Here is a 72,089-nt window from a genome sequence, read left to right as displayed (position 1 = left end):
CATTCATTTTTACTACAGCTATTTTAAACATTGTTATTTTTCTTTTGGAGTGTTGTCATGGAATAACATCTCCACTCATGTCATATTCTTTTATAATATTTACTTATTGTCGATTGTAGACAGATTGCAAATGTGGCAGGTGTTATATATATATGTTCTTATTTATACGCGAAACAAACTATTAAAAGTCTACCCAATACCCTTAAACGGATGTATTTCAAGATGGGAAGTTGGTCAAAGGAACAACCTGTTAAAACTGTGTGCTTTTGGAAAGTATTAGTATTTATGGAACTAACCGTGTAAAACATATAAAGACAGAGAAGCTAATGTAACTGCTACTCGAAATTTAATGTGTGACATTCATCAAGTAGATATAGAAATGAGGGAAGATATAAGACCAGAATAAAAACTATCCGAACTACATATAGGCTAGTACATGTCTGAATTGCGAAAAGTAGAGAAAGCTAAGAAGCCGGTTGCATTAATAGGCTAATTTTATTTATGATTTATGTATACCTACTTTTGCATGGTTTAAAGTTGCTCACTGTTTTCTACGAAACAATTTTTCCCTCTGCTCAGATTTTTACGGAATTTATAACCAACAGAAGAGGTGAACAGCCAAGACAATTGACGTATATTGATGAAAAAAGGGCTCGGAAGTTGATGACCTATAAATCACAGAAAAATTACCTATAAAATGATCTTAAATTTCTGAAAATATGACACTAAAATCTAACAAAAATACCAAGATTTTTAATAATAATAATAATAATAATAATAATAATAATAATAATAATAATAATAACTCCTTTTTGCTTCAACTGACATTATGGGCGCATGCTTGAAACGATGAAGACCCTCTGGTGAAAAATCTTTATCAAAAGCATTAAGTCAAAATTTTCACTTTGCTACTTATATGATGTTGCTTGCAAGCAGCATTTTTTACGGTCATGAATTTCATTCTCTGTATGACTAACATAATATCACCGTCTTCTCTGGCCGAATTAATAAAACTACAATATATTGGTCTGAAGTCACAATACTATTTCCTAAACGTAATTATCCCTTCTCAAAGTTCAATTTAATCAGGCACTATACCTACCAACTTCAGACCAATATAATGTAGTTTTGTCAATTTGGCCACAGAAGACGATGATATTATGTTAGTCATACAGAGAATGAAATTCATGACCGTAAAAATGCTGCTTGAAAGCAAAATCATATAAGTAGCAAATTTGATTTGTTATATTGAATTATTTCAACGTTACAATTGCTTGTTTGTTAAAATGTGTGTATGATAACGTTATGCAATTTGTGTTCTTTTGTTTTGCGTGTTTTTGGAAAATATAATTTCAATTAATGCTCCGCCATAAATGCTGTAACTAAAACCTTGTGCATCCCTCATCAAATTTGCTAATTTGGCTATATGATTTGTTATATTGAATTATTTCAACGTTACAATTGCTTGTTTGTTAAAATGTGTATATGATAACGCTATGCAATTTGTGTTCTTTTGTTTTGCGTGTTTTTGGAAAATATAATTTCAATTAATGCTTCACCATAAATGCTGTAACTAAAACCTTGTGCATCCCTCATCTAATTTGCTAATTAGGCTATATGATTTGTTATATTGAATTATTTCAACGTTACAATTGTTTGTTTGTTAAAATATGTGTATGATAACGTTATGCAATTTGTGTTCTTTTGTTGTGTGTGTTTTTGGAAAATATAATTTCAATTAATGCTCCGCCATAAATGTTGTAACTAAAACCTTGTGCATCCCTCGTGTTTATCGCACGGCTCGTCTTCCCCACACAGGTTACCTGCACTTTGCTTACGCTTACACTGTGCCTAAACGAGACGCTCTACTATACTTTCTACTCAGCTGATGAATTATTTATTATTTTTATTAAATTAATCTACTTTCTATGAATTGTGTATTCTTGTATAACTTCTGAGTTGCTCCAAATTTCAAAGCTACAATGCTCATGTAAGATCTATAGAATAAAATAAAATGAAAATGAAAAAGAAAGGTATCGTAGGATAGGCCTAATTCAGTCTTATATTAATGTTAATATTGTAATCATAAAACCATTATATTTAGGAAACATAATGCGCATAAGAGCAATTATTATTTCATATACGTACAGTACGATTATTTAGTCCTGACAGTCGCCGGAGATATGCGCGTGGGACAGGCCAGTCCATTTAGTTACGCCAAGGGGTGTTTGGTTTATTCACTCGCTTGCCTTTACCGACTGCTTGCCCTTATCTCTACTCCGGAACTCTCCCCACTCCTCCGATTACTTCCCTTCTTTCGCGTCGCTGAGCTGTCGGGAATAAATAATCGGTCTGTAGGTGTTTAAAGCGATCGCTTCATTATAAACACTCTCTCTCTCTGTCCCCTCCCCCCTCTCACTCCTTTTCCTCCTTTTCCTCTTCTGCCCTTCACGCTCACCCAATACAAAAATTTACAGTTGATTATCAACTCAGACTTTCATACAGTCCAATGAAATTTAATTCATATTGTATCTACGTATTGACCATACGTACAATTACTGTGGCAGTATACACACTGATACGTATATAATGAGCTTCAAGCGCGTTTCCAGATAATTATAGCTCTGTCGCTCTTCTAGAATAATTCGATAAAATACTAGAATCTCAATCAGCAGGAGGGTGGAGAGGGATACTTGACAGGGTGTGCACCCCCTGCTGATGATGTTACCAACTTAAATTGGATTTAATGGATCTAAATTACTCTACCTGGTAGAACTGAAATTAAAAAAGGGAGGGAAAAAAAGCTGAGAGAGATTTTCAACTCGTTTTGTTAAACGTATGAACGATACAAGGTGAGGAGGGCAGGATCAGTTATATTTTCGACACATCTGACATTACAATATGTTAGTCGTACGTCTGTTATGTAGGTAAGCTTCTAATTGAACCTTGATACATTAAACTATGGTCCGCGGACCACCTCTGGTCCCCGAGGTCTGCCCTTGTAGTCTTTCAAAAAGGACAGAAGGAAAAATAAAATTCAAACGAATTGCGTATCACACTATAGCTGAAAATCCCAGAGATTGGAAATGACACGTGGCAATCACCTTTCATTTTTTCTCCCAGTACTGACATTTTATAAAATTTGTTACCCATCTGTCTACCGACTTCCCACTTTACTCTCAACAACAAAAGAGGGAGTTAAAGCACTATGAACGTGTTTCTCGCCATCTTTTCCCTGCACATCAGCTGATATGTGGCTAAGTACATTGGCATATCTTCCAGATGTATTCTCAAAACTAAATGAACTAAATCTCTCTCTACCTGATAATTCTTTGACTGTTCACAATGCACATGAGGAAAGAATGTTCGAGAAACTTGGTTTGAGGGTCAGTTCCGTAAAAAGACAATTTTTTCAGTATTTCCAACCCTACAGTATTTTTTGGTTGAAAATAATTTCGTTATTGGAAAAGAATTATGAAATGACATAAGCTCGCATTTCGAAACTCTGAGATCACAATCTGAAACTTATTTTCCAATAAATATGACGAATTTTCATGGGTTCGCAATCCCTTTCATTGCCATATTGAAAGTAACAAACTTTCATTGAATGAAAGAGAACATTAATTGAACTCTCGAATGACACCGGACTTAAAATGAAATTTCAAGCGGAAGGTATGGTTAATTTCTGTACCTCATCACAACTGAAAAGAGAATGTAGCGAACTGTACAATGGTGCTTTACAGAATATAATTCAGTTTACTATTACGTATCTATGTGAGAAAGGGTTTTCATCACTAACTCTAATAAAAGCAAAGTACCGAAATCGACTCGATGTATGTGACGATCTCCGACTTAAGCTTACCAGCATACGTCCAAATATAAAACAACTGTGCAAGAATCGGCAGGCTCATCCATCTCATTAATGTGAGTACCAATATTTATTCATTTTGTTTAGTTAACGAGTTAAAGATTATCCAAACTCTAATAGCCTTGATTTATTAAAAAAACGAAAATGAATTTTTTCTATTAACAATAACTTAATTAGTTAATACTAATATAAAATTAAATGAATTAAATTAATTTTAATTAATTAATTTCTGTTTTAAAATATAAATATACTGATATTAAAATATGCTATAAAAATGATATATTTGCTTTCGAAGAGAACAAGAGTAAGGTGGTCCTCGGAACTGTTCCGACTTAAAAAAGTTTGAGAAACGCTGCTTACCGAACGGCTTTCAAAGCTGGTAATTCGGGTTCGTTTTCCCAACCGGTATTCCACCATAGCTCCATTAATCATCATCCCCTCCCGTGGTGCACACAGGGGAACGCCTACGTCAGTGAAAGAGAACAACAGTCTCGTCCAATGACGTTATTAAGTTTCCTACCGGTAACCGGCTATCTGGTTAATTATGAGAACACTTGTCGCTATTGACTTTCATGTAGATTACCTAATACTCCATAGATGACAGCACGCGTGAGCATTGGCATATGCAGCACCTAGCGGAGACTTCTTCAACAACATATTACACTAAATGTGTTAGATTTCATTTTGTTGTATCTCGAACAAAGAAGCATTCACTACAAAAATATGCACGGAAATCTCAACTTGATTACTTTGGTAACAGAAATTAACAAATGTTCAAATAAATGACCAAATATTGGTAGTAAAAACTTCAAATAAATATATCCACAAAACTGTAACTGAATGTAAGACAATTGATAATAGATAAATATGGGTAATAACTTATTCCGATTATATATTGACAGAATAAGGTCAAAAATTTGTAAAAAAAAAATTAGATGTTCCTCGGAATTCCTCTAACACATTGCCTAGGTATGAAATGGGTACGAATAGTAGCATGGTGTCTCTTTCAGTAAGGAAAACAGATATCTGATATAAATTACAGAAGAAAGATACAATAATATTGAGAAAAATGCTTAAAATGTTTGCCGTCTACGAAAATGAAATCGAATTTTCTAAAAGAATAAATTAGAATATAATAGTATCAGATTAGGATTAAATTGGGCATGGCAAAATAACTAGGAAATGAACATAGCTTTAACTTTATTATACAAAATCATAATATGAGGAGCAATGAGACACTCTAGACAAGAACTTGATAGTAATTTAATAAAGTTATGGCAGTTAATTAGGTCTAATTACAGGGAAATGAAAATTTCATGCAGACAAAAGTTAACTCCGAAAGAAGAACGTTTGGATTTAGCATGGTGGCGATTAGGAACATGGAAGTTAATTAACAGAAGGGGGAACACTGGGAAAGATGTTTACCTCATCTGCAGCTAGAGGAAAAACTATTATTAAATATTATTATTATTATTACTATTATTAATACTATTATTATTGTTACTCACTACCACTACTACTACTACAACTATTATTATTACTATCATTACTGTTGTCTTGTGCTAAACTGTAATTGGCCTCGTGCTGTTGTTTTCCACGTTAATATTCTAAATAAATAAAAATAAATAAATAAAAATTAATCACTACTACTACTACAACTATTATTATTATTATTATTATTATTATTATTATTATTATTGTTATTAATACTACTACTATTACTACTATTACAACAACTATTCTTATTATTATTACTATTATTATTATTATTATTATTACTACTACTACTACTACTACTATTATCGTTATTAATACTACTACTACTATAACTATTATTATTATTACTATTATTATTGCTATTAATACTATTATTACTACTACTATTACAACAACTATTATTATTATTATTATTACTATTACTATTATTATTATTATTATTATTATTATTATTATTATTATTATTATTATTACTATTATTATTGTTATTAATACTACTACTAACACTACTACTATTACAACTATTATTACTATTAGTATTACTATTATTATTGTTTTAATACTACTACTACTACTACTACTACTACTACTACTACTACTACTACTACTACTACTACTACTACTACAACTATTATTATTATTATTATTATTATTATTATTATTAATTTGTTTACAAGGAATCGGGAATAATATAAATAAATGAGTGAATTAATTGGAGAAAATGTTCCAAATTGATTTTGTCACCAATAATCGCACAGCATCGAGGATCGAATTACGCATCCTTTAACAATCAGACTCCAATTAGAAATAATAACAAAAAAGTAAATTTCTTTCAGGAGACCTCTCCTGCGGTTCCTTTGTCTATTACAAATGTTATATAAATATTCGTAAAATGTTCAAAATCAGTTTTTTATGAGAAGATATCAGTTTAAAAAATCAGAATGAGAAATACAATTTAAAGTACTCTTAGGAAACCCATCTCAAATTCACTTCGTCCACCACAAATCTCATACGAGTTATCGACGATCAATCTCTGTACTGTGAAGAGCGTCAGATGCCTTGTGCCCTTGTTCGATTCACAGTGTTGGTGCATTTGAAGAGGGTGGGAAAGGGATGGAAGAGGCTGATGTTGATTGCGTCGTGGAACCGTGCCCAAGTGTCTGCTTTGTAATTTTGTTTTATATCAACAAAATGTCAGATGCAGCCCGGCTCATCCCTCATTGATCACTCGACAATCTGACAATTCAATTACTAGGCAATGCTTTGTCACAAAGGCAGACCGGTAACGTTATAATAGATAGACTGACGTCAATACGGCACAGAGACGGTCGGACGGACTGACTGACATTGCAGGTCCTACATTGTCCAATGATCGACACATCATCACCATAAATCATCATAATCATCATCATTCATGTATGTCGCTGTTCGCGGAAGAGGATTCGATTCCGGACAGGCATATTGAAGCTCCTTCTGCTTCTCACAGAAACCACAGTCTAGTATATACAGTCACGAAGCTTGAGTTGTGAGGGTGCTAGGAACAATAGACTGTGCAGGTACTATTTCGCATTGTCTGTAATGAGGCGATATTAGCGATCCTAGTGGTTAGCAACTATCTATGGATGCATATTTACTACGTATTGAGTTTCATGGCTGTCTATACTAGACTGTGCAGAAACTCTGTGTCTATCTTTGTCTTAGGTGTTGTCTTATGGTAGCTTTACGTCATGTTGAGGACACGAAAAGTAAATCTTCCTCTTTGTTAATGACTGGTGTTGGTTCATTGATTCGCAATATATAGTCACACAAATGAGAACGTAACGGACCAAACGCTGCAATCCTTGAAATATGATTATGATGATTAATAACAATGGAGAGAGATCACCACTGAAACTTTGAAAAAATCAAATTGAAAAATGTTTATGATATGTCAAATTATTTTTTTTTTTAGTTCTAAATTCAATTTATATTCCTCTTACAAATATGATCAATATTTGTCTAAAACAAGGTCTATTTCCAGATCAACTAAAAATTTCGAAAGTAATCCCTATTTATAAAAAAGGCAGTAGGTCAAATCCAGTGCTATCTAAGATATATGAATATGTAATTTTCAATCAAATTTATGACTACTTTGAAAATTCAAATCTCTTTAGTACTAACCAACTTGGCTTTAGAAAAAGGAAATCAACAAATGATGCAATTGAACTTTTAATAACCAAAATTTTAAGAAATTTTGAAAATAGGTAACAAGTTAATGCTGTGTTTTGTGATCTATCCAAAGCGTTCGATTGCGTTGATCACAACTTAATTTTATCAAAATTAGAATTTTATGGTATTCGAGGGAATACACTAAATACTTTTAGAACATATCTTCATGGCAGACGGCAATTAGTCTCAATAGCTGAAAATTGGTCAAGTCTCTCCAGTATACATTATGGTGTTCCACAAGGCTCAATAATTGGTCCACTGCTATTCTTAGTAGGAATAAATGACCTTCCTAAATTCATTAAAGCTATAACAATTATGTACGCTAATAACACAATATTCTTATGTTCTAGCTCTACTCTGAATGAATTACATGCTCTAACCAATGACATTCTATCACAGATGGCTTTATGGTTTGAATCTAATGGTTTTTTGCTTAATCAAGAAAAGACTATCAACATAACTTTTACCTTAATCATGTAATAAAAAAGGACAACATACAAAACTATACCAAATTTCTAGGACTTTTTATAGACTCCAGTTTAACATGGGAAAAACATACTGAATATATATGCACAAAATTATCAAGAGTTATATATTTATTAAAGAAATTTGTGACTTGCGTTTCTCAAAATTATTTAAGATGTGCCTACTTTTCTTTCTTTTAGTCGATAATTAGGTTTGCCTTAATTTTTTGGGAAAATGGTAGCAAAATTCAGAGTGTCTTGATTTTGCAAAAGAAAGCCATTAGAATTCTATGTGAATCAAACTATCTTGAACATTGTCGACAATTACAGATATTAAAAAAAAAAAAAAAAGGTAAAGGTATCCCCGTAACATGTCATGAAGGCACTTGGGGGTCATGGAGGTAGAGCCCCATGCTTTCCATGACCTCGGCACTAGAATGAGGTGGTATGGTCGGCACCACGCTCTGGCCGCCTTTTACCCCGGGAAAGACCCGGTACTCAATTTTATAGAAGGCTGAGTGACCCTCGGCGTCGTTCTGAAAGTTTGGCAACGAGAAAAAAATCCTGTCACCACCTGGGATCGAACCCCGGACCTTCCAGTCCGTAGCCAGCTGCTCTACCAACTGAGCTACCCGGCCGCCATCAATTACAGATATTAACTGTCATAAATTTATATATATATATATATATATATATATATATATATATATATGACCTAGTCCTTTACACTCGACAAAATATAGACAATTACTCATTAATAGCCAATATACATGATCATGAAATTAGAAATAGTGAACAAATTAATATTCCATACCGTAGATTACATAAAATTAATACAAATTTTTCTCTCATGGGGATTAAATTATATAATAAGCTTCCCAGTCAATATTATAAGTTACCAACCAATAGTTTCAAAGCTAGATTTTATAATTGGCTTTTAATTAATCCTTTCTACTCTATAGATGAGTTTCTTAACATAAATTCATACGAAATTGTTTTTTAATAAATAAAGTTATTTACATTTATTTACAAATATTATATTAAAAGTGAAGTGTTTTCATTAATTTTTGAGTTTCAAAATGTTTTGTGTTTTCATTCTAATTAAACTTCACTGTTTTCAATTATATGTGTATTTTCAAATGTATGCTTTTTTTTCCTCCCTTCTGTATTGTGACGAAGCCTATCACCAAAGCTCGGAACTTGGGGACTTGTGTCGTGTGCATGAGTAAGATTACAGGTACAACGTACACAAAGCTCACGCTGCAAGTGCTCAGGGACAGTCGTATGTACTAAGAAAGTGGCCACAACTAATGACAGGAAGACGGACGAAGAAACTGTTATGTCGAACCCAATGACATTCAGAGAATTAAAGGTAAACGGTCTGTTTGAGGAACTAGAAAATACGTGTTATTTCGAATGGGTATTATAGAAGTTTGAAAATACATTTTGTTTTAAATTTAAGATGCAGAATTTCGTGGAAAATTCGGAGGAGATACATTATTTTTTTCGAATGGAGAGTTTATATTTTGTAAGTTGTGCCACACACAAACTAGAGGCTGGAAACGGAATTCATTGAAAGGCATTGCAGTCCCTCAAATTGGAGAAAAATCTGTTCATAGCTATGGATCGAGGCGTAGAGGGACCTGCTCTAGTAGTGACACACTAATTGAAAACTATTTCTCAGATACGAGATCAGCTAGCAACTGCTGAAAATCGAACAGAAAAACAGTAACAGTGAAAAAATTCAGTATTTTAAGTCTAATACCGAAAAATCTTCGAATGTAGGTAGTCATACACTGTAATAAAATGTACACAGCAGAACAGTAAATTTGATATATTTTTCATGTTTATTTTTATTATATATATGCTATGAAATTACGTGTAAATTTGATATATTTTTCATGTTTATTTTTATTATATATATGCTATGAAATTACGTGTTTCAACCTACCATAATATAATCAATATGTTGTCGGAGCCAGAAACCACTTTTGTAGAAGACCTGACAGTACCTCCGTGCTGGAAGCGGGAGTATGTTGACATTGAAGTCCGGTCGCTTAGTCACGTGCAAAGACACAAGTCCCCAAGTTCCGAGCTTTGCCTATCACTGTATGTTTAATGGCTTAATAAATTGAATTGAATTGAATTGAATTGAATTGAATAATAATAACACTTACAAATGTCTTTTAAGGAACCCAGAGGTTCATTGCCGCCCTCACATAAGCCTGCCATCGGTCCCTATCCTGAGCAAGATTATCCATCATATCCCAACTCCTTCAAATCCATTTTTATACTATCTTCCCATCTACGTCTCGGCCTCCCCAAAGGTCTTTTTCCCTCCGGCCTCCCAACTAACACACTATATACATTTCTGGATTCGCCCATACACGCTACATGCCCTGCCCATCTCAAACGTCTGGATTTAATATTCAAAAATATATCAGGTGAGGAATACAATACGTGCAGTTCTGTGTTGTGTAACTTTCTCCATTCTCCTGTAACTTCATCCCTCTTAGTCCCAAATATTTTCCTAATCACCTTATTCTCAACTACCCTTAACCTCTGTTCCTCTCTCAAAGTGAGAGTCCAAGTTTCACAACCATACAGAACAACCGGTAATAGCTGTAACTGTTTTATGAATTCTAACTTTAATCTTTTTTCAGAGCAGACTGGATGACAAAAGCCTCTCAACCGAACAACTACACACATTTCCAATATTATTTTATTCTGCGTTTAATTTCCTCCCGAGTGTCATTTATATTTGTTACTGTTGCTCCGAGATATTTGAACTTTTCCACCTTTTCAAAGGATAAATTTCTCCCCTCCTGTTCTATACAGACTTGTTACATTCCAAGTACCAAATCTCATAAGTTCATAACCCTATTCCTTTCCTGTAGTCGTGCCAGAGAATCAGTCCCATTTCGAGGCTTATGTTGCGGTTTCGTAACAAGTTGTTTTTTATGGTGATGGGTTATTAGGCCTTCGCCCAACTCCCAAGCTGGAGGACCATCACTTATCGGCTGTCCGCGACTGCTTATTCAATATATTCGCAGCTACCCTCCATATCTGGAGGCCGTCTCCTCTATACGCAACCTGAGAACGCGCCAAACAACAACAATAATAATAATAATAATAATAATAATAATAATAATAATAATCATCATCATCATCATCATCATCATCATAAAGTAATATCAGTTTATAAAACTTGAAAATTCTATAAGCAATAGGTATTCATTATACTCATATCTGTTTGTAAATGTTGTCAATCAAACATTAATTTTGTCCGTTTTTTCTTATCATTTCCATCGGAACACAGCTAACAACACTCTGGCCTCAATGTGGCTGAAGAAATACCATAATGATATGTCTTGCAACATAAGAGTTAAATCCCCATGTTGGTGGTGGTAGTGGTGGTGGTGGTGGTGCAATAATAGACTAATAATAATGATAATAATAATAATAACAATAATAATAATAATAATAATAATAATAATAATAATAATAATAATAATAATAATGTCCTGACGTATTAATGGTAATGATAGTTACTATTTTCAAAGGCAGTCTGGGTGGCACAAGCGGTAGAGGCACGGAATATCTCTACCGCTTGGTGCGAAGAGTTGTGGGTTCGAGTCCCGCCTTGGCCATGGGTGTTGTGTTCGTATCAGAAAGAAATAAAAGGAAAAAAAAAAGAAAAAAGGAAAACAAAGAAAAACCTTTGAGAAAACAGCCTATGTCGGTAAAATTAAATAAAAAAGCCGGTTATTTAACAACACTTAATCAACTACATGCTTCTCTAGCGTTGATAGAATTTGCGATATCGAAATGGTAGGCTATTTGACGAGATGAATCAGAGGATTCTGACTCTGGGATTATCTGCTATTGGCTTCATAATTAGGAACACAGCATAAAAAAAACAGATAACCGTCTACAGGGATTCAAACTCACGTACGAGCGCGACCTCAGTGCACAAGTCCAGCTCGTTATTCCTAGATTAATTCATTGGCCAAACTGCTGTAGGCAGTGATTCGTCACGTAAATAGACCTACTTGGATGTATTAGTTGTTTGTTGTGCTAAGCACAGGAATGTTAAGTCTGCGCGCATTAATTATAGAGCAATATTAGCACCTCCTCCGCCCTCCCTGATGTTAAACACCTGGTCCCATTAGAGCTTCATTTACCAATTACCCGCCCGACCCGTAAATCACGGGAAATTTACAATGCAGAGCATGGTAATGATGTCGACTATTTTTGGATAAGAAGAAGAGAGAATCTTAGAACAATTAACATGCCTATTAATATCGACTTCTTGGAATTCAGTCATTAGAGTTTCAAGTAATCTTCAGTTGAAATTCTCCTTGATGTAAATGTCATTTCAGCCCAGAAAATATCAAGAAAAGAAATGCGAGTACAGTAGGCTAATTAGAAATATAATAAAGCACCCTTTCTTGCTTCTGCAAAATCTGCAAAATATTGTCCTAATTACCTTATTCTCAGCTACTCTTAACCTCTGTTTCTCTCTCAAAGTGAGAGTCCAAGTTTCACAACGATATAGAACAACCAGTAATAGCTATAACTGTTTTATGAATTATAACTTTCAGATTTTTTGACAGCAGACTAGATCACAAAAGCCTCTCAACCGAACAACAATACGCATTTCCCATATTATTTTATTCTGCGTTTAATTTCCTCCCCAGTGTCATTTATATTTGTTACTGTTGCTCCAAGATATTTGAACTTTTCCACCTTTTCAAACGATAAATTTCTCCCCTCCTGTTCTATATAGACTTGTTACATTCCAAGTACCAAATCTCATAAGTTCATAACCTTATTCCTTTGTTGTAGTCGTGTCAGAGAATCAGTCCCATTTCGAGGCTTATGTTGTGGTTTCGTAACAAGCTGTATTTTTTAAGGTGATGGGTTATTAGTCCTTCGCCCAACCCACAAACTGGAGGACCACCACTCTAAAAATCGGTTGTGAATACATTTTTGCCACCGGCTTAGCTAAGGCCGGTAGCGCGTTTGCCTGCTGATCCGGAATTGCGCTCGGGTGTGGGTTCGATTCCCGCTTGGGTTACTTCCGAAGTTTTCCCCAACCGTAAGACGAATGTCGAATCCTCGGCCTCACCTCAATTGCCATCTCGCTATCACTAATTCCATCGACGCTAAATAACCCAGTATTTGATATAGCGAAGCGAAGTTAAATAACCAAGTAAAAACAAACATTTTTTGTACTTATTCTATCACTGCTCCATGTAGTTCCCTAAAGACAGAAAAACAGTAAGACGAAATGGTTTCCATAATATATCAAAAGAAAAAAAATTACGCTGGTACAGAATGTCGAAGGCTGTATGTCAGGTTCCCTCAACCCAGTCATGTCAAGGATACGGCCAAGGTTACGAACTGTTCTCTATCAGAGTGCACTTTGCAAACGCTGTGGTTTGAGTTAGAGCAGTCTTGCGAGGGTGATTAATAATTGCGAGCGAGAGTTCTTTTATGCCCGCTGCGCGCGCGCGGAGTTCTTTTACCTGTAAACATTGCTAAAGGATGTACAAATCTTAGAACACAGATCATCACGACGGAACGGAAGCGCTTAAAGCTTTCAAGGAATAGTGGAAGATACAATATTTATGCTTCGAACATGGTGATGAAGGCCAGTTTTGTATAAAAAAAAAAATATATATATCATTTGCAAAAAAAGCAACATAAAACGGCATTATGAGACGCAACATGAAAAAAATATATAGGCATTATTCAGGAGAAGAGAGAAATAAATTCATTTCGGAATTGACATCGAAGGTAAATTAATTTACATTTGGGTCAGTAGATTGTATCTAGATTCCTCTTATTTCTTATTTTAAATGTATTGTTGATGTTATATTTGTTGCTTGTTTCTGGATATTTACTTTTATTAGACTACGTGTTTCTTTAATTTAGAAATAATATTTTATCTTTGATGGCACTTTAACTTATACTATTACTAAGCTCAAAATGCTAATTCACTTTTATTCCACTAACTATTTTCAGGATTTTGAGCAAATATGAACTAAACATTTTGAAAACTTTGATGCAAGAAGATTTTTTAGTAACGTCAATATAAAATATAGACTACTTAAAATATAATTTCAAAACTATTAGACCTAATTGCACCACATTTTGTACAGATGATATTATTATAGATCTGTTTATATAGTTTAAATTTAACAAATTTTGGCCGAAATTTTGGAAGTTTTAAAAGTCATACATATCCCCTTAAATGATTGACCCCAAAAATTACGATGGCTCTCAATATCTTAATTTAATCAATTTGTTTTTTCGTGTTACGTGCATCTCACAAATCACTCTAAGAAAACTCATTACATAATCACGACTGGAGAATAAGGACTACATTTTCACACTCACACAATATATTCTATTTCAATCACTATTGTCATTATTATTTGTTCAACAAATACTCAAAAGTACTTAGAGATCACACACGTCGAGCAGGTAGACACTATTAGTTTCTCCTAACCAATGAAGTGATGTATTTACATAATAAATAATTGCTTTTAACATTAAAATGGTTTATACAATTAACTTTTCCTATTTCTCTTTTTGTTCCTAAAAAACCCTTCCCTTTGCGATTTGTTTATATATGTACATGTATATTAAATAACTTAGTAATTAGCCCTATTGCATAGCCAGAAATTTAGTAACGCAAGTTATTGTAATAATTGCTGCCTTTATTCGCTGCATGTACTGTACATCCCTGCTGTCTACGTTATGACGCTACGTAGTGGATGCGCTATGCGCTCGTGATCAAGGTCGAGCTCTTCTACTATAATTGGGAGCTAATATCGTCTCATCCCTGAATTAGAGTAAGAGAAGTCCTCAGTCATATAAAGGTTACTGAAAAGTCTGCTGTCTTTCCAATCCACATCAATTATCTTCAGGATCCCCATAAATTTATTCCAATCCAATCTGTCAAAAGCCTTTTCCAAATCCACGAATAGTACACATATTTCTTTATATAATAATAATAATAATAATAATAATAATAATAATAATAATAATAATAATAATAATAATAATAATTATTATTATTATTATTATTATTATTATTATTATTATTATTATTATTATTATTATTATTATTATTATTATTCTCAGTCAGAACAGATTTCAAAAGAATTACGGAAGAAGAACTTCTACGAATTAAGTCTAATTTTATCAAAAGATGGGAATGTGAATGCAGACAGACACCACTGTAAACAACTTTTGTGCGAGATCGTGCGTATTTGCTTACTTTCCGCACAAAACCAATACGCGGTAAGTGTGAAATACCACATTCAGTATTCCCAACGTAACACACATAACAATTTCCCTCTTCTTACCGCTTAAGAGACATTTTCATTTTACTGCTTTAGGCTTTTAACATATTATTTTTAGAGACGTTTAACATAGTACTAATTATAAATTGGAAACTTACCACTGCTATTTTACCTAAATTGCACTGTTAATTATTGTTTTTAAATATTTGCAAAAATTAAATAACCTCTACTACTCCACTAAAGTTATTGCATTCGTGATGCAAGTAACATTAAGGAAGCCGTGAAAAAAATCAACAACATTCCAGATGCAGATGTTATTACTGCAATATGTTATATAAATAATATTGTTAAAATATTAAAATGAAAAATAAATCATTACATAACCTTACCGTTTGTTTTAAGTTCGCATTTATAGACTGGGGAAAAAAAGACAGACGTATATCACGGCCTGCTGCAATATAGTAAACACAGAAAACATTTTATAGCAACAATGTTGAAGAGAGATATTTTTGTTTTCCAAAATTGCCGTCATTGAACAGAAACCAAGATGGATATTTCATTGCAACTAATTAGAATTTCCTCTTTCAGGTATGTAATAAACTATCTTCGCACAAAATAATGTACAATACACAAGCGGTATATTTGTTTTCATGTTCTCGGAAATTAAAAAAGCTCAACTACGTTTCGCTTTTTCAATCTTTTCCTCGAACATGAAAACATCAACATACCGCTCTTGTAACGCATATTACTATTGTAACACAGGTTAGTACTTACTATGAAACAAAAATACAACTGTGTGTATGTTATTAATACGGTTGCGTAAGATCACAAATCGAAATTACCGTTGTCTACGCCGAGCGCCACGGAAACTAAGTTGGAAGTTGTAGACGGAATATGTCGCTTCGTTCGCCACGCGTACGTGCGTTTTATCGGCCCAGACCCGAGCCGAACGCTCTGTCCTAAGATTACTTTTTTTCTTGAATTAACATAAAAACGTTAAATTCTAAGTCCAAGTCCATCATTATACCGTTATTTTCATTAGCACGCTTCGAGACTTCGGACCCAATAGAGCAGTTCAGTGGGAAATCCGCATAACGGCGTACTGAGTATAGTGGTAAAGCGTACAGTGGGTGGGGGTACTGTAGAATGAATGACAACAAATACACAAAGGAAAACGCTCTGGATTTGAAGGTTCTGACGAATAATTTGGCTTTCATACAAACCTATTTTCAAAATGTAACTGAAACTATTACACGGTTAGAAAAGTCAGAGCAAGAGATGCCGGAAGCCCTCAAATTGAGGAAATGACACAGAGAATTAATGAGGCATCAAGCACACAGGTTATTGAACGTGTAAAACAGAAGTGGAAATCAATTTTATGTAAAAATAACGGATATGGAACATTGTGTAACATAAACAGCAAATTAGTGGATATAGAGTCACCCGAGAATAAAGGACTGTCTCTTAGAGACTGCAATGATGCTAGGTTTTTTCGTTTTGCTCTTATCACGTCATGAGACGCAGAGCGCAGCTTTTCAAGTACAAACTGTGTTTGGCAGATAACCGGAAAAGATTTATGCTTGAGACACTGAAAATGTATCTTGTGGTACATTGCAATTCGGTTCTGTAACTGTACTTCCTAAAGACGACCAATAGGATAGATGAAGAAATTAAAATTGCTACATGTATATTTCCACCATTAACACTGTGTATAATTAAACACAAATGCTTATAAAAGAAAGGAGAATAAATGATTTTTATATTCTCTTGACTTTGTCATTGTGTAATGTATATTTACTTTCAGAATGTACATATGTGTGTTTCCTCATACTACCGTACTCTATTCCAAACAGCAACGTTGTTACCTCAACACATCTCTACCTTTCACTATCTGCAGCTAGTCAACAACCTATAGTTCATGCACAGTAAACTTATTTTATCGGGTCCAAAGCCTCGAAGCCTGGTCATTAGATACGACGATAACAATTGTAGAGACCTCTGGTAGAAAGGAAGAGAAAACATATCGAATCCAAATTCCACTAGTTCATAGTTTTCTGTGTTTAACGATATCAGTCAACGTTCCAATTAATATAAGATCACTTGGAAAGAACGAATAATAACCTAGTTTTCAAATGTTCGCATTGCATACCAACCCACATAAGATTAATTCTTTGAGAGTTTTGACCTAACTGTGTGTGAGAAAGGTTTCCTCTGAATACTTCAGTTTTCCTGGCCTTCTCTTTAGATACTTCCACTAGACAATGCGGTTACGCTTTATTTTTTTCTATCGTAACTCCTTCATCGACATGCCATCAACTCGTCTACGACTATCCTCTTTGGTTTGTAAGAGAACGTTAGGAGCCTATTTGTAAAAATAACAATTACCAGTCCTTAAATGGAGTTCTCAACTTGAGAACTATTTCTTCGATGCCCGGCTAGTTTCTTGTAATTTTCTGTGACCGCAGTTTGAGACATTTACTTGGGAATTCTGTCGCGTTGTTCTTTTTATATCAATACTTGGAACCAGAAAGTAGAGAATTTTCACGACCATCGGGGTTATTACTTATCACACCAGCGTAAACATTTCTAATACGAGAATAGCGTGCAACACAACACGGTTTGGTTTTTCCTTTCAAGTCCTGTGAAAAGATTATGAATTAAAAATCAGTAAAACGACGGAAATTCCTAAATATTTGCGTAATTATGTTCAGTTTTATAACGAAACAATGGCAACACCTGTTCTAAACAACTTTACTGTTGCAGATATTTTTGTGCTGATAACCTTCACACAGCCCTTTAGAACAAAACATTTCAGCTTAATACTTCAGACAAGTTAGATAAAATTGCACGCAAGTCTCTAAATTAAAAACATGGAATTATTATGCAAAACTCAAATCATCGCTTTCGCTTGCTATATGTGCATTATGACGATTACTGTTGTTAATAACAGAATTAAATTTCGATGGGAATTATCCACAGTCTGTCGTGGAGGTTCTAGCTAGATTATGTGATCTACTTACAGTAGGCCTACTTGTCTTTTTATTTACTTCCATAATTAGCCTAATTATTTTCTTAGAGTATTTATGATTTATTTATTGAAGTAACTAAGTTTTTTTAGCGGTACGAAGGAAATAGTACATTATGCAACGAGCCTATAATTGTAGTAATTAAGACGCGAGTATTTTTGTTTGTGAAACGAGCGCAAGCGAGTTTCATAATTTTCATACAAGCGTCTTAATTACCATTATAGGCAAGTTTCATACGACGACTTTTTATGCTCGACCATATTTATAACTTGAAATTATTCATAAGTATTGATGTTATGGTTATGTAAGTGAGGAGCGGAACTGATCTGAATTGTGAGATGTGCGCAGACGCGAAAGTATTGATTTTTTCCGAAACACGAATGTCATTGACCTTGATATAATCTAGAGAATAACATGAACATTAGGCTTGATATAACCTGGAAATTGATTTAGAATTGAAAAACGAGATGACATATTGAATTTATTTGAATATTATTTACAATTAACGCTAACTATTATAGTAACAGAACATAACCTTCTGCGACAGTATTGGATTTCCAACCTCCGTGACTTTTCGCTAATTGTCTTTCGATTGCATATCCGAGAATAATCGATACTTGCGGTTTTATAATGATACAATCAGTACAATGGTGGGGGATTTCTCATTGGCTGAACAACTGAATTATAATGAATAGGTGTACTTTAATGAGGTGCATTAAAGGGCTATTAACAGGTGTATAATTACTACATTTCGGCATGGTCGAGCATAAAAAAATATATCGCACTTTAAATGTAACAAAATATGAACGATTCCTTAACAGAAAAAAAAATGATTGCATATAGAACTGTTCTTTACTTTATCCTTCATTCATTAATTATAATTGAATAAACTTAGACAAATGTGTAAAGTCATCATTTATGTAAAAAACAAAAAATTGAGTTTTTTGCTTTTTTTTTGGCGAAAAATTCAGTCCTAGTGTCCCTTAAGCACACTTAAATGCCATCGATGTGGGCCGGGATTGAACCTGCAACCTCGGGCGTAGAAGGCCAGCACTCTACCGACTGCGCCACCCAGGCCGACTCGACTAATAAAAACTACTTACCTTCCTTAATACATAAATAACTATTTCGACTACTGTAATAGCTATATTTAACGGCAACACAATAAATCTTTAACCAGAAAATAATGAAAGCTTAATGTTTGAATTAATAAATTAATACTTTATAATCTTGGTTAAAGAGCGTTACAGGTCACTGCATACCAGTATCGTTTCCTATTTACTAACCCACTCTATACCAGCTTTTTATGTCGCAGTGGCTTAGATATCGTTCTTCAAAACCAGACTAATCGCCCTAATTTTTATTCCACGAAATCTCCTCCAATTTACTCATTTTTATAACACCGATAATAGATAATTTTATTTCACGGAAAGATAAGAACCCTACATATAAGATAACACTTCCATGCATAATATATTGACGTTATGTTGAGGAAACCACTTTTATAACTGTTTCCCAAATGAACATTGATTTAAGAAAAACCAACACTTACAGATACGTAGGCTAATATCTCTCACACCCAACAGCTTCCATGACAGCGTCGTATGTTTATGGGCTCATCGTTTCACCAGGTGTTAGATAAATTATTAAAAAAAAGCAAGATTCATGGAATAACATAGACCTACAGCTCTAAGAATTATAATGTTTAAAACTTTTACCCTATTCTTGGAAAGATTATAAATCTGAACGTGTCAACCAATTCCCTGTAGTTACTCATTGTAAAACACAAGAGCATTGTTGACACGACACAGATAACTTATCTTTTCCCCGCCAGGCTGCAGCAGCGGCTATGTCACGCAGTGTACATTTCATTTATTAATTATTATTATTATTATTATTGTTTCTGTGAAAGAGAGACTAAATCAGGTTGAAGCTCCAAAGTTAGTGTGCGTTTATGGCGAAAATTAGACGATGAAGTTATACAGAACTTCATGCTAAAGAGAAGACAACATAATGGATTAGCTATTGTAATGAACTAATGTTTAAATATCCATTTGTGTGTGTTCAGTAAAGATATAAGAACATATATTTCACATTATACTAATTATTAATCATCTAATTTCTATATGATTCTTAAACATATTGAAACTAATTTCCGCGTAAGAAAGTTAGTAATGTATCATCCGTTCACCATGTCTTTCGTTCTATCATCAATTCGAATCGAATCAAATGAGGAAAAGGAAGGGAAAACAATTTAAAGATAATCGAGTGCGCATCTTGTCAAGGAAATTTGATACTGCAGAAAAAAATCTACCTATGTGAGCTTCAAGCCAATTGATCACTTGTCTCACTTCCGTTTTTTACGTACAATAATAATTAAAGGAAACTGAACCGAATGTATCAAACATTTAAACTGGAAATAGATGATGATGATGATGATTATGATTATTATTATTATTATTATTATTATTATTATTATTATTATTATTATTATTATTATTATTATTATGAACAAATACACTGAAAATAAAATGCCGGAGAAGATTGCTAAAATAAAAAATAAAAGGAAGGAATTGTTAAATGAAAGTAAAGTTACTGAGCTGACAAATAAATTCAATTTTGGCAAGTATCCATTTTCTAGACTCACCGATAATAACATATTCGACTTGGTCAGAAACTATTTAGCTATTTTTTTTAATTTCTAAATTTAATCGTTTTGATGGTAAGACAAAAGAATACTATGAAATAAAATTAAGAAATGAAGGCTTACCAACGAGAGAGAGCTTATATGAACTGTATAAGTATTTCTGTAACGAAAGAGGGATGGAAAATACTAGAATAAGAGAAGATTTAGATATGCTAGCTGCACATCGCAGATTAAAACGACGTGAAGTACAACTTAGGAAGGTGAACAAATACTGATTACATCAACATACTAGAATGAGTTGAGTCTTGCACAAAACTAAAAGCAAATGAAAGATAAAACAAAAAAAAATTGTTTATTAAATATGTAAATTGTAGAAATTGTATTTAAATAATAGTAGGCTATATCTTTGTGTAAAAAATTATAAAGTGTGTAATGTAAGGGTTTAATTGATTACTTGTATGTACTTTGTGAACTATAATATATAACACATATTATTATTATTATTATTATTATTATCTTGATTATCAATTTTTTTTGCAAAGTTATCAAGGGTGATATTGATTGTGAGTCTATCATAAACAATATCAGCCTTCGTATTCCTACAAAAGGTTTAAGATTTCAAAAAAAATTTTATAACCGAAATTCAAAATCACTTTCTCCAGTCTGTAGATGCATAAAATATGCCAATTTGCATGGGCACAATTTAGATCCTTTTAAGGTTTAGTTTCTTTTGATTATTAGTTTTTACTGTTGTACTCAATTTTATTTATGTATGTTTTTGTTATTTAAGATATTATTTATTTTTGTTTTGCATCTTTGTATCTTCTGTTTGTGTATTGTGCTGAAATATAATTGGCCTCTGGCTGTTGTTCATCACACAAATATTAATAATAAATAATAAATAAATGAATAAATAAATTATTATTATTATTGTTATTATTATTATTATTATTATTATTATTATTATTATTAACAAAGATAATTGAGGGGAGATAATATACTTCTTGTTACGAAGAAAATGAACCTGCTTTACAGTAGACTACACTCATGATAACTCACATATTACTTAGTTATGGCTTTTAGAGAACCCGGAGGTTCATTGTCGCCCTCACATAAGCCCGCCATCTGTTCCTATCCCGAGCAAGATTAATCCAGTCCCTACCATCATATCCCAACTCCCTCAAATCAAATTTTATATTATCTTCCCAACTACGTCTCGGCCTCCCCAAAGGTCTTTTTTCCCTCCGGCCTACCAACTAACACACTATATACATTACTGGATTCGTCCATACGTGCTACATGTCCTGCCCATTTCAAACGTCTGGATTTAATGTTCCTAATTATGTTAGGTGAAGAATACAATGTGTGCAGTTCTACGTTGTGTAACTCTCCATTCTCCTGTAACTTCATCCTTCTTAGCCCCAAATATTTTCCTAAGCACCTTATTCTCAAATACCCTTAACCTCGGTTCCTCTCTCAAAGTGAGAGTTCAAGTCTCACACCCATACAGAACAACCGGTAATATAACTGTTTCATAAATTCTAACTTTCAGCTTTTTTGAGAGCAGACTGGATGACAAATCTTCTCTACCGAATAATAACAGGCATTTCCCATATTTATTCTGCGTTTAATTTTCTCCCGAGTATCATTTATATTTCTTACTCCAAAATATTTTAATTTTTCCACCTCTTCAAAGGATAAACTTCCAATTTTTATATTTCCATTTCTTACTATGTTCTGGTCACGAGTTATAACCATAATCACTTGGTCAGTAATGGGACTCGTTTAGACATGGCTTCTTGTAAATAATTCTCTTATTCTAGCAGAAAATATTTCAATATCCGGTAATTTCATCACTATATAATTTTATTATAGGTTTAATTTTTACTTAAGCAAAAAAAAAAAAAAAAAAACTTTCTTTGTTCTTAACTTCTACAATAAACTGTCTAGCCTTTATTAATCAGTTAATCTTTTAGTACTTTAATTTTTATTGTATTTGTTAATTTAATATTAATTATAATTATAATTATAATTGTATTCTTAATATTGTAGTTGTAATCCCATGGTAGAGGGGAAGAGAGGCCTGATGACCTTATTTATACAAGGTTCAATAAATATATACACTACACTATATACATATAGGCTACTTTGTCTTATCGGGATTTACTTCTAAACCTATCTCTTCAAGTAAAATTCTCGTGATTTCACATATAGGCCTGCAGTAGGAAAAATTGTGTTATGAGTTGTTTAATTCTGGATTTGAAAATTTCATTACTAAAAGTAGTCAATTCTGGATTAAGTTTTACTATAGAATTTTACAGACATAAACCATCATGATCATGATCATGATCACGATCACCATCATCATTATCATCATCGTCCTTGCAGGTATTAGGCCTAGTGGCCTGTTACGGTCTCCGTCCATCTTATCAGGGGGCGTTCCAAAGATCGTCTTCCATGTGGTATATAGCGGAGAATTTGTCTTGGGAGTGTGGAACGGTCCATCCTATTTACATGGTTAAGCCATTTTTGTCTATAGTGGTTGAGATGTTCATAAATAGGTGTAATTTTCAATTCTTTTGTAATTAGTTCATTCCATTTGTGGTCAAGCAAGCTGCAGCCGGAAATCTCATTTCCGCAGTTGTTAGGCGTTGAACATCTGAGTTTCGGACAGTCCAGGCCTCACTACCATACATGAGGACAGGTCTTGCTAGAACTTTATATGCTTTTAACCTGGTATGTTTTTGGGTTTTCGTGGTTGTGAAAACCTGGTTGACGGTTCTTAAGGCTCCATTAAAATGTTGAATATTTTCAGATATATCAGTAACAGATAAATATGTCAAATTATAACCTAAATATTTAAATGAGTTTCCTGTTCTAACATATGAGTTCCAATGCAAATTTTACTCCTAACTGGCTGTTTATCTTGGAGCGCCATAATTTTTGTTTTGTTTGGGGAAATTTTCATATTGAAATTTTGTGCTATTATATTCAGATGACATATTGAGTATTGTAGCTCGTCTTCATTTGTAGCAAAAAGAACCTGATCATCTGCATATAATAATGTATCTAGAGTACAATGTCGGAAGAGCGGGATGTTTCCATGAATTGTTAGTCGCCAATGGACCATAATTTGCACTACGTAGTAAACCCAGCAGATGTAGCTTCTTTTCATGTGGTTGAGCTATAAATTCGTTCGATTTTAATGATAGAATTTCATTAAACAGTATTTATAGATTTAGTCAATGCTAAAAACATTAAATTTGAAATTGCTCAAACTTGTTGGATAACCCAGTTGGCCTCTGAAATAAATTTCGATTATATGTTTTTGTAATAGAATTAACTTACAGGAACAAGAGCATTAAGTTTTGTAATGTCTCCCCAACCACTTACAGGCCTACCGTATTGGATAACAGATTCAACCATAGCCAACAAAAGACAGGTTCACAATAAACCGGGAACGGAAACGACAACGAGAACGAGAACGAAAATATTGTTAAAATAAATTTATTTAAATGTAAGCATTCATAATTAACTATTGTGAATGCTCACATTTAGATACATTTATTTTAACATTATTTCCGTACTCGTTCTAGTTTCCGTTTCCGGTTTATTGTGAACCAGCCTAAACTTAAGACATACTGTAAGTAGGTATGTTATGGCGAAGATTTACAAATATGTAAATTGTTTTTCGGGTTCTATTAAATAAAATTTGATTCATCTATCCCATTTCAAGTGCTGATCAAAAATAAAGGCATTTCACAGCTACAGATTCTTTCAAGTAAGTCATTTACAGTTCGTAGGATGTCTACAATTTTTATTTAACCGTCTTTGTTCCCTTCTCGGTATTGTTACGTTTGTGCTTACAATCATTATTCATTACTATGTTTAGGAAATACCCTTTCACGTTGAAGGTTTCTCCTCAACATGAAATGGACCGACTGGATCCAAAAGGTCATAATGTCAGTTATTTTTACATTTGTATGAATTTCTATGAAATTCTGCGGTGTACACGAGGGACTTCATTGAAAAAGAACAAGTCTCAGAGTTTCTATAGATACATATTGCTACAAAATAGGACAAAAAAGATCTGACACGTTTCGCTCAGAGAATAGAAAGGGAGACTAGATATGCTTGGAAAATATCAAAACTATCAGTGTTCTACGTTATGCAGCACTTCAGGTATTCATGGCACGTGATGGTTCGTAATATGCGTCCTTTTCTATTGAGACAAAGTCACACACTTTACGTCATTAGAGAAACTACTGTGATGAATTTTCGCGGAAATAGACGTTTTCACTATCTCTGACACACAAAAAATTAGGTTTTGGGTACAACATCTCTCTGTGTATAGCGATTTCTCCTGACCTACTGGACTTCGTCACATAGAAAAATTAAACAGAAATTGAAATATTTCATAGCATCTAAAAAAAAAAACTTTTTTGGCTCTGAAATCATTAATGACTTCCAAAATGTTTACCACAGCCACAAAATAAGATTTTACAAAACAATAATACTCCGAATTTTAATGTACGGAACAGAAACGTGGATTTTAGCCAAAAAAAAAAAAAACAGAGTGCACTAATAATTTTGTAAAACAAAAGTTGGGAAATATTTTTGACCCAATTCAAGAAAATAAACAGTGGCGAATTAGGAAGAACAGAAAAATAAGAAGCCTGCATCTGAAACTAGATGTTGTAGCAATAGTTAAAAGTAGAAGATTAGGCTGGTTAGGACATCTAATAAGGAGAGAAGAACAATCCCTGATGAAAGTTACCTGGAAAGAAGTACCAGAGGAAGGAGACCTTTGGGACGATCCAGATTTCTATGGAATGACCAGGTGGAAAGAATCTGGAACGAATAGAAAGAAATACTAATAATAACAATAATAATAATAATAATAATAATAATAATAATAATAATAATAATAATAATAATAATAATGGCTTTATTTAACCTGGCAGAGTTAAGGCCGTAAGGTCTTCTCTTACACTCAACCAGGATTAAAACTTGCTTACATGAATTGGAATTAAGTAATTACATACTGATACAATTTAGGTACATAATGAGATCAAAAGAGGTAGGAAATAGGACCATGACGAAAGATATAGAAGCTTGGAGGGTGATTGAGGTCAAAAACCATCTGAGGTTTGATGCGTCACAGTGATTGGTCGATTGACTGGATTGATTGATATTAGACTTTGTCTATATTCACTATCTACACTACTGGTCAATTTACTCTGGAATGATGCACATGAAATACAATATTTCTTATTTTCAAAAAAGTGGTAGGGGTGTTGGGGAAATCTCTATGGTTCCGCGTAAAATGTACTGGAATTAGGTTAATGGAATTAGTAATTTTCTGTAAGATTTAAGAGTTCCTAAGAAACAATGAAATAAGCTATGAATAGTAGTTAACAGAAACTAAAAGATGAAATAATAGAGTATCAATAAGTGAACTGTGTTAGTAAAATTAAGTAAATATTTAATCCATAACGAATTTTAAAAATTCTAACACAATCCCGATTTTTCGGGACGTAGGCTATGACAACCCCAAGCATAGTGCCGGCATCAAAACCCAAACTCTGAACTCCAGAATAGTATTACAACTAGAGAAGAACAACGATCGAGAAAGCAAAACTAACAGCGCCCGCAAAGCCGGAAACCCGCAGACAATGTTCTATACGTCGCGATGTCGCGTCGTTGACGTAAAGACTGCTTGTGAGTGTTTCGAGACGTCGACATTGATCACTCCCGAAGTTCCGAACGTCAAGCACCCTTGAATCGCCACAGTTGTTTATACTTGACTTAACCTTTATCTACTTTGGCAACTGTTATATAATCAACTAGCCTATTGAAATATCTCTGCCTTTCAGTTTATAATAATTCGTTCCCCAATCTTTATTTAATTACTAGGCCCTTATTAAAAGACTAGGAATTTTCTTTTCATATGTTTGAGTTCAAGTGTGCAATCCCAAGTAAAAAATATTAACGTTATGTTTTACGTTTCTTAGAAATGCAAATTTATTTGAGTATTGTTTTTTTTTTATTTATATAACTTTAAGTAATATCATATAATAGAACCAGAACATTATGATAACTAAGATACTGTTCTATTTTGTCTTTTTGTCTCATTCAAACATTTATGTTATTTATTTCAGTGATGTATGTTATTCAAAGTTACGAAATCTTTCCACGCCGATCAAATGCTATTTCGAGAATGATGAGCGAGAGTCGAAGCGCAGCGAGAATGACGAGACGAGACGAGACTCGAAAGACAAATGCAACGAACGCAGCGAGCGAGAGCGGCAGTTACTCTTTCAGGGCCGAGCTAAAGTTTTTTTGTATATATTATATGTTACAATTATTAGCAAAATAATTCTAAGTAAATAAATTCAGGGGACGAATTTTGTCCAGAGACAGAAAGCAAAATTCGAGGACTGTCCCCGGGAAATTCGTTGTCTTTTTTACGGAATTTCCGACTTCAAGAAAAGATTTAATAACTTTCGACTAATAATTGCATAATGTGCTGTATGATATGAACACCAGACCTAGAATAAATTTCTTCTTCTTTGTTGTCTTATTAACCTCAACATTTTTACTAACTTAAAATCCAATGCGTTGTTGGGAGATGTCTTTGGACCAACGTTATTATAGACTCTCAAAATGTGGGTCTTTCTGACTGTAAGGTTAGTCTGATGCAGGACCACTACGGAGACGCCACAGGACAACTACAAGAATCGAACCACGAAACATGGAAGTGTTGCGGAAATGACCACCTTGAATTTCGCCATTTTAACATTTCAGAGCACGGTACGTGGTTGTAACGTAGTGTGATAATGTGAAAATTAATTAAGTCAGGCGAGCTCTTGCACCTGCAAAGAGTCGTATCGTATCGGCAGTTCTGAGAATTGCTTCATTGTAGTGGAAGACCAATATGGATAGCTATTAAAAGCACACCGGCCATCGCAACTTGGTCCGTCGTAAAGCCGTCCCCACGTTTAAATATCACGCCACCGAAGTGTGTATGAGCTCATATATAGTGTGATTCAACAAACCCGTTGGATATTTATTTTGAATATTGGACATAAAGAGGCTGCAAGTGCCAAAGAGATAGGTTAAACAGTAGAAAACAGGACTTTCTTGTGCAACTACTGCAGTAATGCGATATCATACATTTTGCACATGTACTGAAGAAGTCAGTTTGTAAATAAAATTGCAATGAGACATCAGTTTTATTAGTGGACAGAACCAGGGACATAGACTCTTTTGGGGAGAGACTAATTATTTTCAAATATATTGGAACTAACAACCTTTTTTATGTCCAATCTTCATTTTTCCTTCAAAACCATACAGAATTTCACAGTTTAGAATTAGACTTTTGGATAATTCATGAACTTCCAGGACAGGGGTAGATCACCCAAAGCATACTTCTAATCACAGTCATCGTGAAAGCCTAGAAACTCGCACAATTTTACACGTTTACACCTGGTACAACATTATAAAATTAAAACTAATATAGGAAAGTAAAGGTCATAATCGGCGGCTTTCAGTTATTGACTATCAGTTCAGGGTTGGGCAGCATTTGAAATACATTTGTATTTTGTAATTTGTAAGGATTTTCGAAAGTATTTTGTATTTAAATACATAAAATTGATGTATTTCATATTTAAAATACTAAAAATACTTTTCCCTTCTTTTTGTCCTACAAGTTTTGAATTTGGATTTGAAGAATGAACTTTTGTCTTATTCACCTACCCATTTCAGATGTGCTAGCCATACACTTAGTTTTCTTGCCACAACTGATTTCCTTCATGCCATAAACAAATCTCCAACAGCATCAAAAATTCATCACCCAACACTTGCTAAATGTTCAGCATTATGGAATGCGTCGAGGAGACCCAAATCCTCAGAAATTATATCCGATGTCTTGAAATGTTAATTAAAGTTTCCTTGCCCAACTCGATGGAATTCTCTTTATGACTCAATCTCTCAAACATTGCAATTCAAACATGATATAAACAGTATATGTGAAAAACTAAGATTGCCAACCTTCAAAGATGTTGAGTTTCAGTACCTTGAAGCATATTGCGCAGTTCTGAAACCTATTGCCGTAGTCCTTGGGAAGATGTGCTATTACGGCCAAATTTTCTCCACTTTAATTTCCCTCAAAAACAGATTACATATTCTGTTATCTAGCAGTCTACGCCATCTATTCCAATTAACTCCAATCCTAATAAGTTCGCTTTCATCAAGATTTAAAGCAATGTTTGATCTCACCCCAGAAGCAAATTGAGCTATTTTGGCAGCTTGCTTCCACCCATCATTTAAGATGAGATAGCTACCTGACACTTCCTCACCAAATGATGAGAAGAGGACACAGAATATGTGTGTGAAACCAGCTGAGCAGTTCTCGCTACACCTTTGGTTAGTTCAGACGATGAAAACAATTTTTATGTTTTCAACTCAAGTACAACAGACTTTGAAAAGCAAAAAGAAAAGAACTTGTCTACTGTGGAGTATGAGCTCATACAATTCTTCAATGGCAAAGGGACAACCTTGTGCACTCTAGAGAATTACCCAACAGTCAGACAAGCTTTTATAAAGTATGATACAAGTTTGTGTTCCTCTGCGCCTGTAGAAAGACTGTTCTATTTTGCAGGATTTATTCATTCATCAGCAAGGGGATCCTTATCTGATGAACTTTTTGAGAAACTGGGTTTTTTTGAAAGGGAGAGTATGTATGTATGTATGTATGTATGTATGTATTGCGAGTAATTTTACGGCTGTCACCGTCTCCCGCTTCTCAACTTCCAGGTACTTCGGTTTTGCCAATCGCCCACTTGTAGACCCCTGCAGACCCTATCCTCCTGAACTTCCTTGCTCCATTTTTTCATTGGCCTTCCTCTTCTCTTTTTTTCCGGGAGAGTCCAGTAATTATTCATATGTAGCATAATTTCATTGCTAACTGTGGAAAGGAAGAATGTTCAGTTACAGTGTTTATATAAAACTTCGAGATAAAAATTCGTTTAATGTTAATATCTGCAGTGCGTGGGAAAAGTGGCATAAGTCAGTTTCCACAAACCTTTTTTGATAATTTATTGACAACTTACACTGGTTTATGTCGATTTGATTTTTTTTGTATGAATTATTGTAATGGGAGAAATACTTATGTATTTTTTTCCAAGCGAGCAGGTGTTTCGTAAGTTGTCAATAAATTATCAAAAAAGTTTGAGGAAACTGACTTACGTCACTTTTCCCGAGCACTGCACATATAATATTTTAGATTTTCAGTAATATTCTTATTCCTTTATACATTGTATCGAGTATTTGAAATACAAATGTATTTTGATTATTTTTTTAAGTATTTTGTATTTGTATTTAAAATACTATTCTTTGAAGTATTTTGTATTTGTATTTCAAATATTATTCTTTGAAGTATTTTGTATTTGTATTTCAAATACCGTAGTTTCCCGTAACTATGGTCCACATTTGTCACATTTTTCTTTGTATATTCAATACTATTCATCCAGATGTTGGCTTCGGACACTTGTAAGTGTATATTAAATAAATATTGACATATGTGTTTGAAATTATTTAATTACAAGTGTTAAAAAATAATAAGCATTGGTACATAGTTGTATTCTGAGTTGGCCAACTATGGTCCACTAATATATTCATGCTTGAAAGCATGAATGGACAATAGCTGGAGATGTGATTGTTCGTAAATCAATACATCGAGTTTCTAATTTAAGGGTAGAAACATAATCTAGCACAGAAATATTAAAAATAAATGAAAAGTACATGGATTCTTTTTATTAGTACACATTGCATAAACACACAATAAACAAGTGAAATCTGAAAGTCATTTTCCTGCAATAATGAACAACTACACTCACCAAAAAAAAAAAAAAAATACTGGGCCACCCAAAGTTTCTCAATTTTTTTTATGAGGTGAGAATCAGAAAACCCATTATGAAATGAAGAAAACATTGCTTCCCAGAAAAAAAAAAACTCTTTTTTATTTTCACTTGCGCTATTGTTTTCAACGCCAAATAATGGGTATAATTAAAAGGTGTAAAAACTTACAAATTGTTTCCATTTTCTTCCAAATATTCAACGATGTTGCTGGAGCAATTCTGGGCCTTTAGCTGGTTCTTCTGGAATTCAGCCCACATTCATCCAGACGTCTGCTTACAGTTCTCTCACTCACGTTAACTTGTCTTATTTTCTGGAAGGCTCTTCTGATCCCAAGAACTGCAGCCACATAACGCTGACTATTCCCATCTTCTATCAATGCAACCATTTTGCTGAAACGGTAGGACTTAGTGACATTTGTATACAATGAAGTACTCCAATACTGCCTCAAGAGAGCTTACCAGTCTGTAGACTTCTTCAGCATAGCTTGAAATGAGTCCGAGAAGTTTACACACAATATAGCAAGAAGAACGAATCTCCTTTTCAGATCATTGTTGGCTATTACGTATTCAGTATTACATTGTTACGTATCACAAAATAAATGACTAACTAAATGAACCTCAGCACACCTACAATTATTAAAAAAATTCTACAATTTTCAAAAATTTTAAATAAAATGTAGTTGGCCCGATTTTTTTGCCGGTGAGTGTATATTAAAGAACAAAAGTACGGTATCAAAATAAACTAACACATTCTTAGCAAAATATTATGCACATAAGTTCACTGATAATGTTTATTTACCATACTGAGAACTATATTCAGTAGGCTTATTTCTATACTTTGAATCTTCACTTCTCTTGTAATTCTGAAATTGAAAATAGATCTCTCTTTTTCGAGACGCATATGAGTCCAACTTTATGGGGTCTTCAGTTTGTTTTATTATGTTTTCCTTTCTATAGAATATAATGTCTTCCATTTCTCGCTACCTCAGTAATTGCCGCTCTTACTATACATAAAACAACAGCTCCATTGTTCTCCACTTCTAAAACTTTCCCTGGCCACAATTCCTCCTCATAAGTAACTACCATATAACTATGTGCCTTTAGCATTATTTTAAGAGATTTCGTCTTCTTTTCCACATCTGACTCACTGTCTGTAAATATGGAGAGTACACCGGAAACATAATAATCTCTAATTCAATTTCATCGCTCTCATAGTCACTTACAGGAACGGTTGTGATCCTTCTACCCTGAAGTTTTCGTTTTACCGGACCATTATTCGTGCTAGTACCACTGATGCTGGAAGAGTCTGTTTCTTTATTTACCGGACTATAATGTTAAATGGTGTTTTAGAATATACTGAGATACCGTATTTTCAGAAGTAAATAATCAAATTGTTCTCATTTCATTAAAACAAACATTTCAAAATGAAATACAACTACGGTCCACGAAAAATCGTGGTACATAGTTGAGGACTGACTTCTAGCCTTGAGGTTAAACATTTTTCACGCAGAGTCCTTAACCTCTGCCAGTCTAAATTTTAACGTGAAAGTAAACACTATACAGTAGAAACCCGATTATCCGTCACCCTATTAACCGATTGTTGGATTATCCGTCTGTCATTCTCTCCTATTTTTGTTGCAGAAAAAATATTGAGTACTGCACAACACGTACGTATTTTTTATAGAGAGTGATATTATAAGCCTTTGCTCTCACACATTATGATCTACTGTTCGAGTGACATGTTTAATTTCTCTGCAAAACGTCTTTCAGAAGTGCCAAAAGAATGCATGTTGTGCTAAGTATCGAAGAGAAGTGCATATAATTGAGTGGTTTTGGAAAAGAGGAACTGTTGTTCATCTCACATCAGAATAGGAGATTGGAGTTACAACTGTGCGAGATTTAATAAAAAACAAGGATAGAGTGTATAAATTACTTAAATCTATAACATGAGACCTATAATTTTCCTATCTTTCCACAGAAATCCATCATAAGATGTTTCCTTGATCCTTGGAAACCCTTGATTGACATTCATTCATTCATTCATAATTTTCTGTCAGTGCAAATCCAGCATTCTCCAGCCTTTCCTATTTTCTGCCTTCCTCTCAGCCTCCGTATATGATCAACTTATTTAATGCCCTATTATTTGATATCTTCTTCTGCCTCGAAATCTTCTCCCGTTCACCATTCCTTCCAATCAATCCTTCAGTAGGCAGTTTCTTCTCAGCCAGTGATCCAGTCAATTCCTTTTTCTCTTCCTGATCAGTTTCAGCATTATTATTTCTTCATCCACTCTTTCCAATAGAGCTATTATAGGCCTACTTAAAAGTTCTGATCCACTACCTAATGTGTTAAAACACATGACCACGGAGAAAATTACGAAACTGTATTATGCAACACTTAATTTATGAAAGTTTTCTATGGTACGGATTATCCGATTTGTTCGATTAACCGTTCAGCCCACCCCTTTCATTACCACGGATAATAGAGGTTCTACTGTATAGCCAGGTTTAATTGTACAAACAATCATATATCTATAATTTACCAGTTCTACAGAGGAGAGCTTAATAAAACAGACAAACACAAACTGAATGATTTCGTGTCTTCACACGTTCAATAGAACGATGCACACTGACCTTGTTAAGCATCCATATCATTGCCACGTGTAATGATAGATAGAAGCATCTATGAGGAACGTAATTCCAACACAGTGGCGCCTTAAATGGCAAACACCGAACTCTAGGGGGACTAAGTAGTGCATAATGCGTTTTGGACCATAGTTGGGTGCCTGGACCATAGTTATGGGAAATTACGGTACTTGGATGTAAGTATTTTACTCAGCCCTGACTATCATGACTTTCTATGGAATACTTTTCGAAAGGCTTTATGCGCTGTTACAAGACCGATAAGTCTGTTGTACTTAACTTACGTGATGATTTAACGGACTCTACATCGTAGTCAGAAATATCCAGTAGCTTGCCCCGGTCTGTTTAGATGGTCTCCCACTCCGTTCGGCTTCCTCCACTCAGCCTGTTTCACGGAATTGCATTACGATGTGGAACTGGTGTTTCTGGAAATTTGTCAGAAAATTTCTGCCACACTAATTCCGTATACCGATCGACTTCCCGAAACATATTCGAGAAAAAAAAAGTTCTCGGGAGAGAACCTTGGCGTCTTTTCGGTAGAATGCAGCAACTGCGACAATTATTTTTGACACGTAGGGTTGCCAACTAATGAAGTTGAAAATAAGTCAACTTAACTCATCGGTCCCCAAGATGCTATGTCTGATTACGATAATTCAATAGTTTGCGTAATATATACCTTTAATATTTGCCACAGGACATGCTTCACGTCATCACTTTTCCATATTAAATTACATAACGCTACATTCAAATTGCTAATAACACCGAACAACAAATTTTCACTTTTTGTCTCGCTCCGAAATAAAAATGGGTGAATATTACTAATACGTGTGCCCTAAATCTGAATTTAAAAATTCAAATTGCCCCATCACGTACCATTTTCCGGGGAAGGTGAATTGAATTCTTTATGAAAAAACTTCTCTCTTTCTTATGTTTCACTGCTACTGATAAAATTACAACAGACTAGATATTTAAAATTCCTCATAATACTTGAAAAATGTGTACTGGATACAAAAATGATGTTACATAGTTTAAAACAAAAACACACAACAATAAAAATATTTCATGTGTAAAATGAGAAAAATCTTGGAATTTGAACTTACCATTTAAAAGGATTTTCTGGATGACTTCCGTTTATAACTAGACCCGGGACTGTCTTTTACAAGGAACTAACAATAGTCTGCAAGCATGCTGGATGATGATCTTCCTTTAGATCGCCTTTCGATTTCAGATATTTCTTGATGAAATCTTTCCCCATGCTCGTCGCTTATCGCTCCAAGATTAGGAGGAAAGAAATCCAAATAAGAAAAGTGCATTTTGAGAGACATATTACACCTCATTTGAACTGTTAACATTATTTCCACAATTTCGATGTAGTTGTCTGCTCTAGAATTTCCAAGAAAATGTGAGCAAATATCTTTGAAAGCGCGCTATGCCATGTTTTCTATAACGGAAAATTTTTCCTCAAAAAAAGAGTCAGTCGAAACTTTGCGAATTTGTGTATCGATGAAAATTCCCTCTCTTAATTTTCCTTCACTGAAATTGATAAACTTTTCTTATAAATATTGAAAACCACACCCTTGTTTGTTCATTGCGTAGACCTCACTTTAAACTGTTATGAAATTTACTGAATAGAAGGGACCAGTATCTGTTTATTTATTAGAAGTACAAAAGAACATGCCAACAACCGTAAGAAACCGGAAATAGGTCATAAACTCATAAAATGAATTAGCTTTTGTTTTGGTTTACAACCCCCAACACGCGCCAGATGTTTCCTGGGGGAGCGCTTATCGAAAACTGAAATCATAGTATATCTTAAAAACCTTATGTGATACGAAGAAAAGGGATGCATTTTCGGATTTAGCGCACACCAAATCATAAGGGACACATTGTTTTAAGTCGAAGCAAAATTCTTGTTGTTCAGTGTAATTCCAATGCACGTTGCGGAAAAAAAAAGTACGTGATAGAGAAAATCTGAGCTCAGTTTTGGTTTTAGCAATTCAAGAAACTATGAAGAAGCATAAATTTTAAGAAAAATTTTTATGGCTCTTAATTTTGCAGGCATATGTAATTTATTAATATTATTACTTCAAACAATTTTAATAATATTTAAATACGCCAATCAAACATAGTATTGTTTATCTTGAATAGCCTACGCCTATCGGCTAAATATTACGGTCACTAATCAGTAACCTATTCTTTCCTATCATTGTACGTATTTCCCACAGCCTATCTACCTAGTGAGTATATTATTTTATTTCAACAACAATATTTCATTTTGATACAACGTAGGTTACATACACAATTTGAACACGCTGCCAGGTTTTCGTGGATTTTTCCTGCTCTGTTATTCGATGAAGCCTGCGGGCGTCAGCCATCTCGTGACGCTTCGCTTTCAAATTGCGCCAGTAATTTAATTAAGAGTTCCGCCTGACAGTTACGACTATTCTGCAGAAACGTGTCAACTGTATTAGCGGATCTGGTAGGAAGTGACAAGAGCAGACCGATACAGACAGGTTTTAGATCCACAGCTATATTCATCTCATCCAATTATTATTTACTGTACTGAAGTCAGATATATCAACTTATAAAATATAAAGACATGAAAGGATGTATGGGTACATAGGACAGACGGATGTGTAAGAAACAGATGTCCGAACTTCTGGATAAATGAGTGGAGTGAAAATATAGTCTAGGTAAGCATATTGGAGAACACAGTCTCTCATACTACCCAGATGGAGTAGGACTGATTTGCAGATGGGAAGATATGTGAGGATAGCAGAGATGAACAAAACTAACTGCCGCTCTCGCTCGCTGTGTTCGTTGTATTTGTCTTTCGAGTCTCGTTTCGTCATTCTCGCGGGCTTCGAGTCTCGCTCATCATTCTCGAAATAGCATTTGGTCGGCGTGGAAAGATTTCGTAACTTTGAATAACATACATCATTCAAATAAATAACAGTATAAATGTTTAAATGAGACAAAAAGACAAAACAGAACAGTATAGGTGAAGTTATGGGGGGGACGTGGTGGGGGGCACTGCTTCCCCAAACTTGGCCGAACTCTTGTTTTTTTTTTTTTTTTTTCTATTAACGTTAGAAAATATTGAATTCAAAAGATTTTTCTTGCTTTTGTTTATGATTAAGTTTCTGTGCTTAAATTGACAAATTAATGTCTTCAGATCATGTGTCTGGACTATATTTATTTTAAATTTCTGAATATATAAGAATTCCTATACCTCATTTGAGGAATGGAAGCACTGTAATGTTTTTTTTTTTTTTTTTTGTGCTGATGTGTTAGAACTCTGCAGGTGTTCAAGCAGCCAAATGGAGAAATATGAGTAACATACTGCACAACAATGCAGAAAAAAGAAAAGTGATCCTGGTATTATGTGTAAACTTAAAGACGATATTAAGTAAAATAATTAGAATTTACATTTGATATGACATCTTGCTTTTTTAAATGAACAGATAGAGTAAATGTAAAATTGGTCCACCCGCTATGGAGTGATTGTTAGCACGTCTGGCCATGAAAAGAGCGGGCTCAGGTTCAAATCCTGATTGGGGTAAGTTACTTGGTTGGGGGTTTTCCGACGTTCTTCCTCAACCAATTGAAGCAGAATTGCTGGGTCATTTTCAGTTTGGACCTCAGACTCATTTCGCCATCATTAATTCACATATCATCATCCATACAATAGCCCGGGTTAAGTTCACGGTGCGGCGTGCTGTACTTGTACAAGAGCGCGGCCGTTCGGCTACCTAATCATTCACAGCACAATAAGCCTCAGACTGCAGTGTAAGCCTCCTCTGTACAAGAGGGAAAAAAGTAAAATTGTCTGCATATTTTGTTATAATTTTTCTTTATTTTACAATACGGTACCTTTATTAAATGATCACATTCCGATATACTGTAACAAGGTCAAGCTATAACGGGGGAGGAGATAAATGATGTCCCCCATAATCTAGTTATATCGAGATTCTATGGTTTTGTTCCCCCTCCCCCCCAAGGAAACGGTTCTCGCTCCGCCTATGCAGAACAATAGGCCTATATGAAGTAGTCCATGGAATAGCGGATACCGGAAGTCTTCGGCGTATTGATATTATAACATTTAAGCCTGGAGAGACAAAAGGTTATATTCTGGATCCGACCATCAGATTCGAGACGCATCAGAATCAACCCGAGGAGGTCAATCTAGAGAAAAGGGCAATTTATGAAGCAACTATCCCTTATTACAAAACATCATATAAACTCAGGGATATAGAAGTCATCGGATTAATGGTGGGCGCTAGAGGGACCATAGCAAAACAATTCGAGTCATTCTGTCATAAATTTGGAGTCCCAACAACAACAATTAAGGAAACTTCTATGATAGTTTTGAAGGGTTCTCTGCAGATTTTACGGCGACACTTGTACTTCAATTCAAATTACAGTTGAATTTTCTCAGTCTATTTTATTTTTATCTGTTTTTTTATTTTACTGCAAATTTTCATTATTGTAAACATTATCTACTGTAAATTTCACTTTATTATAAACAAACTTCTTGTAAGACATATTTAGGGCCGATTGTATAAACCATTTAATCTTAGATCAGAGGTTAAATTGATCCTCGTTCTAGCTGAACTTGGAATTTTGTGTTGTATAAAGTCTAATCTGAGATTAATTTGTCTTAAACTAAAATCAACTTTGACTGAAGAAATTTCTCCGATTAAGTTAGATGATCCAAGTTCAGTTATTTATTTTCTGTTTGAAATATACGAGTGGCAGATTGTGCAAAAGGAATAACCATTATTATTAATATTAATAGATATGGTAAATACATTTCTATTTTTTTTAATTTCTTGCCTTAATACACAAACATTCTTATATTTTATAAGGCTTTATCGTGTTCAGCAGTATCAAATAACATAACCTATAATTATATTATTTATTTATTTATTTATTTATTTATTTATTTATTTATTTATTTATTTATTTATTATTTTGCTAATAATTGTAACATACATTATAAAATATACAGAGAAACTTTAGCTCGCCCCTGAAAGAGTAGAACTCGTGCTCAGGGGCGGATTCCTGAATTGAAATTAACAATTATACAATACAATTATAATTAATAATTACACAATACAATTTGCAATTATAGTATATAAATTTAAATTTACAATTTTTCAATTTTTATAAAATCCATACATAACTTTTTAAATTTAATACTAGAACTATTAGAATTGACAAGATTAGGATATTTAAATATAAATTTGTTATATATTCTTGGTCCTAAATTACTACTATGATTAAATACTGTAACAGTGTTGCATTTAGGTTCAAACAATCTTAAAGAATTCATACCTTTTGTTTCATAACTATGAGAATACAATTCAAAATTATTTCGATTTTTATGTATGAATTTTATTAATATAATATAATAAATTTGTCTTACGTTAAGTACATTAAAGTCTAGAAACAAATTTTTAGATGGTAAATCAATAGGTTTATGAAGACATAGTTTAATTATTTTCTTCTGTAATAAATAAAGTGGATTAAAATTGGATTTAAATGAGCTACCCCATCCTATAATTCCATACATAATTACCGATTGAAATAAAGTTAAATATATTGTACGTAATAAACATATTGACAAGTAATCCCTCAATAAAACAAAATAAAATACTATTTTACGTAATTTATTACAAAGGTAATTAATGTGTTGGTTCCATTTTAAATGATTATCGAAAATTATGCCTAAATACTTAACTTCAGAGGACTCTTTAATAATCGGACATTTACACTGTATAAGACAACAATCAGAATTATGTAATTTAATACTTAATATAGATGTAGGAGGTTTATTACATTTTTCAGATAATGAAAATGGAATAATGATGGTTTTATTTTCGTTGATAGAAAGATAATTTATGTCAAACCATTTTTTTTATTAATTTCATTACTTGAATTATTATATGCATCGTGCCAGGTTTTTCCACCAAAAAGTAAAACTGTGTCATCTGCATAAGAATAGTGAACACCATTGTATTGTTGTAAGTCAATTTTTAATAAGTCATTAATATATATTAAAAATAGAATAGGGCCCAGAACTGTGCCTTGGGGAACACCTATATTAATAATTAAAGGTTCACTTGAATAAGTGTCAATTTTCGTTATTTGAATTCTGTCGTTAAGATACGATTTTATTAAGTTTAAAGCATTACCTTTGATTCCTAATAAGTCTAATTTCTCAATTAAGATGTCATGTTTCACTGTATCAAATGCTTTTCTTATGTCCAAGAAAATACCAATACATTTGTTACCTTGATCAAATTCTTTAACAATTTTTTTAGTAACTTGATATATTGCATTATCTTTACTGAATTTTTTTCGAAAACCAAATTGATTATCACTTAATATATTATGTTTATCAAGATAGTTCATTAATCGGACTTTAATACATTTTTCTAGTAATTTTGAAATACATGAAAGTAATGATATTGGTCTATAATTGTTCATATTTCTTTTGTCTCCTGTTTTAAAAATAGGTTTCACAATTGCATTTTTTAATTCATTTGGGAATTTGCCATTTAGAAACATAAATTAAAAATATGAGTTAGAGGTTTGGCAATATAATTTATAACCATCTTAAGTATTTTAGCACTTACGTTATCAGGACCAGGTGATACATTGTTTTTTAAAGTTTTGGCTATATTGATTATTTCGTCACCTGTTACGGGGCAAAGATACATACAAGCATTTACTGAAGTTACATTGCTAAGGAAATTGTTATTTTTTATAGACGATACAATATCCAAGCCAATGTTTGTAAAATACGAGTTAAATTTTGTTGCAATGTGTATTTTATCACTTAAGATTATACCATTTCGAGAAACAACAACCATTATTATTAACGGATATGATAGGTACATTCATAAATTTTCAATTAACTGTATTACTAAACTAAAATTGTCGTTTTATCAAGCTTTATTATGTTTAGCAGTATCAAACATCATAACAAGATAATTTGGAGAACGGTCAACCTTCTTCTAATTGTCCGCCATTATTTACAATGCACAAAGAAATCAGTGTCTCCAACAGATTGTATGAAAAGTCGCCAAAAAGTAGTTGGAAAGTCACTAGATTTCTCATTACCAACAAAGAAAGATTAAATTTTGTCACTATGGGGTGCTAAAAAGGTCGCTAAATCCCTACTTAAGCAATATAAAAGTTAACGGAAATTGTCGTTGAAAAAGAGTTAAAGTCGCTAATTTGGCAACACTGAACAAACCTGTACAACATGGCCCGCGCATCACATACTTCACCTGTTTGTGCGATGTTGCCAAATCCTTTTCACGTGAACTTAGATTGCATTTGAACCAAGGTAATTTCATCACAGAAAAGTTTTATACAATAGAAGAAGTGTCTGAACTCGGTTCACTTTCCGACTTTCGATCAAAGTTGATCTTTAGTCAGGGAGTTTTATACAATTGGGCCTTAATGTCACATCTTAAATGTTACTCTTTAAAATTCTTTGTCTTTGGGAACCTCACCAAGTTCAGGAAGATCATTAATTAAATTAAATTTAGTTATCAAAATGTTCTGGTTCTATTATATGGTATTACCTATGGTTATATAAATAGAAAAAAACAATTCTCAAATAAATTTGCATATCTAAGAAACATAAAACATAACGTTAATATCTTTTTACTTGAAATTGCACACTTGATCTGAAACATATGAAAAGAAAATTCCTAGCCTTTTAATAAGGGCCTAGTAATTAAATAAAGATTGGGGAACGGATTATTATACACTGAAAGGTAGAGGTGATGTTTCAAATAGGCTACTTGATTGTTTATACATATATAACAGTTGCCAAAGTAGATAAAAGTTCAGTCAGGTATAAACAACTGTGGAGATTCAAGGTTGCTTGACGTTCGGGACTTTGGGAGTGATCAATCTCGACGTCTCGAAACACTCACAAGCAGTCTTTACGTCAACGACGCGACGTATAGAACATTGTCGTGCGGGTTTTCGGCTTTGCGGGCGCTGTTAGTCTTGCTTTCTAGATCGTTGTTCATCTCTAGCTGATAGGATAGGTGGGAGGATAGAATGGCAGATGGGCGGATAGAACGATAGGATAGGTAATTTACAATTCATTTTTATATTTCATTATGCCTGGTGAATTATTAAATAAGTATATAATAAATTTTCAATCTTAAGACATATCAACTTGCAAATGTTTATTTGCTATTTAATAAAATATATGAACGTTTTCGCCGTTTGGGGCATCTTCAGATATAACAAAAACATATAATCTGGACCTATAATAATAAATTATGCAAATAACAAAGAATAAAGAACAATGTACAGTATGTATGCAATACATGAGATTCATGAGCTTTATGTAAAATATGACATAATACAGGATAATTATTGATATAATCTTTAGATTTTGAAATTGAATTGGACGGATATTTTATACATATAGCTCATGTTACAAATAAAATATACAATTATGATTAAAATTTGTCAATAATGTTAAAATTTTAAAATTTATAATGATGATTGATAAAATAGATATTTTAAGAGTAATCATTAGTTGAGGATTGTCGTAGGATATACGATAATTTGCGTAGCTGATGTTCGTGTGTTATGTATGTGTTTCATCTGAAAATTGAGATGGAGAAATGATAATAAGTGCAAAAATATATACGAGTTATTATATAGAGACACAGATAATTATTATTATAAGACTACTTACTGAAAAACATTCGCTAATGAACTAATGTTATTTTATGTTGGAGATTGCCGTTTTAATTATCTGATTTGGTGACATCTTATTGATTATAAATGACTGTTACGTGTAATCAGATTTGTTGACATATTTGAAATGAATGCTCGTTAGTTATGGATGTCGTGGAGTATACGATGATTTCGTAATAGATAAATCGTAAGTTAGGTATGAATTTCAATCATTCACTGAAAGTTAAGTAGAGAAAATCAACATTATAATTCGTAATAATTAGTAATAACTTGATGAGCTATAATACCAAATATGTATAAGTGATTTAAGGCAGCGATAATAATTATTATAAGATTACTTACAGAGATCGTTCGCTTATGAAATGGATGTTGTTTGACGTTGGTGGTTACTCTAATTTGATGGCATCCTATTGATTATGGCTATTGCGTGTCATCAGATTTATTGAAGTATATAAATGAAGATATTCTATAAATAAATACGAATATTAATTATTAATTTGTTTTTCAATTTGATATGAGGAAAGGATGTAATTGTTTTAATGAATTTCACGGCATTCGAATACTTACATTTGTATGTGTTGGTGTAGGTGGTATTGACAAATTTTAATCATAATTGTATATTTTATTTGTAACATGAGCTATATGTATAAAATATCCGTCCAATTCAATTTCAAAATCTAAAGATTATATCAATAATTATCCTGTATTTTGTCATATTTTACATAAAGCTCATGAATCTCATGTATTGCATACATACTGTACATTGTTCTTTATTCTTTGTTATTTGCATAATTTATTATTATAGGTCCAGATTATATGTTTTTTGTTATATCTGAAGATGCCCCAAACGGCGAAAACGTTCATATATTTTATTAAATAGCAAATAAACATTTGCAAGTTGATATGTCTTAAGATTGAAAATGTATTATATACTTATTTAATGATAGGATAGGCAGCCGGACGGATAAAATGGCGGACAGAACGGGTTTGCGGAGGGAAGGATAGTTGTGCAGACAGAAGCACAATGTAGGCACAGAAGGACAAATGTGCGCATAGAATAGAGATGCGGACAGAAAAACCGAGGAGACCTATGGAGAAAATTTGGATCTTCCTTTTTCTTCTTTGTTTTCTGTAAATGATTTCTAATATCCTAGTCCAAGTTTCACAACCATACAGAACAACCGGTAATATAACTGTTTTATAAATTCCAATTTTCAGCTTGAGAGCAGAATGAATGACAAAAGCTTTTCAACCGAATAATAACAAGAATTTATCATATTTATTCTGCGTTTATTTTCCTCCCGAGTGATATTTATATTTGTTACTGTTGCTCCAAGATATTTGAATTTTACCACCTCTTCAAAGGATAAATTTCCATTTTATATTTCCATTTCGTACAATGCCCTGGTCACGAGACAATCATATAAGTTACTTTGTCTTTTCGGGATTTACTTCTAAACCTATGTCTTTACTTGCTTCAAGTAAAATTCCCGTGTTTTCCCTAATAGTTTGTGGATTTTCTCCTAACATATTCACGTCATCCGCATAGATAAGCAGCTGATGTAACCTGTTCAATTCCAAAACCTCTCTGTTGTCCTGGACTTTCCTAATGACATATTCTAGAGCAAAGTTAAAAAATTAAAGGTGATAGTGCATCTCCTTGCTTTAGCCTGCAGTGAATTGGAAAGATATCCGACAGAAACTGGTCTACACGGACTTTGCTGTACGTTTCACTGAGACACATTTTAATTAATCGAATTAGTTTCTTGGGAATTCCTTTGCTGTAGTCGTGCCAAAGAATCAGACCCATTCCTAGGCTTATTTTGAGGTTTCGTAACGAACTGTTTTTACGGTGATGGGTTGTTAGCTCTACGCTCAATTACGAAACTGGAGGACCACCCCTTATCGGCTGTCCGCGACTGCTTATTCAATATTTTCACAGTTACCCTCCCTACCTGGAGGCCGTCTCCTTTATCCGCAACCTGAGACCCACAAAACACTGTGGAGTAACTTCGCGCATGTAGGGGCGGAGTCTATCTGTGCCGGAGTTTATTGTGGGCAGCATCAGGTAGAGTCCGCTAAGGTGTAATATGTTCGTGGTAGAAGGTAGAGTAGAGTTCAGATAGAAATTATCCCCTCCTGCAAGCGATTGCTCGCTTCGTATAAGCAATACCTCTCCCCCAGAGATGTATTGGCCCTAATCCTCCCACATACCACTTGCGAAGATGTCTTGTTTCGTCTTTCTACTCCACAGATTTCTGGGACGGACCATAGTGCGTAAGAAAGTTAGTGATCACTTTAGGCACTGCTTTTCATTTTACGCATTGCCAAAGAAAATATAATATTCAATGTTCAGACTTAGTTCATTAACTCTTAAATTGGCAAAGTATCCTACAGGATCCAACAGGTTAATAGGCTATCTATATATAATTTGAAGTGGTAATGGAAATTATGGGAAAACGGCTGGACGGATTTTAATAAATAACCCCTCATATTGAAGCTTGGAACTCGAAGTTTTTCGGAAAAATAGTAGTTTTCAGTGAAATGTCAATTTTTAAACATAAATTTCCTATTTTCTAAAATCCATCTGTCGTCAGTTTTGAGAACTAGCTAATAGCATTCACGGCCGACTTGATATTCCCTTCTCTTTTTTCTAAAGGAGAAGGGAAGCGAGCATCAAGTCGGCCGTGTTGCATTTCAGAATAAAACACATACTACAGTAAACAGTATTACACGAAGGCCATGATATGCAAGAATGCTTACATATTTAGAGCTCAAATTAAATTGGTTATTAAAAACTTAACTTACTAAAAATAATTTACAGGTTCGATTCTGTGCTGTGTAATTTTCTGGGTATAGCTGTGTATTGGATATTAAAAACTACAAAACTTGAGGTGGTTTGATGAAATTATTACCATTAGAAATGAAATATTATTGTAGTTAATGCCATGATGTGACTATTTTTCATTAATTATACATATTAATGCTATATTGATGATATGAAAGTGAAACGTTTTGGGGTTATTTAAGTAGATGTACAGAATAACTTAAATTAGATTTTGATTTCTATATTTTACTGAGTGGCGGTTATATAGTATATATAATATATGTTACTGAAATCTATAAATCTTACGTAATATAATAATATTATTAAAAATCAAATATTTTTATAATTATTAATCAAGTGGGGTTGGGTCTTTTTCATATATTTAATGGCAGTGTGGTGTAGATATTTATATGCGTGGTTCTCTTCAGTACTGGCTCGAGAGAAAGTATCTTTCATTGTTATGGAGGCAAATAACTTTCCGAATGTCTGGTATTCTTCGTTGAAAATAAATCTGAAAAATGTTTATTTGAACGTCTAATGAACTTAGTTTGCAGCATTTACTGCACAAGCCACTAGTATGCTATAATTTTAATAGAACGATAGAAAAAATTGGTAGAAATATTAAAATTTCACATGCTATAATATTGTACAACATATAAAATATGGACATTGCGATAGTTGTTTTCTTTACAGTCCGACAAGGTTTAATAAACTAATGTGAGAAATGAAGTTTTGCCAATTTAAGGGTTAAGAAATTACATGTAACACAAACGGCAAACCAACGCTGTAAAGCACCTCGACATTTCCCCCGTTAAAGTAAGGACAGTGCATATCCCATTCAGTTCTTCGGTAAAAAAAATCTCGGCATTCACATGGATAATAATCTCAATGGGACATGCAAATCACAGAAACCTGCAGAAAAGTATATTCTATTATCCATGTGCTAAAAAGGATAAATGTTCATCTTCCCTCTTGCTTAAAAAAGTCCCTTGTGCAGACGCTTGTATTTCCCTATTTTGACTATGCTATCATTTTACTGACTGACCTTTCCAGCGACAACAAAACGAAACTTCAACGTGCTCATAATTTGTGTGTACGTTTTGTAAGCAATGTTCGTAAATATGATCATATTACCCCATCCCTGGAAACAATAGGTTGGCTTAAACTAGATAAGAAAAGAAATTTACATTCACTTCTCCTTCTCTTCGAAATCTTGAACTCTTCTATTCCTTCGTACCTGTCGTCTCGCTTCACTTACCTTTCTTCTCACCACAATCTGAACACACGCTCTCGCCATGAAACAATACTAACAATACCATCCCATCCCACCTCCTCATACTCATCCTCTTTCACAATAGCCCTGCCAAGACTCTGGAATTCGTTATCTGCTAACATCAGGGACTGTCGAAATAAAATTGAATTCAAACGCAAACTTACTAGGCAGTTGGCCAGTAATTGAGACTCGTTCAGACATGGTTTCTTGTAAATAGTTCTCTTAATCTATCACAAAATATTTCAATATCCGGTAATTTCATCACTATAGATTTTTGTTATTGTAGGTTTAATTTGTAATTCAGTAAATACAAAAATATTCTTTGTTCTTAACTTCTATGATAAAATGTCTAGCTTTCATTAATCAGGTAATCTTGTCGTACTTTCATTTTTATTGTAATTGTAATTGTAAATTGAATATTAATTGTAATGTTATTGTTCATATGGTAGTTGCAATCGCCGGGTAGAGGGGCAGAGAAGGCCTGACGGTCTTATCTCTACCAGATTAAATAAATAAATACTACTACTACTAATAAGTAACAAATTTAACATTCATATCTACATTTTAGTCATTATTATGAAGTCCATGTACCTACTCATTGTAGCAAGATTAAGCATTCAATTGTTCCTAATCGTTTTGTTGATTATATAGCTGGTTTAGACGGCCATAAAATCGTGATCATGAATAAAACAGGCTGCCATTCCATGAATACTTATTTCTTAATGGTTCTGAGTTTAGACGGCCATGACATTGTGAACTTATAACCTCTCCAACTTAAAATATTTATTTAATGTAAATGTTTGCTACTGAAGGAAAAATATTGTATGATAAACAGTCGTGCCAAAAAAGAACCTTTACGAACTTATCCCATGAATGACTATTAGAATGTCTACAAAATTCAACTACTGTATTAAATCTGTTTATCAAATATTCTGAGAACTTCTAATCGAAATGTTGTTACAGGCATATCATCGTTCTTGAAACAAGTCTTAACTAGAACAACTCTATCGCATTTATGACCGGAAATTTCTGTTTTGATATCCCATAGTTCCGTCAGATGTCCTCCAGGAATGTCTTGTCTGTACTAGGAAGTGATATTTCGTTCATATCCAACCCAATACGCCAAATCCAACCTTGTACGCTAGTGGAGTTCCTCTATCACCGGAAAAGGAAGTGGTTTACATTTCTTTCTATGCCTTCCATGTATTGTTTTGAACCTTCTCTTGTTCACAATAACTGACGTTTATTTGTTTATTGAATAAAGAAGAAAAAAACATCCTGCATATGCATTTTCAATGGGCGCTTGAAATGTCCTCTTCATTGTTGTAGGTCATATTTATGGAAATATGAATGTAAATACTGAAATGGCTAATAAATGCGTTTACAACAAAAAGAAAACCGGACCGACCCTTGTAGCTGATTTCAGAGCCTTGTTCACTCCAGAGCACGATAGACTGGTAACTAAGACTTTCGTGGTTCGAATCCTGCCTGGGAAGGAAACTTTTTTTTTGTTCCTTATTCAGATTTATTCCCAATACTTTTCGATTGCAGCGATATTTTCCTACTTAATTAATTTATTATTTCCAGAACATGAATTTTACCAGCAATCGAAAAGTATTGGGAATAAATTTGAATAAGGAACAAAAGTAAGTTTCCTTCCCAAACAGGATTCGAACCACGAAAGTCTTAGTTACCATTCTATCGTGCTCTGGAGTGAACAAGGCTCTGAAATCAGCTACAAGGGTCGGTCCGGTTTTTTTTTTTTTTTGCCATTGCTGTACATTTTAAATAGGCCTAGATAAAAATGTTTTAGAACGAATTAGGCTTTGATACTAGAAATCGTTAAAAATTTAAACAAAACTGTTATTTAATATTTTCGAACCAACACGTAAGTTAGAATGATGACAATAAAAGAAGAAAAATGGGAGGAGAAATAATTAAAAGATTACGCGTCCTTGCAAGGGAATTTGCCCGTATGAGGAAAAACTATTTGAGCTCCAAGCTTAACCAAATACGGAATTTGGAAATATGTGGGATTGAAGGGTAGGATAGGGTGTATTTAATATCCCCAGAATACAGTTCACCTTGAAATAGCAGCTCGAGGTAATTCTTACATAAGATGAGCTGGGAATGGGTACTGATCCAGAGACTTGAACAAGCAGTAGTTGTTCGTCGCTTTTCAGGTCGCTCCCGATGCTATATTCCAGATCGCCAGAAACAAAGTTCAGTTCCGTCAGCTCAAACAGAATGTGGGAAGGCGATTCTGGCTTAATAGGCCTATTTGTTGGAGTGGGATCTGATCAGAAGCCTCGAATAAGAGTGTTTGTCGCTTTCGAAGTTATTCCCGATGCTGTAGCGTATACCAGAGTGTCACTAAGAGAATTCAACTCCAATCCAAATTATAGTCCGGATCAGCTCACTTAATACCCCAACGGTGAAATCTAACCATTTTCTCCTATTACTACATATATTACTGCATTATAATGATTTTCTAAATGCCAGGTTGAATTTTCTTTTATCAAGTTTCGAATTTCGAGTACTGACAAATACGGCAACTGGCAGTTATTTTCTGTTATATTGGCAGCAATAATTTTGGTTTGTAGTAAAGGAAACTGATGAAATGAAAGTAAATAAGCTTGTGAAATTTGAATGTAATTAATAATTAATTAGTAATACGGGTGTTAATATTAATACATAATTCAGTTGTGTTGTGTTGTGATTCCAATTCAACATTATATTCAGGTAAGTATCCATAATTAAATAAGATATGACTTATAGATCTACTTGATATGAAACATATATGTAGCTTATGGACAGAAATATATTTCTTAGTGTTCAGATTTTTATTAAAATGTACAAGAGAGGAAATAGCATGGTAGCGACTTAGGAGTACGTATTTTAAGTAGGGTACACATTTCAAAGTGGTATTTTTTTTCGGAATTCGTAATGGTGTTTTCACGTGATGAAACAAAATTCATTTTTAGGTTAGGTATCGTGAATCATAAACTGCTTAGTCAAAGTAATGAATTTCATGTTATCAGACAAAATCCATTTTAATATTTATTAAATCATACTAACCTAATAATTACCAAAATAATTTGCGAGAGGCGCAGGACGAAAATTATTGAACAATTTATAAAACATTTCCCAACATAAAGATGAGATGTGGTACCTAAATAAGTAAATAAGCAAATGACTGTTATTGTTAATACTAGGAGTAGAATATTGTAATTACTATTATAATATTATTATTATTATTATTATTATTATTATTATTATTATTATTATTGTACCGCGGCGTGGCGTCATGGTCTGCAGTAAGGCATCCTGCCTAGAATTCGCGTTACGGAATGCGCGCTGGTTCGAGTCCTCGTGGGGGAAGAAATTTTCTCATGAAATTTCGGCAAGTGTATGGGACCGATGCCCACCCAGCATCGTGATGCACTTGGGGAGCTACAATAGGTAGCGAAAATCCGGTTTCGCAAACCAGCTATAACGGCTGGGGGGATCATCGTGCTAACCACACGATACTTCCATTCTGGTTGGATGATCGTCCACCTCTGCTTCAGCATGTGGACGTGAGGCCAACAGCCGACTGGTCGGTCTTGGCTCTTCATGGGCTGTAGCGTCACGGATTATTATTATTATTATTATTATCATTATCATTATCATCATCATCATCATTACCATTACCATTACCATTATATTATTATTATTATTATTATTATTATCATTATTATTATTATTATTATTATTATTTCAGTACATGACATTGTGACTTTATCCTCTTTGGCGACATCTGGTAGGCCTCTTAGTTGGCAATACTGAAGAGAATTAGTCTTTTAGGAACTACTTTTAGGTGAACCTTACTACAGAATAAAATTAGTCACGCAGAGGACAGACTTTGGACATTTTTCAAACCTTTCCTTCCCTTCTATGTTTATAAGCTAAACAGTCCGCTATAGTCAATACAAGGGGTTAATACAGCGTATAGGTAACTAAGTATGGACACTTCGCGTCGGTACCTTTGATGTAGCCGGACTGATTTCAATGACCTTCAAGCCAGCTAGAGCGTGAGATTCTGATTTCTCCCTAGAGTTGGCGCTGACATCACATCAGCTAGCAGTCGACACAGCGGAAATATAACACATATAATTAATACATCTAGGTACGTTATGTACTCAAATAAAATAAGTTGGATCCATAAAATAATAAATCCGTCATTAACTGTAACGTCTAGTCTCTAGAGTTCCTTTATATAAGAGTTGAGACGTTTACCCCAACAACAATTAAAATATGTAATGATTTGATAGCACTGAAAATGGAAAAACAAGACTCTTATGAGAAGTGAAATCATATACGTATATTATATTATAGCCTATACAAATATTAAACGAATTTGATACATAATTTTATAATGTATTATATTATTTTATAATATAATTTATTATATATAAAATATAAAAAATTATTATTACAACTAGTTTGTCACTGAGAAATAAGGAAAAGCTGTTAACTTGAATTTATTTGAAGCAAAGCGTTACTGGATTAAGCAATAAGGTAGGCGATGTTTGGATCCTGTGTCTCAACTCTATACTCAATTATTAGCTTAGCGTATGCTCGATTACACTAACCTCTAGCGCTTGAAAGCGGAACTAAACGCCGGTGCACAGATAAACAAAACACAGGAAAATTCGCTCACTGTCCTTTCTTTATAATCCCTAGTTAATATTAACAAAAACAATTTTGTAGAATGGTGAGTAAAAAAAAGTTTTCTATGTAATTTTTGCTGAATATTTAATTTGTTTTACGTCACATTTCCAAGTTTGTGCGTCATATTTTGGTACTTTTCAAGGCATAAGTGCACGCATATTTCCAGAGTTTTTAGATCGGAGAAACCCGTGCCCTACTAATAACACGCTCTCGCCACGAAACAATACTAACAATACCATCCCATCGTACCTCCTCATACTCATCCTCTTTCACAATAGCCTTGCCAAGACTCTGGAATTCGTTACCTGCTAGCATCAGGGACTGTCGAAATAAAATTGAATTCAAACGCAAACTTACTAGGCACTTGGTCAGTAATTGAGACTCGTTCAGACAAGGTTTCCTGTAAATAGTTATCTTAATCTATCACAAAATATTTCAATATCCGGTAATTTCATCACTATAGAATTTTGTTATTGTAGGTTTAATTTGTAATTCAGTAAATACAAAAATATTCTTTGTTCTTAACTTCTATGATAAAATGTCTAGTTTTCATTAATCAGGTAATCTTGTCGTACCTTAATTTTTATTGTAATTGTAACTGTAAATTTAATCTTTTATTGTTCATGTTATAGTAGTAATCCCCTGGTAGAGGGGCAGAAGAAGGCCTGACGGCTTTATCTCTACCAGGTTAAATAAATAAATAAATACTAATACTACTAAATAAACATCAACAAAGCTATTAGAGGTTACGAACTTTTCATTGGGTTCCACTAATACATTGGTAACAGAATAACTGCACGTTAGTGCGCAGTGGGTTCCAAAACTGCTTAATCCCGACAACTGGAGGTTCGCGTACAGATTTGTAAGGAGCACAAAAGGACGCTAAGGGAAGCAGGGATAGGTTTCTTTCGAAGATTGTAACTGGAGATGAGATTTGCTGCAACATTTAACCCTGAGAGCATGCAACAAAGTTCTGTGTGGAAATCTCCGTCATCGCAAACACCAAAGAAACCCGAAGTGGTGGTATCTGCAAGAGAGATAATGGGCATCTCGTTTTTTGACTTTCATGTTGTACCAGCACAGGGCAATATGACAGAAGTGTAGCCTACTGAAGCCCTTAAACTATCATGTCAAGCGAAAAGGGTAAAAAGTGTTAATCAAAATTCACTAAGGATGAAATATTTAACTAAATTTTGCTTTAGAATTAATTACAATATAAGTTACATTACTTGGTAACTTAAGCGGGGACTGTTACTGAAAGCAATCACTGTAAAAGCCAAAAATTCCATGAAGGATGTCGTATTTTCTCTCAAATTCATTGATGTATTCTAAGTCATTTGTAGGCAATCAACATACGTTATGCAGTAGGTAACAAATTGAAAACTTCACATCTAAAATAATTTCCCTCGCTCCCAAACCTGGCGAAAGGAGAAAGGAGGCGTTATGAAGTGCGAGCTGCCATCTAGGTAATTTCATCTGTACTTGATGAATATGACGGCATTATCAATGAATGTCACGCAAGGTGTATTATATCGAGTATGCCCAGCATATTAGAGTAATTTAACTGGAATTACATACATATTTACATTCTCTTTCTCTCTCCTTTTCCTTCTGATTCTTTATCCAAACATACATCCGTTCGTCCTTGGTAACTTTTACGTTAGCCTACTTCTTTCATCCAACGTTTTCTATAGGCCTACCTAAAGACAACTTCTTGTGACTAAGGGATGATTTCGTATCATTTTATTCGTTTATGTACATAGATTCATCCATTCATCTATTAAATTTCTGCTTTCCTTCATATTTCTTGTAAACTCGAAATATATCATACCTTTCGTTTGTGTTGTTCAACCTGTCCCCCTCTCCTGTCTGTTCCATCAAAGATCCGTCTACGTTCTATCACAGTCTAGTATATACAGTCACGAAGCTCAATATGTAATAAATATGCATCCATAGATAGTTGCTAACCACTAGGATCGCTACTATCGCCTCATTACAGACAATGAGAAATAGCACCTGCACAGTCTATTGTTCCTAGCAACCTCACAACTCAAGCTTCGTGACTGTATATATTAGACTGTGGTTCTACTTCAAAAGTCCAAATATCGCTGTAAATAACGCAGTCCGTCACTGCCACAGATCTGCACTTTTTCGTGTCGTTTCCAGCAATTCTTATAACAGCATTACATTTACAATCAAAACTTTCAAACACCGCTACGCTGTCAATATAATATTATTTTCACTTCTTCTATGTATAATAGACAGCTTCCAAAACTGAAATCTATTTTTCTCATTACTTTTTCACCATTAAAAGGATAAGGAGAGAGTGATAATTTAACTCTGACATACTGCAAATGCGAAAGACTATCTTTAAACAATTTCGCGTGTCTGTTATTGAATTGTTTCACACGTGGAAAACGGTGTAATACATGTGCAGTTCGAAGAGAGATGAATTAAGAAAATTGAACACTTCTTCATATTAAAAAATAGGCCTAGGCCCTATATACAGTACTTACACATACATACCCCTACATACATACATTCATACATACATACGTCGGCCTGGGTAGCGCAGTCGGTAGAGCGCTGACCTTCTGTGCTCGAGGTCGAGGATTCGATCCCGGCCCAGGTCGATGGCATTTAAGTTTGCTTAAATGCGACAGGCTCGTGTCAGTAGATTTTCTGGCATGTAAAAGAACTCCTGCGGGACAAAATTCCGGCACACCGGCGACGCTGATATAGCCTCGACAGTTGCGAGCGTTGTTAAACAAATCATAATACATACATACATACATACATACATACATACATACATACATACATACATACATACATACATACATACATACGTCGACCTGGGTAGCGCAGTCGGTAAGCGCTGGCCTTCTGTGTTCGAGATTGCAGGTTCGATCCCGGCACAGGTCGATATCATTTAAGTTTGCTTAAATGCGACAGGCTCGTGTCAGTAGATTTACTGGCATGTAAAAGAACTCCTGCGGTACAAAATTCCGGCACACCGGCGACGCTGATAATAACCTCGACAGTTGCGAGCGTTGTTAAACAAATCATAATACATACATACATACATACAGTACACAAATACATAGTATAGGCTATACATACATAGGCCTACAGTATATAGTACATATATACATACATAGATCTACAGTACACACAGTACATACATATACACATACATACACACACATAGGCGCACACACAGGCATATATATATATATATATATATATATATATATATATATATATATATACACACACATACACCAATACATTTTAAACATAGGCTACACGTACTTTTTCTGTATTCAAAATTATCATGCAGCAATTATGAAAAAGGTACAACAAAATGATTGGTAATGTTCATGCAGAAGTCACGTAAGTGTCTCATTAGAATAAAGACTGCCCTGGTTTTGTAGAGGTATTCGCAATTTTCAGAATCTGAAATAACCTGGAGAAGCATGTTACGCTCAGGACAGGCAATTGTTGGAATTCAAATTGTGTGCTAATGCAGTCCACAGAGCTTGCATGCTAATGGGGCAATTTGAACATCTGCTGTGATAAACCGCAGCGCTCCGCTCTGCACGCCACTCACGTCCGTTTCAGAGTTACCTCACTCGAATCCCGCGGGGCGACATGCGACTGTCAAGATGTGTGTGTGTGTGTGTGTGTCTGTGTGTGTGCAAACAGTGTAATTATGCAGGCGACCATATTTAGGTCTGTTTGTGGTTTAATAACGAACACGGTATGCATTTTAAGAAATATCGTAATGAAATTACATATTGTCACTGCGCCTTCAAAATTCCACTATCTGTTTTTTTTTTAATTGCAGGAGAAAGAAAAAAGCACTGCCAGTTATAATTCCACTGATTTACAAAGCTTCTTTCGGTATAATTTCATTCATTAAAAGAAAAATGATGAAATTATACCGAAAGTAGCTTTGAAATTCAAGAGAATTAAAAGTGGCGGTGATTTTTTCTTACTCCTACAAAATCTTATTAAAAACACACAGCGGATTTTGAAGACGCAGTGACGATATGAAATTTTAAGTCCCAAACAAAAAAATATCCTTTTGAGAAGATTAACTCCATATGTAGATGAAATCATTGGGGATCATCAGTGTTGTTTTGGGCGTAATAGATCGACTATTGATCAGAAATTTTGTATTCGACAGATATTGGAGAAAAAATGGGAGTATAATGGTACAGTACATCAGTTATTCATAGATTTCAAAAAGGCGTATGACTCGGTTAAGAGAGAAGTTTTATATAATTTTCTTATTGAATTTGGTATTCCCAAGAAACTAGTTCGATTAATTAAAATGTGTCTCAGTGAAACTTACAGCAGAGTCCGTATAGGCCAGTTTCTAACTGATGCTTTTCCACTGCGGGCTAAAGCAAGGAGATGCACTATCATCTTTACTTTTTAACTTTGCTCTAGAATATGCCATTAGGAAAGTTCAGGATAATACAGAGGGTTTGGAATTAAACGGGTTACATCAGCTTCTTATCTGTGCGGATGACGTGAATATGTTAGGAGAAAATCCACAAACGATTAGGGAAAACACGGAAATTCTAGTTGAAGCAAGTAAAGCAATAGGGCTGGAAGTAAATTCCGAAAAGACAAAGTATATGATTATGTCTCGTGACCAGAATATTGTACGAAATGGAACTATAAAAATTGGAGATTTATCCTTCGAAGAGGTGGACAAATTCAAATATCTTGGAGCAACAGTAACAAATATAAATGACAATCGTGAGGAAATTAAACGCAGAATAAATATGGGAAATGCCTGTTATTATTCGGTTGAGAAGCTTTTGTCATCTAATCTTCTGTCAAAAAATCTGAAAGTTAGAATTTATAAAACAGTTATATTACCGGTTGTTCTGTATGGTTGTGAAACTTGGACTCTCACTTTGAGAGAGGGTGTTTGAGAATAACATTCTTAGGAAAATATTTGGGGCTAAGAGGGATGAAGTTGCAGGAGAATGGAGAAAGTTACACATCGCAGAGCTGCACGCAATACTTCACCTGACATAATTAGGACCATAAAATCCAGACGTTTGAGATGGGCAGGACATGTAGCATGTATGGGCGAATCCAGAAATGCATATAGAGTGTTAGTTGGGAGGCCAGAGGGAAAAAGACCTTTAGGGAGGCCGAGACGTAGATGGGAAGATAATATTAAAATGGATTTGAGGGAGGTGGGATATGATGGTAGAGACTGAATTAATCTTGCTCAGGATAGGGACTAATGGCGGGCTTATGTGAGGGCGGCAATGAACCTCCGGGTTCCTTAAAAGCCAGTAAGTAAATAAGTAAGTAAGTAACACAAAAATACAACTAATTTTTACTAAAATGTCACGGTAAAATACACGAAAGTCGTAACAGTGAATGTAACTTTTTAATATTATTCCTTAAAATGTACAAGTTGAGCTCAATAAACACGAAACTAAGTAACGCTACTAATTTCATTTGTATGAAATCAACAAATCAGATTCAAGTTACAAAATGAATAGCTATATTTTAATGCCTTTTTTAAGTAGGTTATTTTACGACGCTGTATCAAGATCTCAGGTTATTTAGCGTCTGAATGAGATGAAGGTTATAATGCCGGTGAAATGAGTTCGGGGTCCAGCACCGATAGTTACCCAGCATTTGCTCATATTGGGTTGAGGGAAAACCCCGGAAAAAACCTCAACCGGGTAACTTGTCTCGACCAGAATTCGAACCCGAGCTACCTGGTTTCGCAGCCAGACGCGCTAACAGTTACTCTACAGGTGTGAACCATTTAATGTTGAAAAACACAAACGTGATAAGGATAAACAGCAGTGTTAACAATAAATATATGAAAATAATAAATGTAATTAATTTGTTGTAAAGGAGCAGTGTTAGTAACTTTGTAATCTTAGTAAAGGCTGGTTCACAATAAACCGGAAACGGGAATCGGGACGAAAACGAAAACGGTAAAATTGTTAAAATGTATACATTTAAATGTGAGCATTCACAATTAACGAAAAGCTTGCCGGAGCTCGAGGTCGGGAACGGAGATTTGGCCAAGTTTCAACTTTGGCGTTCACGTTTCCGATCACAGCCCACTAGATTCATTCTATTGCCATCTAAAAGCTATTTTGTCGTCGTATATTTTGTAGCAAGAAGACCGTGACATAACGTATGCATTATTTTGTTCTGGTCTGTGCATTATGGAGCAAGTTTTATTTGATGAGATTCTAATATTGAAATCCTCACACTTACAATAAGCGGCATGCCTCGTATAAAGATGAGAAAATGAAGGAGAATACATGGCTTTCAATAGCTGCATCTTCGAACTCCGATCGGAAGCAAATCATATTTTATTATTGTATTGATTGTATTACACACTACATATTCACGCTTCAATTCAATAACTACTGTTGTGTTCATTTTTGTTCTATTACAAATGTTTCTTCTCTGATTATTTTACGTTATAGTAGACTTAAAATAGGTTGTGATAATAAAGATGCATGGGCATATTTATAGTACCATACCTAATGAAATGTTTCAGTTGAAATTTCGAAGTTAGTTAACCTGTGTTTATGTTGGCTGCCTTGTACTCATGAGAGAACGCCATTGGTCAATTATACGCAAATAACATCAGAATGCGTAATATCGACTTTACATATCGATATGCTTAGTCGTCTACGTTCTCGGTTTATTGTGAATCAAAAATTTTCATATTCACGTCCTCTGCTTCTCGTTTTCATTCTGGTTCTCGTTCCCGGTTTATTGTGAACCAGCCTTAATACGAGTACTAACAATAGTAGCGTTTGACACTAGTAAGTAGTAGTAACAATAATAGTACAATATAAATAATATGAAAAACAGTAGTAACAATGAAAGTAATAACAGTAGTAATAAAATTACTAATAGCAATCATAAATGCCTGACTCTTCTAAAGTATTTGTTTTGAATTACAGAAGCTACTTATAAACGATAAAGACTGATTCACAATAAACCGGGAACGGAAACGACAAAGAGAACGAGAACGGAAATAATGTTAAAATAAATGTGTTTAAATGTGAGCATTCACAATAGTTAATTGTGAATGTTCACATTTAAATACATTTATTTTAACAATATCTCCTTTCTCGTTCGCGTTGTCGTTTCCGTTCCCGGTTTATTGTGAACCAGCTTTAATTCGTGGCCCTACAGCCCTTGAAGAGTCCAGACTGACCAGCTAGCCTCACGTCCACAAGCCGAAGCAGAGATGGACGATCATCCAACTAGAATGGACGTTTCGTCTGGTTAGCACGATGATCCCCCCAGCCGTTATAACTGGCTTTCGCAACCGGATTTCGCTACCTATCGTAGCTCCCCAAATACATCACGATGCTGGGTGGGCACCGGTCCCATACACTGGCCGAAATTTCATGAGAAAGTTTCTTCCCCCATGAAGACTCGAACCAGAGCGCATTCCGTAAAGCGAGTCTGAGGCAGGATACCTTAGACCGCGACGCCGGACACTTATAAACGATACGATGAAGAAAAGCTACAAAATGATGGAACGAGATTCTCAGGCGTAACCGAAAACTTAAAATCTGTACCACTGACATTTTTTGCGAAAAATGTCTCACAGAACCTACAATAAATAGAACCCCAGTCGTCTCTGACAAAAAGTTCGCCACCTAACTGACTTACGGTATGGTTTTCTTCTTAAATACTTAATTAAAGGCAAACGACAAAAAAGGTAATGTTTGCTATTATAAAGGATGCGGCAAAACATCCTCCCTAATTGAAAGTTTAAATAAAAAACAGATGGATCAAAATCAAGAAACTTTATTAATATGAATGGTATCTTAACAGTGGGAATTTTTCATTTTTTTTAATAACATGTCTCTCAAGTGGTGTCCTTCACTATCAATGCATTGTTGAATGCGACTTCGGAAATTCTGCATCACTCTAACTAGCATTTCTTGAGGAATAAGGCCAATTTCTTCCTGTATAGCATTTCTTAGGTCTGGCAAAGTCCTCGGCCGATGTTTGAACACCTCAGCCTTAATATGCCACCATAGGAAAAAAATCGCAGGGTGCAAGATCTGGTGATCGTGCTGGCCAGGAGACGTTGCCACGTGAAGAAATTAAGCGTCCGGGAAACATCTGTCTCAGACTTGGAGAGAAATGTGAGCTGTGTGAGAGGTAGCTCCGTCCTACTGAAACCATACCTGGTCAATCTACAGCGCATTGAGTTTTTGGTGCCAAAAAATTGTTGATCATGAAAGTGTACCGCTGAGAGTTTACTGTCACAGTAGATCATCCTCTTAAAAAAAGTAAGGACCAAGTATCCCGGCTCTTGGAACAGCGCACCATACAGTAACACGCTCGTTATGTAGAGGTTTTTCATGAAGTTCACTAGGGTTCTGTCCACTTCAATATCGGAAATGTTGATGATAAGTGAAAATGTGCTTCATCACTAAAAAGAACCACAGCATCTTCAGGCACATTTACCAGAAACGATACCACAGCGTAAGCACGTTCTTCACCCGTCCACGGCATAGTTGGAATTCGTTACAGATTATAATTTGTACTAATTGAATGTCAATTCCTTGTATTCAATGTCCTATTCAATTCTTGTTCTTTTGCGCATGTCATTTGATATCGCTATGGCAACGCATGTAAACCTTAATTTCCTACTGTTTAGATATAATTCATATTAGTACAGTTTCCTTATTTTGATCCATCTATTTTTTTTTATTTAAACTTTAAATTAGGGAGGATGTTTTGCCGCACGAAGCCATTCAATTAGGCATTGATGCTATCGCCTACATAGTTTCATGTCTGTAATTGCAAGTACTTCGAGAGAAGCGAATTCTGGAGCTCGCAGACAAGAGAGACTAGAGAGGATCGAACTGAGTGCTCTGAGTACCACTTCATCAACCACACAGCCACAAGGGTCCTTCTCCAAGATCCTACTGTAAAAACTGCCACTCAAACGTTAGCTCGTTCAACTGTGTCCTGAAGCAGCAACAGAAGCGAAGGGTTACGTGACACTACCAACTGTCTTTTCTCCCTCTTGCAGATAAAGCACATTTGAAGTACGTGATAACAGCTTTATTTAAGATCTTTACAGAACTACTGCCACTTCGATTTCTTTAGTAGTACACTACATATGCATATAAGTGTTCTGCCCATGGGCAGGTCTTTTACTACAAACCCTGCACTTTCCAGCGCTTTCCTATTTTCTGTCTTCCTCTTAGTCTTTACATATGGTCCACATATCTTAATATCGCCTATCATCTGATATCTTTTTCTGCCCCGAACTCTTCTCCCGTTCACCATTCCTTCCAGTGCATCCTTCAGTAGGCAGTTTCTTCTCAGCCAGTGACCCAACCAATTCCTTTTTCTCTTTCTGATTACTTTCAGTACCATTCTTTCCAACACAACTTCATTTCTTACTCTGTCCACTTCGCACGCACCATTCTTCTCCATATCCACATTTCAAATGCTTCTAGTCGCTTCTCTTCACTTCGTCTTAATGTCCATGTTTCTGCTCCATAAAATTCCACACTCCACACAAAGCACTTCAGTAGTCTCTCCCTTACTTCTTTCTTCCAGAGGTCCGCAGAAGATGCTCCTTTTTCTATTAAAAGCTTTCTATGCCATTGCTATCCTCCTTTTGACTTCTTGGCTGCAGTTCATGTTACTGCTTATAGTACAGCCCAAGTATTTGAAACTGTTCACTTGCTCCACTGCCTCTTTAGAATTCGCAAGTTTACTTTCTTTATTTTTCTTGCGACAACCATGGTCTTCGCCTTGTTTTCATTTATCTTCATTCCACATTGCTCACAGCTGCCACTTACCTATAATAGCATATCCTTTAGTATCATCTCCTCTTCTGCTAACAACGCCATATCATCATCAAATCTTATGCACTTCATTCTTCTTCCTCCTACTTTTACCCCTCCCATGTGAAAATAGTTCTTCACCAAATCCTCCAAGTAGATGTAGAACAGGGTAGATGATAAAGGACATCCATGTCGTACTCCTCTCCCAATTTCACTATGCACTGACCACATCAATATCTTCCGCAAACTTCATTGCTCGCTTTGCACATAATTTTTCCCTATTATTTTTTCAATTCAATAAAAAGTGACTGGGAATTTAAGGAAATCTCATTGATTACATGAAATGTCTATACTGGAATTGAAGTCATAAAATACAATAAGCCTATGTACTTTAACATTCTACTGTATCGTAGTGTATTTTATTTGATATTCAAGTATATACGTAACTCATGAATAAGGGGATCCTGTTGGATGACACTGGATATCTTTAAGAAAATACTTTTTAAACTCTATAGGCTACATACATCCCGAAAAAAGAGCACAACAAAAGTATATATTGCAGCACAAATTAACAAATTAACACGAAACTGTGCGAAAAGAATGTTTGTAAAAATACATTTTCCTGTTCTCAGTGTACAATTACGAGCTAAAATCTGGCGATAATAGACCAACAGTAAATTGGGTGTTGTACGAGAGGCGCTCAATAAGCAAGTTTCCCGTAGCTATCAAATTGATTGTTAATTTACACTCACCTACTTTACACATCCTTTAACTTCACCCATGCCCTACTTCCTCCCATGTAAGCGCCTTCGATGTTGAAGCATTTTGTCCAACTTTTGAATGACCTCTTCAAAGGACATACACGTCTCTGGAAGTATAAAAAACGCCTCAACGCTGTTTTGACCTGCCCATCGTTCTTGAAATGGCGACCTTTCAACTCCTTCAGTGCTGGAACAGATGCAAATCGCAAGGTGCTAAATCATGGCTGTAAGGTGAATGTTCCGTGCCCTCCCAGCGAAACCGTGAAATTTTGCGTTGGATTTGGTTTGCAGTATACAGTCGAGCGTTGTCATCAAGTGGAGGACATCTCGGGTGAGGAGTCCAGGGCACTTGTGACGGATTGTAGATTTCAGCTCTTGTAAGATTGCACACTAACGATCAGCGTTTACTGTTTCTCGTGGTTCGAGAAAGTCAACAAAAAGAACTCCTTTGGAATCCCAGAATACTTCTTTTCTTGCTCGAATCGTAAAGGGTGATGAAAGTGGGTGCATCATTACACTCCTGAAGCCTTGGAATTGCACTTCGCCAGTAAGAAGAAAGTTCAAGTTCACTCCCTCTGCAGGGAAAGTCATGCTGACGGTATCTTGGGATTCCAAAGGAGTCCTTGTTGACTTTCTCGAACTACGAGAAACAGTATAAACGCTGATCGCTACTGTGCAACTTTACAACATCTCAAATCTGCAATCCGACACAAATCTGCAATCTGGACTCCTCACTTATTGAACGTCCCTCGTAATATACAGCACTGCTGTGGAGTGACATCATCTTCATTCAGTAAACTTCTGAGAGAGATGAGAAGAAAAAAATAGCAACGTCAAAATTCATATTAATCATATTCAGTTACACAATGAACACAAGCACTGGCGTGTGTCTTCAACAACTTCTTTATATTTTGTTATTAATTCTACCAGCAAAAATATTTTTAATGGCGTAAATTTTACGCATTTATTTTTCTTTGTGTTTCCACAACCCATTTTTATCAGTTGTTAGTAAACAGAAGTACAATGAAATAAGTACATAAAACCTACGAAATGAGTGTTCTAAACTCGTAATTCTCGGGAGGGATGAAAAATTAACTAACAGTTTGTTGAAAAGCTTGGTGAAATGGTGAAATTCTAGAATCTTAAGAAATTGTTAAAACTCTATCGTCCTGTTATCAAAGAATTTACAAATATTCTTTTTAACATCTGTTGATGAAACCTTCTCAATGTAAATGGTTGCAACTTATTCATAACTATATAGAAACTCCGCGGTAAATAGCAAAATAACGATACATGACATCGAAATGTTCGTTTCGATCCATCGAGAGAATATTCAGAGATTACATGACAATGAAGCATTAAGGCAATGAATGAACAATAATGAAACGAGAATGGGAAGAGAAAGTGTAGAAGTGTTTGTTCTTCGGACTGAACGGAACGGAACCAGAAGTGGACCGGATAACGGATATTACCAGATAATCTAAAATTATTGCAGGAAAGTTTACGGAAATGGATCATTATAGTAGGCTATATGATTAGAAATTAAACAAAAAGTACAAAACTTTCAGACTACTGGAATAACAGTTTACTTCCCTATGAAAGCATGATCTCATCGTTTTCTTTCAGAAACCGATTCTCAAACGCGAAAGCAGTTTATATTGAAAACACAATTGAATATCTACATACATAGAATGAGCCTAAATTAATATTCTTGAAAATGTGTAACTAGTAGTAGTAGTAGTAGTAGTAGTAGTAGTAATGGTAATAATAGCAATAGTAGCTGATAGTACCAGTGGTAGTAGTAGTGACAGTGGTAATAGTGGTGATAATAATGGTAATAATAGCAATAGTAACTGGCAGTACCAGTGGCAGTAGTAGTAGTAGTGACAGTGGTAATAGTGGTGATAATAATGATAATAATAGCAATAGTAACGGGTATTACCAGTGGTAATGGCAGTGGTAGTAGTAGTAGTAGTAGTAGTAGTAGTAGTAGTAGTAGTAGTAGTAATGGTAATAATAGCAATAGTAGCTGATAGTACCAGTGGTAGTAGTAGTGACAGTGGTAATAGTGGTGATAATAATGGTAATAATAGCAATAGTAACTGGCAGTACCAGTGGTAGTAGTAGTAGTAGTGACAGTGGTAATAGTGGTGATAATAATGATAATAATAGCAATAGTAACGGGTATTACCAGTGGTAATGGCAGTGGTAGTAGTAGTAGTAGTAGTAGTAGTAATAGTAGTAGTAGTAGTAGTAGTAGTAGTGACATTGGTGATAATAATGGTAATAATAGCAATAGTAACTGGCAGTACCAGTGGTAGTAGTAGTAGTAGTAGTAGTAGTAGTAGTAGTAGTAGTAGTAGTAGTAGTAGTAGTGACATTGGTGATAATAATGGTAATAATAGCAATAGTAACTGGTAGTACCAGTGGTAATGATAGTAATAGTAGTAGGGCCTAATGGCAGCAGCAGTGAGCAGTAGTGATAGTAGAAGTAAATTAGTGGTGGTGGTAAAAGTATTAGCAGCACCAGTATTTCATTTAACGATTGTTTGAACTGCAGAGAGTTCTTGGATCAAAATTCAACAGAGACGAAAAATGGTGTCGCAGACAGAATGCTGTACGTTGAACAAGAGAATGGCGGACATCTTCCCAATGATTTGTAAACCCCGTTGTTTGCTCAACACTGTGATGTTTTTGTTTTTCCCCTATCTCAAATATTATAATATTTATAGCGGACTTTTGAAATACCCTATAGTTCTTGTAGTTGTGCTGTCAAACGTTATGTTTGTTGTTAGCTTATGACAAGACCCCGACTTTACGTCTATGCTCCAAAAAGCATATCTGTGTTCAGATGTAATTGCAGAAGTCTGTAGTGATGTTATCAGTGATAATACTTAAGCTCAAGATGAGGGTTCGGGCTCGTCTTCTTTTCAAAACGTATAGCCTACCTGTGTCAAATGTAGTCGGCAGCCATAGAATTTTCTACCTCGAGAAGAAAGTAAAGACTAAATTACCGGCTTCCACCACCTATTTTATTGAAAGGAATTCGGACCAGATGGCATCCTTTCTCATCCAAGTTACAACCCCGAACCCTGCAATTATAAATCCTCAACCCTCAGGCCTGCTCCCGAGCCTTGCATTTGATTTCTCACCCATTTGCTGGCGCATTCCAGATAATAGGAATCACTGAAATTCCGGTTCCAGGTAGAGGAGAAGCCCTAGTCGCCCTATATCATTCCGGTTGATTTGAAAAGAAAGACATGGACAAAGTCGCATTACGCCGCTTTTCCGTGGAAAAGGGTCGGACTGCGAGAGATCACGGTAGCTGTCCACGCCATTATCATTTCCTGGAACCTCTCTCGAACAGGCAGCTGAAGCCCTCCAACGATATTTCCTAATTCACTCACAACCAACTTAGAATTTCTTTTACATTTTTTTTACTGCCCGACCTGCGTAGAGTCCTTCTAGGAACGTGGTCACCGCCGAGATTGTTTATCGGACACGTGTTGAGACCCAACTCGTACCAAATATTTTGTAGGCCGGCTGGAGTTCAATGTTTTTATATATTTTTCTTTTCTACTTTCATAGAGCACTAAGGGCCGATGTATAAACCATTTAATCTTAGATCAGAGGTTAAATTGATCCTCGTTCTAGCTGAACTTCGAATTTTGTGTTTATTTTTTATTTTATTTTAGGTAGGTTATTTTACGACGCTTTATCAACATCTTAGGTTATTTAGCGTCTGAATGAGATGAAGGTGATAATGCCCTGTCCAACACCGAAAGTTACCCAATATTTGCTCATATTGGGTTGAGGAAAAACCTGGGAAAAAACCTCAACCAGGTAACTTGCCCCGACCGGGAATCGAACCCGGGCCACCTGGTTTCGCGGCTAGACGCGCTAACCGTTACTCCACAGGTGTGGGCGAATTTTGTGTTGTATAAAGTCTAATCCAGGGCTCGGCACATTACGTGATTCTGAGAAATGAGCGCTGTGTGCTTTAAAGAGCGGTTCTTTCGAGCGTGGTGACGTATGCATAATGTGCGTCATTCAGTGTCGATACAGTGGTGACTCTGCAATATGATGGCGAACTTTGAAGACGGAGCTTCCGCTCATACATTAAAGCGGCTGATGAACTTGATAATGATGATGATAAGTACTGTATCACAGAATATTCCGAAATGACATTTAGTAATGCAGTATTTTTGTTTAATACAACCTAACTGGTTAAGAAGTTCAATATCCAACGGCATTATTCTTTACAACATGCTACTGAATATGACAAATATGTTGGTAATGATCGCCATAAATTAATACAACTTAAAGAAAATGTTTCTCAGGTACTTTATATCAGAGTATCTATTTGATATTGATATTGCATTATAAGTTATTATACATTTAGTAATATATAATTTTAAATTATACAAGTATTATGTTATATCACAGTATAGTATATTACAGTTTATGATATATCATATATCATATCATATCACATATCATACTATATTATATTATATTATATTATATTATATTATATTATTTATTAACAGGATGATAATAATGCACTTAGTGGACCGGCTATGAGAATTAGCTGCAAAATTTGCCACGAAATTGCAAGGGAATTGAAAACATTCAACGAAGGTGAATTCAGCAAGCGATGTTTAATTATATTGGCAGGTTAACTCTGTCCACAGCAAGTAGGGGAAGTGGAAGCCATACGCCTGTCTCGTAGAACCGTGGTGAGGAGATTGCAGTATATGCGTATGGGTTATGTAAATAAGCCTAATGATTTGTGTGTGTGCATAGAGCGAAGTTTATTCCATTAAATTAATAAGAGTGTTATAAAATTTGTACTATACAATAGATTGATGTAATATCCTTATAAACTATATATATATATATATATATATATATATATATTTCAATTTCTTGCCTTAATATACAAACATTCTTATATTTAATAAGGCTTTATCGTGTTCAGCAGTATCAAATAACCTGTAATTATATTATGTTTATAACAACCATTAATTATTCATGGATATTATAGGTACATTCATAAATTTTCAATTAACTGTATTATTAAACGAAAATTGTAGTTTTATAAAGCTTTATTATGTTTAGCAGCATCAAACACCATAACATAACAATTTGGAGAACGGTCAATCTTCTTATTATCCGCCATTATTTACAATGCACAAAACAAACAGTGTCTCCAACAGCGTGTGCTGAAAGTCGCCAAAAAGTAGTTGGAAAGTTGCTAGATTTCTTATTATCAACAAAGAAAGATTAAATTTTGTCACTATTAGGTGCTAAAAGGTCGCTAAATCCCTATTTAAGCAATATAAAAGTTAAAAGAAATTGTGGTCGAAAAAGAGTTAAAGTCGCTAAATTGGCTATACTGAACAAACCTGTACAACATGGCCCGCGCATCACATACTTCACCTATTCCTGCGATGTTGCCAAGTCCTTTTCACGTGAACTTAGATTGCATTTGAACCTAGGTAATTTGATCGCAGAAAAGTTTTATACAATAGAAGAAGTGTCTGAACTCGGTTCACTTTCCGATCTTCGATCAAAATTGATCTTTAGTCAGGGAGTTTTATACAATTGGGCTAAGAATGAGAAGATGGGTGGTGGTGGTGGTTGTGGTGGTGGTGGTGGTAGTCGTAGAGGTAGAAGTAGCAGTGGTGATAGTAGTACTAGTAATGGTAGTAATAGTAAAATATACTTCAGTAGAAAAATATAGTGCCCGCGTTTTATTAATACCCAACCGGTATCAAAGACGATGCTTTCCTTTCAAGAGATACTACTGGGTGTTCAGTTCAAAGTGTGTCATGGCTCGCTGTATGCCGTCATGTGGCTAGTCGATGAGCCTAGAGAATTCAATCTTCCTACACTTCCGCAGAGACGTATTACCTTTGTGCCAGAGAAGTTGCCTAGCAAGTACGGCGTTCATTCTGAAGAGTACTTATCGATACGTACGGTAACGCCGGTAGTGGCAGAAATGTGAACTGTTTGGAAACACGAACTGAGGTGAGTTTTTTCTTACTGTCGGGATATGGGGAGAGGGTTAAGACGATTACTTATGTATTTGTTGACATTAACTTCGACGGTCGACATGGACACGAAACATTTGATTTGTATTGTGGAATGTTGCCGTATGCAACCGATGATAACAAATACCCTGCGTACGACTTGGCCACGCAAAACACAGTTCGAAGGAGGTTATAGTAGCACACAGACCGTACAGACCGCCATCTCTTGCTACGACGTTCACGTTATAACGTACACGTTCTCAAGTTCAGATTGAACGCCTTGATTAATAGGCAACTTCTCTGACACAAAAGCTGAAACTCGCTTCAAATCGCTGACTCATCAACAGTGACGTCATGACTCACTTTGAAATGAACACCCAGTATAAGAGTTTGTTTATTGATTAGGCCTTTTCAGATGCCGCTCCAGTCACAAGAAGAGGTAACATACGACTACCAATGATGCGTTAGCATTTTTATTTGACGTGCCGATATTAACTCCACGTAGAGTACGAAACACCGTTGCCTATTTCGAATTTATTGACGCGAATTGAAATAAATATACCGCTAACGGTAATAAAATTGTAACTAGGAACGATCTTCACAGAGGAAACGTGACAACTAGACTTCGGATAATAGGTAAAAACCTATTTTAATCTTCAAAAGATAAGTTAGTAAAAACTTGCAAGTACACGTTTCATATAAAACTATGCCTAAAATTGGTATTTTAATAGCACCTAAAAATGCCTGTTTTGACGACAAAGCCTATTTTGACCTATTAAGTGTGCTTTATCTCTTATAGTCAAAACACCCATTCTTATTTCTAAAATGTGTATTTTAAGTTCCAAATGTGTTCCTGGTTCTGTTGCAAATAAAGTACGGGATAAACTGGAGCAAGTTCTGCAGAAAAATGTAAGACTAAAGGACCTGCGTACTGCTTCAGATATCCTAGCAGGGAAGAACACGGATTTACAATGTAACATTCCTGTCCACCTAGTGTCAAAACTGAAATACGCTCCTGTTACTTCAATGGATATGGAACATTCATTTTCAGTATATAAATTGTGTTGAGTGACAGACGGCATTGCTTGTTAGTTGAAAATTTAGAAAAATTATTAGTAATTTATTGTGAAGCTAATTATGGACATTAACAGGTAAGGCTTGGTAAAAACTGATTATATTTTACTTGTCTATAACTTATTTTTCTCATTTAATTGTTTAGTTTATATATAACTAGTTAGATATTTGTTTTTCTTGTACTTTTAGTAGGCTAGTAATTGTAACGGTGTATAAGCTTGTAAAATTATTAAATTCTAGAAGTGAATTCCTGTTGATTTGGAACATGTTTTTGAAGAAAACATTCTTGTTAGAGACTATTTCCTACACTTTTAAGCTTATTTTAGGCACCTAAAATTACATTTTAACGACCTAAAAATCCGTACCTAGTGACAATGAAGCTTGACATTACAAGTGTCGATGCGTGCAAAAAAGATATATCAGAACATAAAGGCTTCCGATCGGGTATTAAAAAAACGCTCCTACTACAAAACTCTGCAGCATAGTAGAGTCCTGTTTACCCGGGTTTCTGTGTCATTCGGATCGCTTTATTTTTAATTACAGTAGTGTACGTATATACAGTACTGAACAATAACAAAGTTTCTTAAAGTCAATTACATATTGTACTATATTATGAATAAAAACTCATTTATTAAGTAGGTCTTTCAATATTACAGGCCCGACCTTTGTCCCTCTAAGTTTACAGGATCAAAAACCACATAGCACTCTCACCCTCCGTATTATCCGGAGTTTTGCTTCTCCAGATTGCCCTCGGCCTGTCTAGTCCGGATAATCGAAACTCTACTGTAAATCACAACAAACATCCAGCTCTCACAAAAACTCAGACCAAAACGGTCGATCTTTGCCGAAATAACATAGACAGTAACTTGTGCACGTAGTTTACAAGTACCTCGAAAGATATCAGCACTCTATAGAGTGTCAAAACCTTGGTGTCTCATATTTCTTCCACATCCCATATCCCTACACTCTTCTCTACTTCCCTCACGGAGGAAGCCATGGTTAAGATTTTAATTTCCCCAAAAATGCATAGTCATCGGCCGGGTAGGAACCCGAGACCCTCGCATGCAACGACAAGCATGACAACCGTGAGACCACCGGCGTCGAGACAATGGGATGGTGATACTAATATATTAACAACGTTGGGGTGAAGCTTGCAAAATAAACCGAAGTGCTCAAATGAAACCAGGTTCACACAGTGCTTAAAGTGGGCAGGTATGAGACGGGTATTCATAAGAAATTTGGGAAACAAGCCAATATGGTATAGCGCTAATAAGACTAATAAAATGTGAATTTAATATATGTACCTTTATACAGAGTGATTCACGAGAATTTACCGTCCTTTACGGAGCTTATTTCCAAAGACATTCTGAGCGGAAAATGTCATATAAACATGGATCCTATTCTCAATATCGTGGGTGGTATTGTTGTTGAGTTCCCACGTTGGAAAGCGCCATTTGTGGGTGGTATTGTTGTTGAGGTTGCGTGAGATTCACTCAGGGTAGCCGAGGTACTGTTGTGGTATAGGGTGATGTCGGGAATAATACCAAGCCGGCTACTTAAATAAAAGGCAGCGTAAACTTCAAAACTATAAGTTTATTGTCGTATCCACTTGGTAAACCCTAGAATATGTATTTCCGGCTGACATATAATTCAATCGTTGGTCGCCTTTTGTATCGACTCTATGGCGGCTCTGAATAAGCTCTATCCGATACTACAAATTCAATACTCTGTCCAGTACACTATGACACGAAGCGAAATAGTAGTCCTGTCGACACCAAACGAAGTAGTTATTCTGCCCTGTATGTAGGGCCGCCGACACGATGTAAAGTTGTTTTGATGATCTCCGCTCCGAAGCGGAATAGTAGTCGTTATCTCCGCTCCCCGTCACCCTTATTTATAAAAACCTATCCTACGCTAAAACTAACTATTCTATTGGTTAAAAACTACGTCACTAACTGGCCTAAAATCTATTCCCTATTGGTCCAAAGTGACCTCATAAGCTGGACCAAGATCTCTTCTTATTGGGCGCGAAATATGTCATCTCTAAATTTAAACTTTGGATTTCCCATAACATCTAATTAGTTTGTATATCTCACAAGAATACCCGTTCTTTGGAAAACCCAAGCTTGGCAGTATCTTTCCCACGGGTCCAGTCTAACTCCGGCTTTAGAATTTTATGCTTCATCGAGTCTCTATACGAAAACCCCGCTCAAGGTGGCCCTAAATCTGTCCGATGCTGACAAGTGACGAAACACCTGTGTGAGGAAGCTAATTCTAACGAAGTCGCCAGAACATCCCCGCGAATACATGTAATGAAAATATGGAGATATCACTTCGCTAATAAATCGGTCTCTCCCTCTCCTAATTACTGCTTCAAATGCCCATCTACATAACCATTGGAAATTCCCGAAAGAGTTTCCAATGTTATGAGATGTCCCCGCTTTCTGCCTATAACTAGCCTCATAGTTCCCCCGCGCGATCAGCCGGTAACACATTATTTACAATACAGTGAGATTACAATGTCACTACAAACAATTACAATAAATATTACATATATCTTCACAAGCCTTTCTATGTACACAACTCTCACACAATAAGCACAACAATGTACAATTTATATCCACATTTACATATGTACAATACCATTCATTCACATATTTACATTTATTTATTAATTGGTCAATTACACACTCTGCGTGCTTGGTTGTACCAGCCGCCCTGTACAGGTTCACCTAGCTGTACGCGTGAGACTAACCATCCTACTCTTTCTCATTCCTGCCTCCTAGCCTCTCCTGTTTGAAAGGCCGCAAGAGTTGCTTGTGGTACCTTCCAACAGGTTTACTTTTTCCCCTTTCTACCAATTCGAAAGTATGGTCTCCGTATTTACTTTTAATTTCGTAGGGCCCCTTGTACAGTAGCTCCATGCGTGAGTAACGTCCTCTAAGGGCGGAAGATAACTTCACGTCCCTTAGCAATACCAAATCGCCGGGTGAGGGCTCCCATTTGTGGCGATATCTTTTAACTTTACCGAGTCTATACTCAGCCTTTTTCCTGATTCGGTCGAAAGCTAGTTTACACAGTAGTTCCGCACTAGGAGGCTCACCCTCCTGTATTGCCTGCGGCAAACTCTTTATCATGGGATCGGGATCGATCCCTAACATAAGTTTGATCGGAGCTATTCCGGTCGTTGGATTGATAGAGTGGTTCATGACTCTCTCAATCACCTCACATTGCCTAAAC

This window comes from Periplaneta americana, chromosome 6 (genome assembly GCF_040183065.1).
Source record: "Periplaneta americana isolate PAMFEO1 chromosome 6, P.americana_PAMFEO1_priV1, whole genome shotgun sequence".
Taxonomy (NCBI): Eukaryota; Metazoa; Arthropoda; class Insecta; order Blattodea; family Blattidae; genus Periplaneta; species Periplaneta americana.
Note: the sequence above shows the minus strand (reverse complement) of the source record.